Source organism: Phyllobates terribilis, unplaced genomic scaffold, assembly GCF_046119375.1.
Source record: "Phyllobates terribilis strain yellow unplaced genomic scaffold, ASM4611937v1 Scaffold_12__6_contigs__length_324123572, whole genome shotgun sequence".
In the NCBI taxonomy this organism is placed as follows: domain Eukaryota; kingdom Metazoa; phylum Chordata; class Amphibia; order Anura; family Dendrobatidae; genus Phyllobates; species Phyllobates terribilis.
In genome coordinates, this window is record NW_027362772.1 from 261,425,396 (window position 1) to 261,497,484 (window position 72,089).

At 44.9% G+C, this 72,089-nt stretch overlaps 1 protein-coding gene across 6 annotated transcripts; it reads right to left on the minus strand.

Annotated features, from left to right (window-relative positions):
• Window positions 1-5,697: 5,697 nt before the first annotated feature.
• Window positions 5,698-41,406, minus strand: H6PD (hexose-6-phosphate dehydrogenase/glucose 1-dehydrogenase). 6 transcript variants are annotated; one of them, XM_073656925.1, is made up of 7 exons: window positions 36,774-36,864; window positions 36,300-36,634; window positions 34,075-34,329; window positions 31,949-32,593; window positions 12,907-13,024; window positions 11,916-12,185; window positions 5,698-9,852 (listed from the first exon to the last, which is right to left on the minus strand). In XM_073656925.1, exons 3-7 carry the CDS (start codon window positions 34,090-34,092, stop codon window positions 8,501-8,503), a joined length of 2,403 nt encoding a protein of 800 aa, XP_073513026.1. In that variant the 5' UTR covers window positions 34,093-34,329; window positions 36,300-36,634; window positions 36,774-36,864; the 3' UTR covers window positions 5,698-8,500. The 6 variants fall into 6 exon arrangements, with proteins under 6 accessions (XP_073513026.1, XP_073513024.1, XP_073513027.1 ...); XM_073656923.1 differs by lacking the exons at window positions 36,300-36,634; window positions 36,774-36,864 and adding an exon at window positions 41,179-41,406; XM_073656926.1 differs by lacking the exons at window positions 36,300-36,634; window positions 36,774-36,864 and adding an exon at window positions 41,263-41,400.
• Window positions 41,407-72,089: the final 30,683 nt, after the last annotated feature.

Consider the following 72,089-nt stretch of genomic DNA (forward strand, 5'->3'; position numbering starts at 1 on the left):
AAAGTAAAAAATAGAGAAAAATGTTTTTAAAAATATTAAAAAATTTAAAAAAGTTCAAATCACCCCTCTTTTTCTCCATTCAAAATAAAATAAAAAAAGTTAAAATACATATTTGTATTGCTTCGTTAAGAATCGCCCAATCAATATAGAAAAGAATTAACTGGATCGTTAAACGGCATAAGGAGAAAAAAATCAAACTCTAGAATTATGGTTTTTTAGTCGCCATAACATTGTAATAACGGGCGATCAAAACATCGTATCTACCCCAAAATGGTATCAATAAAAATGTCAGCTCGGTGCGGAAAAAATAAGCCATCACCGAAATATATATATGTTTTTTTACAAACTTTGGATTTTTTTTACCACTTAAATAAAAAAAGAACCTATACATGTTTGGTATCTACAAACTCATAATGACTTGGAGAATCATAATGGCAGGTCAATTTTATCATATAGTGAACATAGTAAAAAAAAAATTGTGGAATTGCACTTTTTTTTGCAATTTCACAGCACTTGGAATTGTTTTCCCTTTGTCCAGTACACTAAATGGTAAAATCAATAGTGTCGTTCAAAAGTAAAACTCTTCCCGAAAAAAGCAAGCCCTCACAATGCCATATTGATGGAAAAATAAAAAAAAGCTATGGCTCTGAAGAAGGGGAGAAAAAAACGAAAACGCAAAAATGAAAAATCCCAAGGTCGAGAAGGGGTTAAAATGACAAACATTAGTATTTAAACCTGCAATACCTGCAATGTTGACTTTTTAAAAAGTTGCAAATCATGAAATGAGGTGAAAACATCTGGAAATTGGCTAACTATGCCCACATTGATGAAAAAAAAAGAAAAGTGGCTTAAAAGGATTGTCCAGGACTTTAATATTGATGGTCTATCTTTAGGATAGGTCATCAATGTCTGATCATGGGAGTGCGACACCCGGCACTGCCACCAATCAGCTGTTCAGCTATGGAGCTGCACAGCTCCGTCGACGTAATAGTGGCTGCAGCCAGGTACTGCACATCCACCTCATTGATTTGAATAGGTTGCAGATGTGTAGTTGCCAACCTCAGCCACTATACAGTCAACGGAGCTGTGCAGCTCCGTTACTGAGCAGCTTTGGCCGCTGCTGACACCGGGAACAGCTGGATCAGCGGGGGTGCTGGGTGTTGCATTCCCACCAATCAGACATTGATGACCTATCCTAAGGATAGCCCTTCACTGTTAAAGTCCCAGACAACCCTTTAAAAAAACAAAACAAAAAAAAAAAAACAACAACACAATACAGATAATAAACTAGGTGGAAAAAAAAACAGCTAAAACAGAAAAATCATCACCAAAAAGGTCCAAATTCAATGGTGAATCACCCTCATAGTTTTTTTTGCGGTATGATTGTCATGCATTTTTTTTAAATTAGAGAAACCTATGTGAAAGTGAATGGAAAAAAAACACCATTAGAGCACTGCGTTTGGAAAAAAACAAAGCCAAGGTTTTGAAGTGTGATAAAACTGAAAAATAATGGACTTTTTGTAGCACATTTCACCCCCAACAACTAGCCACAACATTTTTTAGTACAAATGAAAAAAAAAACACTGTAAGTCTACTGTACCATACAAGAAACACTGAAAAAAAAAAACTTCAAACCACCTCAATAGGGACTTCTACGTACTGTGCCATTTATATTACTGGTGTGAGTATATTACTGGGCCATTTGGACCACTCCAGGATCTGGATCTGACTTCTAGTTCTCACCTGTAACTTATCTACTGTTTTTTTAGTTCTTAGGAATCTTTTTTTTTTTCTTTTTTAAATCAAAAATGTTTTAATAATCCCAGATTGGATACAGTGTCTTTTTAATGGAAAAATAACAATTGAACAATGTGTATATTTGTAAAATATTACTGAGAAAGTGTTACAAAAGTTTATCACATGAATACATTGCAACCTGGAATGCCGGCACCACCTTGTGGTTAGCAAGTGTAAGTGGTGGTATTCTAAGATGAATTGTTCATAGAGCTGCAATATTGACTAGTGACTACCCATGTATTAGGAAGCAGTTATGTATTTCTAACTATATACAACCTCTTAGAGAGGGGCGTCAATAGGAAATATAAAATGCAATATACTGTATATAGATGGGGGGGGGTTTGCACTTAACCTTTTTTTTCATAAGTGTAAAAAATGTTTTTGTAATATGTATGTAGCAAAAACACAGGAAATGGCAATTCTGCCATCCTTTTTGGTTTCGTTCTTACAGCATTCCCTTTCCAGTAAAAATGATATGCGACTTTATTCTGTGGGTCACCATAATTGCGTCGATGTCAAGATTCTAAGAGACATAACTTTTTAATTATTTAAACAGGTTTTCTTGGTGACAGAACTTAGACATTGTTAACATGAGACTGTCATGGAAGTAGGAATGGTAGAGGAAGGAGAGGGGTAACTTTTTGGGACATCTACTCTAGACATCCCTAATGAAGGACATAGGGCCCAGAAGCATTCGAACCTATGCGCAAAGTTACAGGAGTCAACCAGACCTTCTCTATATCTGTCCATTTTGCACATGCAGGGTGAACTGAGTTGCGCCAATAGTATTAAATTAAATTTGAGGCCACAATACCCCCCCCCCCCCCTCCACTCCCAGGTGCTTCAACTTTGCCAATAGGGCCAATTTTGGGATTATGTGACATTTTATTCCGCTTCATATGACCTACATGCCCATACAGACGGCTTAGGATGGTTCGTCCTAGTGGCAGATGCCCTTTAAGGGTAAAGTCTCCCCACTGGTGTGAGAAATTTAATTTATGTCTTTCTAACTGGTCAGAAGGAATTTTTAATGGCTTTGTCTCAACATAAATATTCAGGAGCTCACAATCTCCCCAGCTTACTGGCGCCTCTAATAAGCAGTACATTACAAGTACTTTTTCAATTGTAATAGTTTATGATGTTGGGAAAACCCTTTTAATGACAAAGCTTCCATTTTAGATGCATTCAACTTATTATTGCATTCTTATAAAGCCGCATGTAAATTAGGTGGGGAGATATGTGTATGAGTCATGTACGGGTTGACCAATACTATGATATTGATAGCCTGTTCTTAACATAGGTCACCAATATCAGAACAGTGGTGGTCCGCTACCTGGATCAGCTGTTTTCAGCTCCATACACTGTTTAGTGGCCCTAAAAAGAGAACTGCAGCCCAAATCCTACTCAACTGAATAGGGGCGGAGCTGCCGCTAAACGGTGGTTAAACTGTTTAAAATGTAACTGTCATTTCAGAAGAATTGCTGTGGAATGTCTGAGTATTCCGCTAGCCCCGCCCCCTCCACTCTTCAGAGATGACAGTTGGTGCTCAAAAGATCCCATCTCAGTAATGGGAAAATCTGTCTTGTCTGAATACAGATTTTACCCATTGACTGAGAGTGAAAGATCAGTCCAGGAGGAGAAATTAGCAGATTATAAAGTTTCTTATTTTCATGTGTACTACTGATTTATGAAGTAAAACAATGGTTACACGTTAAATAATTAAACACTGTTTAAGGAGGATTTAAAGGGGTTGACTTGTGTTAGGCTACAAATCTGTAGTCACTGTATGTGACTGCAAACTTGAGAATCTTCACATTGCGCACTGTGAGGATTCTCTAGTGCTGGCTACAGACTTTAAACATGTGGTGTTGCTGTGTATTGTCATGCTGGAGGTGAAGACAAAAATGTTCAAATATTATTGTGTTTGAGAAACAAATATAAAATAGAAGTTACATCAATAAATTCCAGGAAATTCTACTTCTGTATCAAACTTTTTAATAAATTCCTAACGTGAAAGATCTTACGACAATACATTCTCACCTATTCAATGAACTTTTTTGAAAAATCTACAATAGTTTCACCATTTTTCAGAGGCAGGTAACTTTAATATTCTTCTGTTTATCTTAAAGGGGTATTAAATGGCTGAGCTAGTAATTTAAAAGATGAAGCTAGTAAAATTATAAAACTGGCGTACTGGACTGCATTATGATGTTTCCGAAACTTCCATAGAGGTGATTGACAGTTATGTAAACTGCATAGTGCAACCCACTCGGAATATCCCTTTAATAAGCCTTCTGGGAGGGCTTAAAGGGATTGTCTGTCTTTGGGGACAATTTTTTTTTTTTTTTTTTACTTAAATTCAGGCATTGGGGGATAAAAAATCATTTTAGCAATTGGATTTCATTAAAAAAAATTGTCACCGTTTTCTTTTTAATTGCCTCTGTATTACATTGCCTATTGCTAGCTGCAGAATGAGTTATCTGAGAAACCATCAGTGAGCCCGAAATGATAGTATGATGGGAGAGTTTGTAACTGTTTTATCTGTCTTTTTCTGAGCTCCTCTCAGCTGAATTAGAACTACAGATTCCATCAAAGTTGAATGTGCAGCGAAACAGAGAGCCTGGAAAAGCTACTGTTGAAACTTTTTAAATGAAACCCAATTGCAAAAATGTATTTTAGCCCCAAATACATGCATATAAATAGAAAAAAATACATTTTCCCTCAAAGAGGGTCTGAAAAAGGCAGATCTGGAGGTCATTGGCTTGACAGGTTAACCCTCTTGGCAGCTGTTCACAAGTGTCAGACTTTAGCATCACAGCAGCGCTAGATCAGGGTAGGTGTTCCCCTCCCAAGTGCTACTTTCATAAACCTGGAAAACCACAGTTATGGGATTATACAATGGTTGATTCACTTCTAAAATTCAAGAAAGGTCTGGATGCCTATCTCAATAAATATGATATTTCAGGTTATGGATACTAGATTCTGTGTTGGGACTTTTATCCAGGGAACTAGTCTGATTGCCCTCTTGAGCTGGGAAGGAGTTTCCCCCCTAATATGGAGCTGTTAATGTCTGCCCGGTGGGGTTTTAGTCTTCTTCTGGATCAACATGTTAGGCTAAATATTGAACGCGATCAACTTAAGCCCATCTTCAGCCTTAAAACTATGAAACTAAGAAACATCCTTCCTAATACAGAATAAATTCACAAGTTTCAGTTCAGCAAAAAAAAATCCAATTTATTTTGGAAAAATACACAAACATTAGAAATGGTTCGTCACTTTTTTTCTGTAAAATATTTTTTTAATTATTTAATAATAAAAAAAAGACAAAACAAAATACAATTCAGTAAAAGTTTGTGATGTAAATACTATGAAAACGTACCCCTATGGCTAGTTCAAGCATCATCGTCAATTCAAGCTTTTCATTACAATTCCTTCCAAATAGCAACAAAACGTGAAATTGTAAAAAAAAAAATAAATCAACTTTAAACCAAGTTTTCAAATTAAATGTATTTATTTTATTTTGATAGTTTTTTTTTTTTTTTTTTTTTTCAGATCAAAATTTAGATGAAAAAAAAAGGACTAGGCCTAATATTAGACTCATACTTCCTGTCGGACATATAGAGATTAGCAGCAGCAGTGCGGCTCAGGCCCTGTCTTCCTGTCTTTTTGTATAAAAGCTGCTGAACTTCCAATCTGAGCACGTTGTAGTAAGGAAAAAGGTCATTGTACAGGAGGAGGAGGAGGTGAGCTGTGAGGTCTCCTATTGTGAATGGTGGATCCTGTGTTATCTACTGTATATAGAGGTGTTACCAGTAATTGTACAGGAGGAGGAGGTGAGCCGTGACATCACCTATTGTGAATGGTGGATCCTGTTATCTACTGTATATAGAGGTGTAATCAGTCATTGTACAGGAGGAGGTGAGCTGTGACATCACCTATTGTGAATGGTGGATCCTGTGTCATCTACTGTATATAGAGGTGTTACCAGTCATTGTACAGGAGGAGGAGGTGAGCTGTGACATCACCTATTGTGAATGATGGATCCTGTATTATCTACTGTATATAGAGGTGTTACCAGTCATTGTACAGGAGGAGGAGCAGGTGAGCTGTAACCACCTATTGTAAACGGTGGATCCTGTGTTATCCACTGTATATAAAGGTGTTATCAGTCATTGTACAGGATGAGGAGGTGAGCTGTGAAATCTATTGTGAATGGTGGATCCTGTGTTATCTACTGTATATTGAGGTCATCAGTCATTGTACAGGAGGAGGAGGTGAGCATGATGTCTCCTATTGTCAATGATGGATCCTTCATAATTTACTGCATTTAGGACTGTTGACTTTCATAATAATCCTGTCTGTGATGATAATGAGACAACTGAAAAGTCTTATAAAGTATAAATCTAATATTAGAACCTAGTGGCCATTGTGAAAATTGACAATGATATTTATATATTTTTTATAGAAAACAATAAAAAAATCTAAAACTTACTTAAACATAAAAACTTGATTTAAATAATAGGTCATTATCTAAGGACACATTCCATTTAAGTTAATCGTACCATTGACAATTTACATAATATCTGAGATAGTCAGTAGTCATTCAGTAACATTCAGTGGTCCATTTCAAATAAACATTCGTAGAAACACATGTATGGGCCATAAACCGGCAAAGAACAGTAAGATGTAAGATAAATATTGTTTTATTATAGATTCGTAACAAATTTTCATTAGTGGGGGGGGGGGGTTTCAGCTGGGGTCACCCCAGTTGCTGGAAAATGTAACGCAAAGAAGAAAATAATCTGCAGATTTTTAAAAAGTAGTAACTACTGTTTTCTACATCTGTGGACTTGATCCACGGCCATAATGTAAAAAAAAATGGCTATGACGGCAGAACAAGGCTTGCTTCTTCACTGGGGATGCTGTTCATCTCCATTTTTAGTTGCTGGATTAGGATCTTTGTGGTCTTACATGAACGTCCCCCTCGGCTTTTTCTTGCAGATCTCTAGACATCCTTGGAGGACATATCCCCATATACTTGAATACAGCCACGATGCCATATCATGAATGACGTTTAGCAGTTACACCTTCCAGACTTTATTATATACTTAGATTTGGCTCATGTATTTTATTGGCCAGTCAGCGAATTTTTTTTTTCTTTTTTGCTCATCAATTCTGGAGGTGAAGACAAAATGTTCAAATATTATTGTGTTTGAGAAACAACTTTTAAATATAAAATAAAAGTTACATCAATAAATTCCAGGAAATTCTACTTCTGTATCAAACTTTTTAATAAATTCCTAACGTGAAAGATCTTACGACAATACATTCTCACCTATTCAATGAACTTTTTTGAAAAATCTACAAGAGTTTCACCATTTTTCAGAGGCCGGTAACTTTACTATTCTTCTGTTTATTGAGATGTGAGAGAACAGAACATATTTTGATTGCTTTTTTTATTGCATTTTTAGGGGAGGTGCAGAGACAAGAAAAAAAATGCAAATCTAGCGCTACAATTCTATTTTTTTTTAGCATATGGGTTAATTCACTTGATACTTCTGGACTTTTGCAGATGTGGGGATACCAAGTATGTTTACTTTTTTAATTCCTTTATTTTTGCATTTGGAAAATAGTGTAGGGGATGTTTCAAACATATTTTCTAAGATTTTTTTTTTTTTTACCAGTTTCTATATTTAGTCTCTCTAAGACCACGTTCACACATACAGTGTTTGGTTAGTATTTTAGTGCTGAACGAGTTACTATTATACTTTCCTCTGATTCTTGCACTGCTGATTTTGGTTTACAAATTGTAAAACACTGACCAAAAACTGAATGTGTGAAGGTGACTCAAGGAACTTAAACCTGCTTGTATAAAAAAAACGGCTTCATGGGAGTACAAAGAAAAGGTGACGGAGGCCTTCAGGAACCATTCAGCGATTGTGTTATGGGGGAAGAAACATGGGCAACGGAACACTTGCCCACACCGGATGACACCACTTAAATGTTGCAGTATTTATTTGGCTAAACAGCAGCAATCGGAGCTAGCGCCAATCGCTGCTGTTAGAGACAGGTATCATACTACAACTTGCACCCACCGTGTATGATGCGGGCTCACATCCTGAGCCTGCTGCATACGTATGCCCAATATTTATGGTGGAAAGCAAGAAGGGGGTTAAACAGCGCCTAAACATCCTCATCTTTAAAACACTAAACATATCAACATGTAGCATAAATATTGGAGATGGACGGAATAACATGCAATAAAACCTCTTGGCGATGACCAACAAAAATTGCATTTATAAGAAGTCACATAGGTCTTCTCAAAGAAGACGGAACATATGCAGAATATAAGGTGGAACTAAGGATTTCCCAATGGATATCTGATCCGGATAAAAGGGGTTGTTTTCTTATAGAGGTGATATTCTAGAACAGTTTTATGTTATACTTTTCAAAAACTACATAACCCCTGTGTGCGTAATCCCTCACTGAAGGTAGGAAAAAAATAAATCACATTAATTCCAGGGATAAGTCATGTAAAAGTAGAATAAAAAAGGCAGTAAAAGCTTCAGTGATCACTAATGTTATATGTGTGAATGGGGAATTAAAAGGCAGGTTAATCCCAGATGTAGATGAATCAAGTCCCAGAAGGTAAGCCCCCTGAGACCACGTATAAGGCACTTGGGGATCAGATCATCAAGGTATTTCATCTAAACATAGCATCATAATCAATATACCAGACCAACTGGCCAAAAGCGGGATTTACGCCAAATATTGGCCATTTCTTGGGTTTACTCTCCGCTCTGCTGATCAGGGTTATAATATCATGCTTCCCTTTACCCAGTACAAGGATGGCTACTTTCTTGGCTTTGTTAATGAGTGGAAGGCTAAGGCTCATCCGGTTTGTAGGCTTTAGTGGACTTTCTGAGAACACCACAAGTTTATCACCTGTGATGCCATCAGAGCCAGGGAAGATGGAAGCTGTGTGTCCGTCATTACCCAAGCCCAAAAGCACCAGGTCAAAGCTGGAATTGCTCAAGAGAGCAGATATTTCTTGTGCATACTCCTCGGTTGCCTTGTCCTCCTCGGCACAGAGTCTCTGGTTCCTGTGCACCGGCATAGGGTGTATATTTACATAGGGGACCCTCACGTGCTGCAGGAGATGCCTGTCAAGGTTTCCAAAATTAGAGTCCGTGTCTGTGAAGGGCACGCACCTCTCGTCAACCATCCACAAGTGAGTATTTTTCCAGGGGAAACCGTAATGGTGCTTAGACATCCTTTGAAACAAAGCAACGGGACTGGAGCCTCCAGAAAGGGCCAAGTGGAAAGTTCCTTTGCTCTTGACTGCCTCTTCAGCGGCAGTTTGGATGTCTTGTGCTAATTTCTGTATCAGCGGCTCTGCCCAGTTAGACACCATGGTGTTTCCCAGGAAAATGGACTGGGCAGAAGCAAATGCATTTGTTTTTTGGTCCATACCCATAACCTCAACGTCCTCATTTATAACAAAACGTAGACCCCTCTGTTCTATTGTAAAGTCCAGCAAAGTCCCGGTTTCGGCTCCTCCTGGGTAGATCCTGGGCGTCTCGTTGTTCACAGTTTCCAGAAGTCGAGTCCAGAATTTCCAAGAGGCTAGAAGGTTCTTGGTGGTGACGAAGGAGCCCTTTCTTCCACGATAGATATTTGATATCAGCACGGTATAAGCATCTTTTTCTTGAATTGGACGATACACATAATAATCAGAGATAGGCTGGCCAAAAAACGAGATGTTTGGGAGTTCTGATGCTTCCTTCCATTGGCTTAAGGGAAGATTTGGCTTGAATAGACCCCGTGATACTAGAACAGCTGGAAAATTGAGGGCCCCATTTCCAATATGGAAGACTATCTGTTTGGGTTGACATGAACTTTTTACAGTTTCTTCCGTCGATTCTTTTTGGACACAAAAAGAATTATCTTTGAAGACCACTCTGACGTAAGATGTCCTCTCATCCAAGTCCTTGCCAGATACTAGGAGAAATGGCACTCCTTCCCATCGAGCATTGTCAATATAAATAAGGACACCTTCAAAATGGAAATGAAGAGTCAAAACACAAGCACAATAAAAGAAAAACGGTCATCTCTCTGGACAAGTCTGTTGTAGTCTTTGTGCGCACGGAGTCTTTTTGTTGAGTTTTTGGAGTAAAAATTCAAGGTTTTTAAGAAGTTTGGAGGAGAATTTGAAGGGTTTCCGCAATAAAAACTCCTGAAAAAACTCTGTGTGCACATAGCCTCAGTGAAACCTCTTTGAGACAACCAACCATTTTGCAATGAAAAAATGGTCGTCTGGGAGGGGGCTTTTCAAAGAAGAGGAGAATTATGCATAATATATGGTAGAATCAAAATCTGGTCCGTATCAGGGTGGTCTTCTCAAAGAGGTGGCCTTTCAGAGATGTTTCACTGTACCTACATTCCCAATTAAATACTGGAGATTTATTTTTTTCTAGTACTCCGACTCTTAGGGTGCTGTAGGACAGACGTATATATCGGACCGAGATCAGAACGCAGTGCAAGGACTGGCCGGTAGATCTCCTGACCCGAGCGTGACAGCGGCATAGAAATACATGAATTGGTCACGCAGGAGAGCCACCAGCCAGTCCGTGCACTGTGTTCCGATCTTGGTCTGATTTTTACGGCTAAGTCGTTATTTATGAAAATATCTGAATAAATTGACAAATGAGAATAACTATTCCCCTTCTCAATAGGGATGGTGATGGTGTAATCAGTGTTAGGCGACAAAGGAACACACCCCACTGACAGGAGTAAGGCTATGTTCACAAAGATTTTTGGACCTGATCAGCGCCAAAATCCTCCTTAAAAACTGCTTAAAGTTATGTTTACACGACATCTTTTTCACAGTATAGAGTAAAGACATCTGCAGCGGAGTCACTACAAGAACAACAACAAAACTAATGGAGGAGCCACTTCCGGAAAACAATTGCTGGCTTTATCCTAAAGCAGCTTTGTCTGGGAAAAGCTTGGTGTTTAAAAGATGCCGTGGGCACAGAACCTAACGAAAAAAAATACTTGGAAACTCTTCTTATTAATTTCTAATACAAATTCACTTTGTTGTATGAAAAAAAAAAGTTTCGTTTTTTTTGTTTGTTTTCTTTTTTTTAATTCTGAAGTGGCTTTGAAAAATGTCTAAAAGGAAGAGAAAGAAAACTAACAAAAAAAGTACATGTCACCCCTTTGAAGCAGATCCAAACTAAACAATGGAAAAATCACTATGAGGGAAATAAGAAAAAAAAAACCTCATCTAAAATTAAGGCTATGTTCACACTGAGCTTTTTGGGGAGTTGGAGGAAGAACTGAAGGAAAACTCTCCAAACCATCCTCGCTCGGTTTCCGCTCCAAAAACTCAGCAAAAAGACTCATGCCCTGATTGACTGAAGTGTTTATAGCAGAAATCGGGCATCAAACAATATGACAAGTGACAAAATTTTAGCGCAGCCAGCTGAGACAAAATAGGTGGTGCTGGGTCAGGGTACGGTGCAAATCTTACTTCAGCCCAGATATTGTGCTGAAAAGTTCAAGAGCGATCACCACTACTGTCCTAGTGGCCACAGACATAGCACTTGTTTGAAAAAAGCAGCCAGAACTACGTAGTCCTTCTTGGCAAATTAATCAGGAATTAGCATAAGATTTTAGCCATTATACTGTCCCCATGCACAAGTTTGTGGTGTGGTGTAAATGTACGTTTAAAGGGGTATTCCATTTCCAAGGCACTATCCCAATATGTAGTAGGTGCAATAATAATAATATGGGCAAATACCTCCAATTAGAAATGTAATATAGTTCTTCTGATTAGCTTTGTCTCTTTCCTCATGTGCAGGCATTAGGTATACATGGTTACGACCACTGATATAAAGACAGTTAGCTAGTTGCTAGTGGTCGTAACCATGGATAACTAATGCCTGCACATGAGGAAATAGACATAGCTAATCCTAAGAACTATACTACATTTTTAATTGGAGGTATCTGCTAATATTATTACACCTACTACATATTGGGATAGGATCTTGGAGATGGGATTTCCCCTTTAGATAAGGTAACTTTTTATGTCTTGTTTTCTAACAGCAACTCACCTGCAAATGTCTGTGTGTTGGTAAAAAAAATTGTGCTTTTCTCCATCTCCTCCCTCACCTGCGGCAGGTAGTTCTGATACTGACCAATGACGGCGCTGTTGTGTTCCGGAGACTGCAGGGAGCCCAGTAATTCCAGCTTCGCTCTCAGGACGTCGTCGGAGTTACTGAGGTTACGAGGAACTTCCATCGCCAGCGAGGTCAAGATTTCTGTCAAATGGTTCTGGATAACGTCCCGTATGGCGCCGTATTCTTCATAAAAGCTGGTACGGCCTGTGCACCACCGAGAAGAGAGAATGGAGGATCTTATCACCAGTTTTCCGGTTTCAGAAATCCCCAATTCCTCTGCTGAAATTTGTTTTAAAAAAGCGCCTAGCTCACCCTCCCCGGGTCCCACACTAAGATTCCACCGCTGCTCCTGGTGTCAATTAATGTCGGTCACGTCGACACTGTGAATTCAGCAGCTCGTGCCATCAACTGGAGTAGAGCCACTGAGCTCAGTGATTGGAGACTCAGCGATGGACCAGGGGAGATTGAGTAAAGACCAGTTTGTTTTAAAAAAAAAAAAGCAAACTGCAGCCGGGGAGGGGGGGGGGGGGGGTCCACACAGTTTTGTCGGCCCGAGTGAATGACGCAATAGACGAGCGACAATCAACTTGTATTCAGTCGCCTCTCATTTGTGCGCACAAATTGCTCAATGGTCTTTACTTGTACGGTTAATTAATCTATTGCTCACAGAAAGTCGTGTCTGGTATTGCTGCTATGACTAGGACTAAACTGCAATACCACATACATTCCATGGACAAGAGTGGCGCTGTTTCTATCCCCTAAAAATCTTTTTACTGATCTTTAATTGGACCGGTCTGCCTGGTCTATTACACAACCAATTCTGGCCACGGTTTACATTGGTGACTTTACCTATTGGGTCGAAAACGTCTGTCGCTCAGAAGTTCCATAAATCGTTTTCTGAAACAAGACAAATAAATAGAAATACCTTTCGCATCGACGGTTTCTTTCATTACAATCTCCACCCTCTCCACATGGTGTCTGTTCCATATCGGATCGAGGCGTTTCTGGTGCCGACGTCTGAAAGGAAGAATCTGCTCAACTGTCTACAGAAAAATACAGAAAAATGACTTGTAAGTAAAGAACAGAAATAAATCTCTGCTGTTTTACTGCAAGATGGGGGAGGGTCCCTGTCTGTCTGCACCTGGTTTCCTGTCTGTCAAACTGTATACAGACATAAGAGAGAGGTGAGATTTTAGTTCACGGCATTGGATCAGGATAGGGGCAATGCATGCTAGAAAGTGAGGGCAAAGGAAGTTCCAGCACGTATAGTGCTGACATGAAGCTAATTAAAGGAACCCTGAACTAAAAAAAAAAATAGTTGATGGCAAGTTACTGAGCATGAGAATGGGGAAAGCGTGTGGACATATTAGACTGCTATGTGCACCAAAAACAGTTTTATTTTGAAGGGGAAGAGGGTAACATAACCATGCTTTTCTACAGGATTTCTGTAAAAGGACAGATCCACTTCTTTTATATTGATGCCGGTTGGATGTGATTAATTGCGGAGCTGCACATCACAGCTCCACCAACTGTATAGTGGCTGCCGCCAGGTACTGCACATCTGCCCCTACACAAATGAATAGGGGTAGATATGCAGTACCCCGCTGTGGCCACTGTGCAGTTGAGCACATCCGGCCGCCAGCATCGGGAGCAGCTGATCGGAGCAATACCGGGTGTCGCAGCCCCGCTGATATGATCCTAAGGATAGGCCATCAATATGAAACTACCAATCAACCCTTTGAAGTAGGTTTGTTATCTCTACTGTAAAAGTGACAGCTCGTCACTAACCACGTGTTGTGGGTTGACGCTTTTTTATGGCATTTTATTCACCATTGACCGACCCAAATAGTTTTTCTTTTTACCCTACGTAAAAAAATGCATGCAACGAGTCCTGCATTTTTTGCTGATCGTTGTTGCCTTTCTATCATTACTAGTGATGAGCGACCATGCTCGCTACTGCTCGGTGCTAGCCGAGCATCTCACTGCTCAAGATGCTCGGTGCTCGCCGAGTATTTCCGGGGTTGCTCGGCGGGAGCTCGGGTCTCTCCCTGCATGTTTGGTGCTCTTAATAGAGCCAATGAACATGCAGGGATGGCCTGCCACACACTGTAATGCCGCAGCCATGTTGGTTGTGGCATTACAGTTATTGGCTGGCCGCACAGCGTCATCAGATCTATATCAGACCTCGCGCCACCATGCTCACACATATATATATATATATATATATATATATATATATATATATATATATATATATATATATATATATATATATATATATATATATATATACACACACACACACACACACACACACACACACACAGTACAGACCAAAATTTGGACACACCTTCTCATTTAAAGATTCAATAGCTAGTACGAAATACTGTGATACAGATATCAGATGTTATATACTATACACATTGTTATATCCCATCGGATGTCTGTACCACAGTATACCGTACATTAATCTGTATACTGGATGACATTTTTTCTACAAAGATATACACTGTACTGATCACACCTGGACCTGCCTACAGGACCTCACATATTATATATGGAGCAGTATAGTATATGACGTCCTGCAGGTTCAGGGTTGATCAGTCAGTGAAGGATCCTGTATGCTGATGTCTGTGGTCGCTTTGCTGGGGCTCAGTGTGATTTATTGCAGGACTGTGAATTTTCCTGCAGATCTGGTGACACTGGAGCCGATGACCTGGCACTGACAGCGCGACCTGATCTGCAGCAAAGGTCAGACTCTGGCAATAAGTCGCACAGAGCCCCAGCAGAGCAGCCGTCGACCTGACACTAAGGCATCCCTGTGAACTGATCAGGAGGGGAACAGCGTCCTGCAGCCCCCTCCTCACTGAGACTCTAGACATCCTGCCCTAGGCCCGACCTCAGATTAACTATTTAACGCCATCCACTGATGAGCTCCTCTCCGGCAGGGTGAAGAGAAGCAGCTCCAGGCGCCGCTGTGTGATGTCAGTCCTGGAGACGCAGCACACAGCGTGCAGGGGGCAGGTCTGTCTCCCTGATGCGGCCGGCGAGCGTCTAATGGTACAGTGCGGTCCCCCTGCCTCAGCCTCTGCAGAAAACATTATAATGAGGGCGATCTGGCCATGGACCCCCCACGGAGCTTCGGGCCCCGGGCGGTAGCCCAGATCGTCCTCATTATAATCCGCCTATGGTTGGGACCATCAGTTGTATTGTGCAGAAGTCAGGTGGATACACAGCTGATAGTCCTACTGAATAGACTGTTAGAATTTGTATTATGGCAAGAAAAAAGCAGCTAAGTAAAGAAAAACGAGAGGCCATCATTACTTTAAGAAATGAAGGTCAGTCAGTCAAAAAAATTGGGAAAACTTTGAAAGTGTCCCCAGTGCAGTTGTAAAACCCATCAAGCGTTACAAAAAAACTGGCTCACATGAGGAACGCCCCAGGAAAGGAAGACCAAGAGTCACCTCTGCTTCTGAGGATAAGTTTATCTGGGTCACTAGCCTCAGAAATCGCAGGTTAACAGCAGCTCAGATTAGATACCAGGTAAATGCCACACAGAGTTCTAGCAGCAGACACATCTCTACAACTGTTAAGAGGAGACTTTGTGCAGCAGGCCTTCATGGTAAAATAGCTGCTAGGAAACCACTGCTAAGGACAGGCAACAAGCAGAAGAGACTTGTTTGGCTAAAGAACACAAGGAATGGACATTAGACCAGTGGAAATCTGTGCTTTGGTCTGATGAGTCCAAATTTGAGATCTTTGGTTCCAACCACCGTGTCTTTGTGCGACGCAGAAAAGGTGAACGGATGGACTCTACATGCCTGGTTCCCACCGTGAAGCATGGAGGAGGAGGTGTGATGGTGTGGAGGTGCTTTGCTGGTGACACTGTTGGGGATTTATTCAAAATTGAAGGCATACTAAACCAGCTTGGCTACCACAGCATCTTGCAGCGGCATGCTATTCCATCCGGTTTGCATATAGTTGGACCATCATTTATTTTTCAACAGGACAATGACCCCAAACACACCTCCAGGCTGTGTAAGGGCTATTTGACCAAGAAGGAGAGTGATAGGGTGCTACGCCAGATGACCTGGCCTCCACAGTCACCAGACCTGAACCCAATCGAGATGGTTTGGGGTGAGCTGGACCGCAGAGTGAAGGCAAAAGGGCCAACAAGTGCTAAGCATCTCTGGGAACTCCTTCAAGATTGTTGGAAGACCATTTCCGGTGACTACCTCTTGAAGCTCATCAAGAGAATGCCAAGAGTGTGCAAAGCAGTCATCAAAGCAAAAGGTGGCTACTTTGAAGAACCTAGAATATAAGACATATTTTCAGTTGTTTCACACTTTTTTGTAAAGTATATAATTCCACATGTGTTAATTCATAGTTTTGATGCCTTCAGTGTGAATGTACAACTTTCATAGCCATGAAAATACAGAAAAATCTTTAAATGAGAAGGTGTGTCCAAACTTTTGGTCTGTTATATATATATATATATATATAATCTATATATAGCCCCCATATAACGCTCCATACAGGATACTGGCCCCCATATATCGCTCCATACAGGATACTAGCCCCCATATAACGCTCCATACAGAATACTGGCCCCCATATAACGCTCCATGCAGGCTGTTCCCCCCCACATAATGCTCCACGCATGCTGTCCCCCCCCTCATAATACTCCACGCACGCTGTTCCCCCCCACATAATGCCCCATGCAGGATGTCACTGTGGCGCCCCTGCTACGCAAGATCCTAGAGGGGTGCATGAATGGATTTCTCCACAAGAGGCCCCCTCAGCATACACACACCTCCATCTTCCACCTCAGACCACCAGAGGGAGCCCGGATAGGGATATAAAAAAGGAAGGTGGAGCTAGGCAGTTCAGTCTAGTCTAGTCTGTGAGAGAGTTTCTGCAGTAGAGAAGCCTGAAAGAGGTCAGCCTGCAGTGGAGCTCAGTCTAGTCCAGAGAACTCAGCTAATAGTTCAGCAGTGGAGCACGAGGCTCCTGCAAGCTAGACTCAGGGAGCTCAGTTAGAGCCCAAGGCGTGCCGACGCCATAAGAGCGGTGAAGCGCGGCAAGCTGCCGCTAGTGTGTATAGCCTAGTGAGGGCCTCGAGCGAGGCCGAAGGCTAGAGGAGTGAGTAGCATTTGGGGGTAGAGGAGCTGTACAAGCTCACACCAGAAAACATATACCGGACACCGGGTCCGCGTCTTCAGGGCCGTATATCCCCCTGTAGAGACAACCGGAGACCCCTGGAAGACTTCAGGTCCCAGGATCACCCCCAAGAGCTGATACGTACCAGAGCCAGGAGTCACGGAGGCCCCGCAAGCTGGGACCGTGTACTCCAAGAGAAGGCCCTACCACAAAGTCAGCCGGTGCAGGACAGAGACAAAGTTAGGCCTAGCTACAGGCAGGTCAGAAACTTACTACACAAAGGCAAGAAACAGGAGGCCCTATACTCGCTCACTGGGGAGAATCCTGATATGCACCCTTCACCCTACAGTGCTCCGGAATGTGCCTGGACTTCCATCAGTAAAAGGTACTGAAGTGAACTGTGTGTTTGCCTATCCTTCTTCAGACCCGGCTGGGTCCCCCCCTGTCCTGCATCCCTACATCCACGCTGCCCTGAGGCCTAGCTCCACCTGTGGGGAGCTATACCACCCAAGCTGCCTTAACAACGGCCTCAGTGGGCTGTCACAGCGCTGGTGATCCTCACCAGACACCACAGGTGGCGTCACGAACTTTCATATAATTATCCACTCTTTTAAAGAGAGGCCCAGGGTACGGGCCCGGGAGCCGACTACCGCGACATCCCCCAAAACCAACATCAAGGCCGGGCGCCGAGTCCTCCCCATCCCCTGGGCGCGTCATCTCTTTCCTGGCATCACAAACAGGATTCTGTGCCCACTGCAAAGACGACGTGTTATGTCCGTTGCCACCGGGTACTGTGCGCCTTTAATCAAATACTGTGTATTAAACTGTATCGAAGATTGCCGCCATTGTTGGGCCGCCGAGCGGGAAGAAGGGCGTAACCGCGGGAAACTGAGAGGCGTACCTGCAAAAGCGCGCGAAGCCCCGGACACGCCCCATGCCTCGACGTTAAACCAGGAAGCGCCAGGTCCTGGAAGGAGAGTCGCTGAACGCTCTTATGTAGGACGCAAGTGACGCACGGTCCTGAAGAAGACCGTTACCTGCGGAGCTGCGGCCTACCGGAAGAAAAGAAGGTAGGCAATGGTTCGCTAGGGGGGCGCCAGAATGTCCGAGGAACAGCACAACGCCGGAATACCGGTTAACCGCCCTGATGTTCAACCCGAGCTCGGCGCCAAGCAGGCCGAAGCAGCCGCTCCACCAGCAGGGCCTGTAACCCCTGTCATACCCATGACCCTACCGTACATCCCTGGAGCGAATTGGCTCCCCCAGTACAGCGGCAAACCAGATACCCTGTCTGGATTTAAACGGAAAATATGCGGTATACTAGACATGTACTCTATGACAGGCAAGCAAACAGCCGCTGTTGTATTAGGACAATTGACTGGTGCTGCGGAGCGAGAAGTAGAAACCTGGTCGACCGCAGACCAAGAGTCAGTGTCCGCAATCTTTAAAAAGTTACAGATTGTCTTTGAAAATCGTACTGAGACAGACCTCCGGATGAGGTTCTACAACTGCTCTCAGCAATCGGAGGACAGTGTTCGGGACTATGCCTGGCGTTTACAAGGGGCCCTGCGGCCTCTGAAACAGGTTAGTCCAACAAGCATCAATGATGAAAATAAAATGCTGAAAGAACAGTTTGTCCGGGGACTGAGGTCCCAAGAGGAGAGCAGGACTGTGCGTTGGTGGTCCCTGGATCATCCAGATGCCACCTTTGACACCCTTAAGGACATGGCTATAAAAGGAATGCAGCCCCTGGAAACAACTGCTATCCAATGTTACCAGGGTGGGGCCACCCCAGTGCCTGCAGCGTCCACCTTTTCCCCGGTGGCTGCTCAAGCCAAGGTGCAAGTAACGTCCCCTAGTGAGCTGGACAGCCTGCGCTCTGAAGTGCGTCAGTTGAGCAAAACCCTGACCACTGAACTGAGTGCCCTGCAGCTGCGGACGGAGCCCGAGGAGGAAGGAAGGATCCTGCTAGCCGACAGCCCTGAGGATGTCCCCTGGATGAGAAGGAGGAAGAGGACAACGCCACCCCCTGGGAGGATCAGCGATCAACGCTGTCCACCGAGGGACCCTGTCCGCCACCGCTGCCACAAGTCAGGTCACACCATTCAGAGCTGTCATTTAAACGAGAAGACCCTGAGTCCGAGGGCCAACATCCAGGAATAGACTCAGCAGGCCCCTCAGACTGGCACAGCAGGTACGTGGGAGGAAGCCCTTTCCGGTCCATAATCCTGGACGGCATTGCGATACCTGCCCTGCTGGACACTGGATCTCAGGTAACAATTATGCCTGATGTCCTTTACAAGAGATACTGGTCCATGGACAGTCTCCAACCCCCGAACCCAGATTTTTCAGTATATGCCTCTAATGGCCTCCCTCTTAACCTAGTTTGGGTTAAGGATGTGACGGTAAAGGTGGGGAGAATGGAGCTGAAGGACCAGGGACTCATTGTGGTAGAGACTGTCTCTGATGACTCAGGACTAAATATGGTACTAGGCACTAACATTGTTGGTAACTGTTTGGAGGAAGTGGTGTTTTTGCTCCAACAGCTCGCTAACGCCGCCAGACCGGGGCAGAGAAGAGCGATTCAAAAGGAGATCCGGGCCATGATGTACCAGCAGCAAGTAAAGCTATCCGGTGGTGAGATTGGTAATGTGCAGGTAACAGACCCAATACCCATTGTGATCCCCCCAATGAGTGAAATGCTTATCTGGTGTAGAGCAGCAATAGGTCTTAAAGGACAGAGCTACCAGGCGGTAGTAGAACCCCTTAGCTCAGAGCACAGACCTACACTCTTGACTGCCAGAGGGGTAGTGGATGTACGCAATGGTAGGGTGGTAGGGTGCCCGTCCGTCTTCTCAACTATGGGGAAGATGAGGTCAGATTACCACGCTATGCCACTGTTGCCAAGTTACATGCTGTAAATAACAACTCCATTCGTACGGCGGAGTCCTTGACCTCCCCAGATAAGGTGGAGGATAATAACCCGGCAACCCAGATGGAGGATTGGTGTCAACAGCTCCATGTTGGGACAGACACCACTCCTGCCCATCAGAAGCAGGGTGTACACCGGGTGGTTCAGGAAGACATGCAGGTATTCAGCAAGCACCCACTTGACTTTGGGAGGATTAAGGGGGTACAACATCACATCCCCACAGGTGATCATCCACCCATCAAAGAACGCTACAGGCCTATACCACCAGCACACTACCAGAAAGCCAAGGAGATGTTGCACGACATGAGAAAGGCAGGGGTAGTAATGGATAGCTGTAGTCCCTGGGCAGCTCCCCTAGTTCTAGTCAGGAAAAAGGACGGAAGCATGAGAATGTGTGTAGATTACAGACAAGTAATAGCATTACACATAAAGATGCATACCCTTTACCACGTATTGAGGAATCCCTGGCTGTCTTAAAGTCTGCAAATTAAATTTCCACCCTTGACCTCACTAGTGGGTACTGGCAAGTAGCTGTGGCTGAGGAGGATCGGGAGAAGACGGCCTTCACCACCCCCATCGGACTCTGCGAGTTCAACAGTATGCCGTTTGGACTCTGCAATGCCCCTGGAATGTTCCAGAGATTGATGGAGTGCTGCCTGGGACACCGCAACTTCGAGACTGTGTTACTATACCTGGATGACGTGATAGTGTACTCCAAGACGTATGAGGACCACTTGAAGCACCTGGCGGAGGTATTTGAGTCACTATCCCGGTATGGGATGAAGCTGGAGCCCTCAAAGTGCAACCTGCTCAAGAGGAAGGTACAGTACCTGGGGCATATTGTCAGTCCAGAAGGGGAAGCACCGGATCCGGAGAACGTCACTGCCATCCAGAAATGGCTGGAGCCGAAGAATCTCAAGGAGGTGCGTCAGTTCCTGGGACTAGTAGGATACTACCGGAGGTTTGTAAAAGACTACACTAAGAAAGCAGCCCCTCTGCAAGATCTCCTGGTAGGACAGTCCCCCAAAGGCAGGAATCGCCCATTCTACTGGGGTAAGGAGCAAGCCGAGTCATTTCAAGAGATGAAGGAGATCCTGACAGGCAACGAGATCCTAGCCTACCCTGACTACAGCCAACCGTTCCTGCTGTATACTGATGCCAGCAATGAAGGACTGGGAGCTGTCCTAAGTCAGAAGCAGAATGGCCAAGAGAAAGTGATTGCATACGCAAGCAGGAAGCTCCGCCCGACTGAGAGAAACCCAGAGAACTATAACAGCTTTATGTTAGAGTTCCTGGCCTTGGTCTGGGCCATCACTGAAAGGTTCAAGCACTACCTAGCCTCCGGCAAGTTCACTGCCTACGCTGACAATAACCCCCTGACCCATCTTGAAACAGCCAAGCTAGGAGCCATGGATCAGGGATGGATGGCTCGGCTGTCAAACTACCAATTCACAATTAAGTACCGGGCGGGCCGCAAGAACGCCAACGCCGATGCCCTGTCCAGGATGCCTCACCAGTCAGACACAGAAGAAGAAGTGGATGACCTGGAGGAGATTGAGCTACCTGCCTTTCACCGGAATGGGATGATCCACGAGCAACGAGCCTACAGGAGGCAGCGTGGGAAGACGTTAAACCCTTTGTCTCACCACAGCTGGAAAGAGACCCAGGATAGTGACCTGGTTGTCAGCCGTATCAATGAGCTGATAACCCAAGAAGCTTCCTCCCTGGAGAAGGAAGAGTCTCTGCAAGCAAAGCAGCTGTGGAACGAGAGAAGCCGGCTGTTTATCTACCGTGAGAAGCTGTGCCGGAGGTATGTCAATCCAAAAACCCATGAGATGGTATGGCAGATAGTAGTGCCCAAGACAGACATCCAGATGGTGTTGGAAGCCTACCACGATCAAGCGGGGCACTTTGGCTGGAAAAAGCTAGAGACCCTACTGAAGTGTCGATTCTACTGGGTAGGAATGCGCAGCTCCATTGAGCAGTGGTGCCGAAACTGTGGACCCTGTAGGCTCAGAAGAAAAGACTACAGCAGCCAGAAAGCACCCCTGCAACCGATCAAGACGACTCGACCCCTGGAGATCGTGGCCCTGGACCATGTCAAGCTGTCACCCAGCAGGTCAGGGTACTCCTATGCCCTGACCATGGTGGATCACTACTCCAGGTTCCTGGTTGTCGCCCCCGCCAAAGACCTGACGGCAGAGACAGCAGCAAAAACGTTCCACGCGTGTTTCTGCAGGCCCCATGGATACCCTGAGCAGGAGCTGACGGACCAAGGCCCGGCCTTTGAGGCTGAGTTGTTCAAGGAGTTCTGCCATCTCTACGGGTGTAAGAAGATAAGAACTACACCGTACCACCCACAAACCCATGGCCTCTGTGAAAAGATGAAAAACATCGTCATCGACCTGCTGAAGACCTTACCACTTGAGGAGAGGAACCAGTGGCCAGACCTACTACCTGACCTGGTAGATCTGTACAATCACATACCTGTAAGTTGCACCAATTGCACTCCAGCATATCTCATGCGAGCAAGACCAGGAAAGTTGCCCATGGACCTGGAGCTCGGTGTTGTAGAACCAGAAACAGATGTGACCACTGAGGACTGGGACACGACCAGACAGGAGCAGTACAGAAGAGTACAAGCTTGTGTCGAAGACAGTCTCACTCGGGTGAGGGACAAGCAGGAAGCTCAATACAACAGAGGTGCCCCATCAGAACCCTTCACACCAGAAGTAGTGTTAAAAAGGAAGAGAAGAAACCACAAACTTAATGACCAGTGGGAAAGAGAACCCTACACTGTGTTGAATTCAAGATTTGATAATAAGAAAACCTGCCTAATTAGTAAAGACGGAGGAATAACGACTGCAACGGTATCTAGAGACCATCTGAAGTTGTGTCCAGACCTGCTAAAGCCCCAAGAAGAAGTGCCTCTCATTATCCTGGAGGAACCTAAAGAAACAGTAATCCATACTGACTTAGGAGACTTCCAGGCAGATTGGCCTCAACTAGGAGGAGCAGTAATAATCCCTGTGATCCACTTCTTTCAACAGCCAGAAGACCCTCCACAGCAAGTAGAACCTGTAAGTGCTTCAGAAGAGCCTGCTCAAGAAGAATCCCCGGAAGAAGGATCCCCGGAAGAAGGATCCCCGGTTGGAACAGAGCAAGAAGGCCCAGCCAATGGTATACTTGCCAGTCCTGTAGAGAGGTTAAGGCAACCCTGCAGTAACCCGACACTCAGAACTGACAGAATGGGAGGTAGTGCAAATACTAGTGCCTCACGCATCCCAGTACCACGTAGGTCTACATGTAGTACAATAGGTCAACCCCCTGTCAGATACACTGAGTAAAATAGTTAAACTTTTGACAAGTGTAGATAGTTACCCCTGGGGTATTATATAGCATTGTATTGTATATTACTGTATTATCTTGTATATTGACATGTATTCATTGCCTTTTTATATGCATTTAACTTATATTTTTGCCTTCATTAATGGACAATTCAAATGATATGGACACTTTACCAATTTACTTCTCATTACCCGTATGGGTACCTAAGAACTCTGTGGCTGAGGACTATGTGCAGCCCAAAGACTTTTCTTTGTAAATATTTGCACTCCTGGAGTGCCCCTTTGAGAAACCTCTCCGGAAGAGACTTGGACTTCTAGGTTGTTTATTCCAATACGTATATCTATTTATTACTTATTAATGTTATATGCAACGTTCAAGAATGTGCCTCCCATAAAGGGAAGATTGTTATAGTTCATGTTATATTGTTGTTTTAAAATGTATTTTAGCCCGGGAGTGCTGAGCCTTGCTAGGGAGGAATGTGGCACCCCTGCTACGCAAGAGTGCCACAGATCCTAGAGGGGTGCATGAATGGATTTCTCCACAAGAGGCCCCCACAGCATACACACACCTCCACCTTACACCTCAGACCACCAGAGGGAGCCCGGATAGGGATATAAAAAGGGAAGGTGGAGCTAGGCAGTTCAGTCTAGTCTAGTCTGTGAGAGAGTTCCTGCAGTAGAGAAGCCTGAGAGAGGTCAGCCTGCAGTGGAGCTCAGTCTAGTCCAGAAAACTCAGCTAATAGTTCAGCAGTGGAGCACGAGGCTCCTGCAAGCTAGACTCCGGGAGCTCAGTTAGAGCCCAAGGCGTGCCGACGCCATAAGAGCGGTGAAGCGCGGTAAGCTGCCGCTAGTGTGTATAGCCTAGTGAGGGCCTCGAGCGAGGCCGAAGGCTAGAGGAGTGAGTAGCATTTGGGGGCAGAGGAGCTGTACAAGCTCACACCAGAAAACATATACCGGACACCGGGTCCGCGTCTTCAGGGCCGTATATCCCCCTGTAGAGACAACTGGAGACCCCTGGAAGACTTCAGGTCCCAGGATCACCCAAGAGCTGATACATACCAGAGCCAGGAGTCACAGAGGCCCCGCAAGCTGGGAGCGTGTCCTCCAAGAGAAGGCCCTACCACAAAGTCAGCCGGTGCAGGACAGAGACAAAGTTAGGGCTAGCTACAGGCAGGTCAGAAACTTACTACACAAAGGCAAGAAACAGGAGGCCCAAAACCCATTCATTGGGGAGGATCCTGACATGCACCCTTCACCCTACAGTGCTCTGGAGTGTGCCTGGACTTCCATCAGTAAAAGGTACTGAAGTGAACTGTGTGTTTGCCTATCCTTTTTCAGACCCGGCTGGGTCCCCCCCTGTCCTGCATCCCTACATCCACGCTGCCCTGAGGCCTAGCTCCACCTGTGGGGAGCTATACCACCCAAGCTGTCTTAACAACGGCCTCAGCGGGCTGCCGCAGCGCTGGTGATCCTCACCAGACACCACAGGTGGCGTCACGAGCTTTCATATAATTATCCACTCTTTTAAAGAGAGGCCCAGGGTACGGGCCCGGGAGCCGACTACCGCGACATCCCCCAAAACCAACAACAAGGCCCGGGCGCCGAGTCCTCCCCATCCCCTGGACGAGTCATCACCCCCCCTTATAATGCCCCATGCAGGATGTGACCCCCCCTTATAATGCCCCATGCAGGATGTCACGTCCTTATAATGCCCCATGTAGGATGTCACCCCCACGTCCTTATAATGCCCCATGCAGGATGTCACCCCCACCCCCTTATAATGCCCCATGCAGGATGTCACCCCCCTTATAATGCCCCATGCAGGATGTCACCCCCCCTTATAATGCCCCATGCATTATGTCAACCCCCTTATAATGCCCCATGCATTATGTCACCCCCCCCCCTTATAATGCCCCATGCAGGATGTCACTTGTTTCCCCCCCACCATATAATGCCCCATGCCTCCATACATTAAAAAAAAAAAAAAATCAAATACTCACCTCACTTCTCACCTGCTGCCGCTGCTCCGGACTCCAGCGTCGCCGGCATCTTTCCGCTCGGCGCTGTGATGGCTCAGAAGAGAGCATGGTGTAACGACGTCACCGCGCCCTCTGACCTGAGACGTCAAAGTCAGAGGACGGGGAAGACACCGGAGCTGCTGCGGAGGCACGGGGAGAGGTAAGTATTGTGCCGGCTGCCGGGGCCCTGAGCAAACGGAGGGAAGCGGGCGCTGACACCGGCACCGCACCGCTCAGGGGTCCCATAGCGCGGCGGGGTGCCCGACGGTGAGTGGACCCCCCGCCTGCTCAGGGCCCCGGCACTTACCCGGGTGCTGACACCGGCCCTGAGTGTAGGTATTCTACAAGATGCTCTACATATCCATCTCAACTAACAGTCCTTCTGAGGACTAATCCATCTGCAGAGATATCAGTGCTAGGCAGGCAGTGTATATAGGCAGGCAGGCAGGGTATATAGCAGACTGCAATGCACATAGCAAGAGGGTCCATTCCAGTTCTGTCTGCTGCTTTTACAGATATTTGTAGAAATAGCCCCAGGTATCAGGGGCCAGGAATATTTTTTTTTATCTTAATCCTGATTATTTGCTTAAAAAGCAATCCAGAGAACACAGACAGGCCCTTCCATATTACAGCGCTAAAAATCCAGCTATTTAAAAAGGTGGTTTGTCCGTCACACGGATCAAATTCAGCCATTTGTAGAGAGCATGGAAGATATTGTCCTCCATTTAAAATGGGCAAGGCGCGTGGCAAGGGACAGGGAACTGGACGTGATGGTGCATGCAGAGTCCGAGGCCGTGGGCAAGCTGAAATTGTACTACAACAAACACCCACATCTTCTCGCTCGACTTTCCTGTCCAAATTAATAGAGGACCGAAGAACACCACTATTGAACACAGAGCAGTGTGAAAAGATTATTGGTTGGGTAGCAGATAATGCTTCCAGTCAGTTAGCCACCACCACCCTGTCTTCCACACGGTCAAGTCTCACTAGCCGCGTGTCTGGACCGCATATTCCTCACCCTGATCCTCCTCCCACTCCGCCGAGTGCCCAGAGACAACTGATCCCACACTTGGACACTCCGAAGAGCTGTTCACTTTTCCGTATTATAAATTCGGGCCTCTCGCCTGGTCCACTTGAAGCGAGGCAAGAGGAGATCGCATGTAGCAATGCAAAAATATTTCAGCAGCCACGGTCACATGAAGGCGATGGTGGGAAAGTGTCACAAGAGGTGGACGATGATGAGACACAATTGCCAGAAAGTCAGGAGGAGGACCAGGGTGCGGAAGTGGTAGACGAGGTGGTGGATGATATAGTAACTGACCCAACCTGGCAGGAGGACATGCAGAGCGAGGACAGCAGCACACAGGGGGGAGGGAGGCAGAGCACCCCAACAGGCAGGAAGAAGCAGTGTGGTGGCCGCAGACAGAAGGCAGGCAACCGTTCCCCGTAACACCAACACAAAGGAAGTTGCCAGTACAACTATTAGGTCTTCCCAAGTCTGGTTGTTTTTTAAAGACTTTGCCGATAACCCCAAAACGGCCATTTGCACCACCTGCCAGGCCACAACTCCAATCTAGCAGAGACAGGTGAACAGTCTCAAAGTTCTGGGAGAGTTTTCTCAGCCCCTCCCATCGCACAGGCCCTGAGGCGCGGGGTACTCTCACAAGGAGTGCAAAGTTTGAGAAGATGCTGAGGGAGTACCTTGCCGACCGTACCAACTTCCTCCGTGATTCCTCTGTGCCTTATAATTATTGGGTATCCAAGCTGGACATGTGGAATGAACTGGCTCTCTATGCCTTGGAGGTCCTGGCCTGCCCTGCTGCTAGTGTTTCATCAGAGCGGGTTTTTAGTGCCGCTGGTGGAATTATAACTGATAAGCGCATCCGCCTGCCAACTGAAAATGCTGACAGGCTGACTCTTATAAAAATGAACAAGGGCTGGATTGGGCCACACTTCTCAACACCACCGAATGATAGCAGCGTAACAAACTCAAATCCAGTGTCTTTTTTTGAGAGGTGTATTCCCATGCACCTTTTCACACCCAGACATGGGTATACGCTTCCTGATTTTGGCTATTTGATCTTGTCCTCCTCCTTCTCCTCATCCTCCACCACCATATCACCAGAATGACTGTGGTCCGTGATGCAACACCCTCATAATTTTTTTAAAGGGTGTTTATGATGCCCGTAAAAAAAAAATTTATACAGTATGTTCATGTATAACCCCCAGGGGTAAATGTTTGTCAGCCCATGAGTGCATGGGCATTACAAGTATAGGAGACCCACCCCTTTCTAATGGGAACATTTTTTTTATGAGGCCCTCCTCCACGTCTTTTCCAAGGTGCATTGGAGTGCCTTCCAATTTTTGGAAGCCCTTGCATTCACTGCATAGGCCAACACTATGGGAGACCCACTTCCTAATAATGGGAACATTGTTTTCAGGAGGCCCTCCTCTACGTCTCTTCAAAGGGGCAATGGAGTAGGTCCACATTTTTTGGCAGCCCTTGCATTCAATGCATAGGCAAACAGTATGGGAGACCCACTTTGTAATAATGGGAACATTGTTTTCAGGAGGCCCTCCTATACGTCTCTTCCAAGGGGCAATGGAGTAGGTCCACATTTTTTGGCAGCCCTTGCATTCAATGCATAGGCAAACAGTATGGGAGACCCACTTTGTAATAATGGGAACATTGTTTTCAGGAGGCCCTCCTCTAAGTCTCTTCAAAGGGGTATTGGGGTGCGGCCAAATTTTGGGCAGCCCTGCCACTTACTGAATACGCAATAACAGTATAGGAGACCCACTCTTTAGTAATGGGAACAACAAAGTATAGCCGGCTGATGGCTCTCTAAGAATAGTGAGGACCGACTGCTGGCCCTTTAAGAATAGTAAAGGCCGCCTGATGGCCCTATAAAAATAGGCTTTGTGACTTTCAGAGTCCCTCCTTCATAAATGAAACACGATGTGTCTGATCATGTCTCACACACCACATGGCCAGATAAGGTTGTAAAATGTTAAAATGACGTTTCCTGGTGAATGCATTTGTCACGGTTGAAAGCAATGCAAAAGTGCAAAAACGCATCAAAAATGCTACGTGTGAACATAGCCCAAGGTGTGGAGGAGTATTTTTGGTTTTGGTTATTTATTTTGCCTTATATACAAGTCTACAAGTCATTACCCTGGAAAGGATGTTCCTTAACATATTTCCCAGGAAAATCCATTTTGGATTCGTTTTTGTATGTTCTATTGTGAGTCCGTAAAAGTGGCGTAATACTCTGACAACGTTGTTGACAGCAGTGACCTGGGAGTCAGAAATGCTTCCAGGGGTCTTCCCCATGCTGTTCCCATGTCATTTGAGCACTGTTCACATCGATTTGGGCAATTTTTAGGCCTCTGAAGATCGCCGGTGGGAGCCGCCTGAAAAATGCCATAGACTTACATTGGGCTTGTTGCTCGGGTCGAGCACTCGAGTATTCCATTGTACTTGACCCGAGCATTTTAGTGCTCGCCCATCACTAACCATTACCTATCATGTGATTCTAACTGGAATCTCTGAATCCCAAGACCTATGATTTGTAATGAGAAAAATCACCAAGTCACTAAAAGCATAAGTATAAAAATAAAAAAGCACAAAAAAACATGGCAAAAACACACAAAAAACTGTGTGTGTTAGTGAAGCGTCTAGGTCATATGTGTCAAACTCTGGCACGTGGGCCAAATCTGGCCCGCAGTGTGGTTATATTTGGTTAGCGACACAAGAACCACCACCCCTATGTGGGACCATTACTCTGCATGGCGCACGGCGTGGGACCCATCACTCTGTATGGAGCACGGCGTGGGGCCCATCACTCTGTATGGAGCACGGCGTGGGGCCCATCACTCTGTATGGAGCACGGCGTGGGGCCCATCACTCTGTATGGAGCACGGCGTGGGGCCCATCACTCTGTATGGAGCACGGCGTGGGGCCCATCACTCTGTATGGCGCACGGCGTGGGGCCCATCACTCTGTATGGCGCACGGCGTGGGGCCCATCACTCTGTATGGCGCACGGCGTGGGGCCCATCACTCTGTATGGCGCACGGCGTGGGGCCCATCACTCTGTATGGCGCACGGCGTGGGGCCCATCACTCTGTATGGCGCACGGCGTGGGGCCCATCACTCTGTATGGCGCACGGCGTGGGGCCCATCACTCTGTATGGAGCACGGCGTGGGGCCCATCACTCTGTATGGCGCACGGCGTGGGGCCCATCACTCTGTATGGCGCACGGCGTGGGGCCCATCACTCTGTATGGAGCACGGCGTGGGGCCCATCACTCTGTATGGAGCACGGCGTGGGGCCCATCACTCTGTATGGAGCACGGCGTGGGGCCCATCACTCTGTATGGAGCACGGCGTGGGGCCCATCACTCTGTATGGAGCACGGCGTGGGGCCCATCACTCTGTATGGAGCACGGCGTGGGGCCCATCACTCTGTATGGAGCACGGCGTGGGGCCCATCACTCTGTATGGAGCACGGCGTGGGGCCCATCACTCTGTATGGAGCACGGCGTGGGGCCCATCACTCTGTATGGAGCACGGCGTGGGGCCCATCACTCTGTATGGAGCACGGCGTGGGGCCCATCACTCTGTATGGAGCACGGCGTGGGGCCCATCACTCTGTATGGAGCACGGCGTGGGGCCCATCACTCTGTATGGAGCACGGCGTGGGGCCCATCACTCTGTATGGAGCACGGCGTGGGGCCCATCACTCTGTATGGAGCACGGCGTGGGGCCCATCACTCTGTATGGAGCACTACACGAGGCCCATCACTCTGTATGGAGCACTACACGAGGCCCATCACTCTGTATGGAGCACTACACGAGGCCCATCACTCTGTATGGAGCACTACACGAGGCCCATCACTCTGTATGGAGCACTACACGAGGCCCATTACTCTGTATGGAGCACTACACGAGGCCCATTACTCTGTATGGAGCACTACACGAGGCCCATTACTCTGTATGGAGCACTACACGAGGCCCATTATTCTATTTGGAGCACTACACGAGGCCCATTATTCTATATGGAGCACTATGTGAAGCCCATTATTCTGTATGTAGCACTATGTGAGGCCCATTATTCTGTATGGAGCACTATGTGAGTCCCATTATTCTGTATGGAGCACTATGTGAGGCCCATTATTCTGTATGGAGTGAAACCTGGTTCACCCCCTCCGACACAGCTTCTTCAGCTGTACTTTTGGTATGGCGGATTCCACCTCTCCCACACATCCCATCCAGCAAGCATGGTGGAGGAGTTGGCTTTCTCCTGTCAAATAACTGCTCCTTCTCACATATCCCATTGCCACCCTGCATTACCCTCAACTCTTTTGAAGTGCACTGTGTGCGCGCCTACTCCCCCTCCAACTGGCTGTCATTTACCATCCCCCAGGGCCAGCTACCACCTTCCTAGACCACTTCACCACCTAGCTACTCCATTTCCTTTCCGCCGACAACCCCACTATCATTATGGGTGACTTCAACATCCCCATTGACACTTCCCAATCATCTGTCTCTAAACTTCTATCCCTCACTTCTTCCTTTGGCCTCGTTCAATGGTCTTCTGCAGCCACTCACAAAGATGGACACACATTGGACCTCATCTTCATCCGCCTCTGTTCCCTATCTAACCTCAGTAGCTCACCTCTCCCTCTTTCTGACCACAACTTACTCACATTCTCTTCCCTCTCCTCTCCAGGTCCACAATCCCCCATCCAGAAACTTGCACACCCTCGCAGAAATCTCAAACACCTTGACCTACACTCACTCTCTAAACCCCTTCTCGCTCTCACAGGCATAAGTTCATTACACAATGCAGATGCTGCTGCCACTTTATATAACACCACAACAGCTGCAGCTCTCAAAATGGTCACCCCCCCTCCCATACCAAAGCTCGCACAATCAAAAGGCAACCCTGGCACACCAGCCTGACTAAAGAACTGAGACGGGCTTCCAGAGTTGCTGAACGGAGATGGAAAAGGTCCCACTCCAAAGAGCACTGCATCGCCTTCAAACAGCCCCTCACTCCTTTCAAGTCCACACTAACTGCATCAAAACAAACCTACTTCTCATCGCTGATATCCTCAGTCTCACAACCCTAAACAGCTATTCAAAACTTTCAATTCTCTCCTCCATCCCCCAGCTTCCCATCTCCACTCATTTCAACTGAAGATTTTGCATCATTCTTCAAGCAGAAGATTGACAACATAAGGCAAAGTTTTGGCCATAAGTCCCCACAGCCCCTTCTCATAACTACTCGACTCTCCGCCTCCAAAACCAATTTCTCCACCATCACGGAAGATCAACTTTCCTCTTTACTCTCCAAGTCACATGTCACCACCTGTGAACTTGACCCAATCCCGTCCCACCTCAATATATTTGGCAATTGCTTATATGGCAATCGCTGTGCACTAATGAAAGTCCTGATATGCACATGCAGGACTCCAAAAAGTACCAGAGCTGCCACAATCTCACCTGTTTTCCCAGGTAATGGTCGACCCTGTAGATCTCCTCTTCTCTGAAGTATGTTTGCATAACATTGGCTAGATTCACTGCAGACTCGTAGTCATGGCCGAAAGGTTTCTCCAGCACTACGCGGAGCCAGGCACCAGGCGGCGGCCGGCAGCTGCCATTGATGTGTTGTGCAATTTCAGCGTACGCAAATGGCGGAACTGACAAGTAGAATAACCTGCCGGCCTCGTGGAGACCCTCCTGCGCCAGCGACGTCAGTATGTCCTGGTGCAGCGCCGTGTAGTTTTCGGTAGTATTCAGCTGTCTGTAGCGGGTCAGTTTTAGAAATTGGTCCTTGACGAGGGCGCACTTATCGGGGTGGACGTCTGCCGGGCAGCTCAGAGACTTCAGAGCGTTGAACAGTAATGTCTCTGCTTTTTCCGGAGGAGTCAGAGCCGCTCCATGGAAGCTGAAGCTATGGCCGCTATTGACCTCAGTTAGGTATAGCTGGAACAGTCCCTGCCACAGGTATTTTTTGGCCAAGTCACCAGTGGCCCCGAGAAGCACGACAGATATATGGCCTTTATTTTCCTTACAGGTGACTGCGACAGCGCCAACCAGGAGCAAGCAATACAGGGCTCTCAGCGCCATCTTGACCGCACTGATCGGCTGAAAGAAAGGAATAAAAAAATATTAGTAAGGGTCTAATTGAAACATTGGTCTTGTATTTTATAGGGTAGATTTAGTTTATTGACATATGTAACATAATCGAGTTATAATTGACCAGGATTTATTCTGATCACGACCCGAGTGATTACAGCCGGGTTTGTGCAGTTGGAGCGAGTTTTGAGTGTAACCAGAAGAAATGTCTCAAAATTAAAATATTACTATTAATATTGCAGCATTTATGTATAAAGTGCTACCTTAACCCCCCTTTCTCACTGTGGTCAATTTTTCATTTTTTTCCTCACTCATATCTTATTTTTTTTCATTAACATAGACATATGGGGGCTTGTGTTTATGAGACAAGTTGTAATTTTGAATGGCATCATTTATTTATTATTATTATGCTCATTTATATAGCGCTATCATACTCCACAGCGCTTTACAGACATCATCGCTGTCCCCATTGGGGCTCACAATCTAGATTCCCTATCAGTTTGTCTTTGGAGTGTGGGAGGAAACCGGAGAACCCGGAGGAAAGCCAGGCAAACATGGGGAGAATATAGCTCAGTATAGCTCTTGTCCCCTGAGGAAGCCTGTATAGGCGAAACTAGTCGGGGGAGCTCTACATGTTTCTCTAGTGGAACTTGTTGGAAAAAGAAATGAATATAATAAGAGAGTGCTACATAGATCTATGGACTGCAGCCATGATCTACATTTAAAAACATTTGTATAAAGGAAAATCTAAAGGATTGCAGCTGGTTTAAGAGGGATTCCAATATTAGGAGATTCCCTTAATACACTGGAATGATACAAGTGCATTAGAATAGTTTTAAATTGTATGGACCACTTTTAATGGTAAATTAATAAAAGTTATTTTTTTATAATACCCCTTAAATAGGGTGTTTTTACCTTTTGGGTAATATGTTGTTTTGAATTTTTTGTCCCTAAAGGGGTGCTAGCACCATGATGTTTCCTAGGTGGGATTTGAACCCAGGACCCCAGAGATGCAAAGCAACAGTGCTAACCAGTGAGCCACCACACAGTGCTAACCACGGAGCCACCGTGCTCCTATTTGTAAACGGAGCTATTGCGACAGTATCTTTACACTGTCCGTTTTTATGGTTTAATGTCCCAGGATAAGATTATAATGAACATTTCACTTCTTTCAAACGCGAAGTGATTAACAGTGGTGACATAAAACGGAACATGTGCACAGCAAGATTGTTTTGATATTTCTGCGCATCGTGTTCTTTTTATGGGGCGCAAGATTTAGCTCCAGGTTGGCTCCTGATAGTAATATGGGGGTGCAGTTCCTTAATATACTAATTTACAAGTAAATCCTCCCTTATGATCTATGTAGAATTTGGTAATGGTGCAATATTAGGGCCGTGGCTACAAGTAATTGGAGGAGGACTGTGCGATCGCTCCCTCCTGCTATGGAAGTTTCTAATTGTTATCCACGATCAGCAATGTCGGCTGCTTACCTTGTCTGCAGATCTCATTCAGGATCCGTCCTGCCTGCACAGTCTGACCAGTGCACAAGAGAAAACATGCAGCCGATCCTAGGAGAGGGACAGTTCAAGGATCCTCCTGTTAATCATTACAGTACAAAACTTTACGCAAGGATCAAACAGAAAAAAAAAAACCTCTCTTCCCGGCAGTGAGAGCTACAGATTTCCCAGCACTCACTAATGCCGACCTGTTCGATACCGGAGAGGGAATCATAGAGAAAAGCAGATCTGCAAACAGAAAGAGAAATTCAATCATGGAGCAAGAAAGAAGCCTGATGTTACAACACACTCTTTGTGCTTCGTTTTACACACGTAAAAAATAAATAAATAAATTCTGCCATTTTTTTCAGTAGTTTTTGGTGCAATTTTTTTTTGATAAATATTCCATAATTACAGAATAAGGTTGTGTAAATGCTGCATTTTTTTTCCGCTGCAGAAATCCGCTGGAATTTAAGGAAAATGGATGTAATTTCATGAAAACTCATGCCCACTCACTAAGTGTTTAAAGACAATGATAAACTGTTCTTTTTTTGTTTTTTTACCTATAGCCTTCAATGGACGAAACTAAACTTTTTAGTGCATGTAAAAAAAAAAAAAAAGCAATTGCATTTTTAAGCGCAAAGTCCCAATGTTCCTATATTAACAAAAATGCATTTTAAAAGATGTGTTAAATCTGCTCCAAAAATTCATAAAACAGAGAGGAAAAAGCATAAATAAGCAAAAAATGCAAAATAAGAGCAGATTGCTATTGTTTTTTTATCTTGGTGTGGACATCTGCAGAATTTTTTTTTTCGCATGTGTGAACAGACCCAAAGGTAGATAGAAAATGGGCAGAGCTGTTTGATAGATTTATCACATCCTTGGCGCACATTAAACTCGCTATCCTTTTATTATACCTCCTCCTGGGTGTTATACTATAGGCCAGTATATTAATGGAAAAAGGTGGCACATGTTAGTAATACATTTGATGTATTTTGTGGCCTAATGGGTACAGTTTCTCTTTGTGGAGACTTGACAAGCCAAGCCTGGAATGTCAGAGTGAGGAGACTTATAAGCCATGCATGCTCCTCTGGGAAATTAAATATGCAAATTGTCTCTTCAGAGAGGAAGAGAACTCTAGCGCCACCTGTTGGAAGCAAGAATCCTAAAAGTCAATATTGACCCTGTAGCGAACCTTGCAATATGACTTAGAATAAAAGCCAAATCATAATCTCAATTTGCAGACACTGTGTTTCGGGTGTTGCCCCCTCATCAGCACAAAGCTTGAGATTTGATTTGGCTAGGTGAGAGGATGTAGACTGGAGTCTAAAGGGTAAAGTTGCTCCTTGTGGGGAGTGACAAGCCAAGCCTGGTTTGTCAGAGTGAGGAGACTTATAGGCCATGCATGCTCCTCTGGGAAATTAAATCAGGCATTTCACATGAATATCTCCATAAAGACAGATTTTATACTACTATATAAATTATCTAAAATGTGTCAATTGCCAGGTTAAAATATATAATCACAGGACCTACAGAACACCGGGTTACGGCTCATTCAGATGTCTTTTCAAGCACAATTTCTACCCGTGTTTTTGCATGGATAAAAATCATACTGGGGCAGTTCATATGTTCGATTATTTTTGAGGTCCGAGCAGTCTGTAAAACATAGAGAAATGTCTGATGTGTCAGATCAAAATCAGCAATGCAATTATATGGGTGTGAAAAGAAAAAAAAATCTGCTAGAAAAAAGATGGAGGAACTTTTTATTTTTTTTTCCATCTGAAAATTACTGCCGAAACTACTGATGAAAGTAAGACAGTTTTTCTCATACGTGGAAAAAGTGGACATCTGACTTAGCCCTTACACTGCTCCGGATTAAGCCCTTCAGTCCTTTATACAATATTGATAGTATATTGCAATGACATTTACACTACTAGCTATCTGTGGGAAGCAAATGATCTAAACAGATACATTCAATATTATGAAGTTTGTATACATTTGTTCTACTACACATGGAGTATAAGGGGTAACATTTCTCCTTGTGGAGAGTGACAAGCCGAGCCTGGCATGCCAGAGTGAGGAGACTTATAGGCCATGTATGCTCCTCTGGGAAATTAAATATGCAAATTATCTGAATAGACAATTTGCATATTTTACTACACAGTAATGTATCAGAACATTGCATATTATGGGGGGTTAATTGTCACATGTCCTCTTACCCTTCTGGAGTTTGCCTTTATACTTTAGGACTCAGCAGCAGGTCGGGTAATACATATCCTTGGAATTCTACAATCTGGAATACTCAACGGTGAATGTAGGTACCAGGCTTGTGTGAAGTACTGGATGACAGCCCACAGCGCAGGAATATTTCCAGCATTTCTCAGTGCTGTACAAGCAGCGTCTGCAAGACGGCTCCCCCACAGCAATGCTGAGAAAGCAGAGCACGTCCAGATAATTCATTGCTGCAGGATGTGGCAGTTATAGATACGAGGAGCCGCAGCTTATGACTTTTACGAAAAAGAGAAGTCCAGGCTCACTGCACTGTGCTGTGAAGCTAAATTAGATAGATAGATAGATAGATAGATAGATAGATTAAATAATACGTTAACCGTTGCAAAGTTGTCATTGCTCCAATGCATCTAAAATATATTAAAAAAAAAAAAGCTAAATCTTCATAAAAAAAGATATCCTACCGTTTTCTTCGCAGCTACAGGCTATAATTCCTCTGACTGATCAGAAGCTTGGTATACTGGACAGCTGTGCTCCTTGTTATCAGGGATGAGAACAGATTGTATCCCATGACCCAATATTTACTCTCTTTTATTTACTATTGTGTAATGATTGTCACACAGACACAGGATACAATGTATTTCATCATCATGAGAAGCTAAACTTGCTGGAGGCAGATCCTGAAGATTATATCTGATCGGTCACTTGATTTGTACCAACAGGGCACTTTATATGACGCTCGGAAAATGAAGGGAACGCGGAAATCACACAATGGATTCCGATTAATGAAAGAATCGAGTAGCGAAGCGTAAAAACAAAATAACGCTTTGGAAACCAAATTTATCAACCAATTACGACGGTCTTGCTACACTCATCAGAAGAGCTTTAAACTAGAACAATGTGGGAAGGGAAGCAAAAGGCCAGAAAAAGCCATACAGCTGACAAATACTATTGAGATCTCTGCTACTGGAAGTGGAAAGGAAGAACAAAGACAAAACAATTTAAATAATAAAAATATGGGAGGAAGAGAAACCAATCACAAACTAAAATGTTTTTATACAAATGCACAAAGCATGGGCAACAAACAAGGAGAATTGGAACTACTAATGCAGGAAAAGGAATATGATGTCATTGGAATCACTGAAACTTGGTGGGACGATACACATGATTGGAATAAAAGGCTAAAAGGATACAACTTATTTGCAAGAAACAGACTTGATAAACGAGGAGGAGGTGTTGCATTGTATGTTAGAAAAGCTTATATCTGCACAGAGATTGAAGCTTCAGAGACTGGGAGTTCTGTGGAAACTGTTTGGGTAAGAATACAAGGAGAGAACAACGGAAAGGACACCATTGTAGGCATTTACTACAGGCCACCTGGGCAAGCTGAAGATATGGATGAACTCTTTATGTATCAAATGACCAAGTTCTCCAAAAAATATGACGTAGTGGTCATGGGAGATTTCAACTATCCAGACATTTGTTGGGAATCTCTCTCAAGTAAAACTAACAGGTCAAGCAAATTCTTATCCTCTCTTGCTGACAACTTTATCTTCCAAAAGGTAGGGGAGAAAACAAGGGGATCTGCTACTTTGGATCTAATCCTTATAAACAGGGGGGAAATGGTTGAGGAGGTAAAGGTGGCTGGGACCCTAGGAGGCAGCGATCATGCTATTATAGAATTTTGGATAACTAGAGGAGGAAGACATGTGAAGACTCAAACTTCAAGGTTAGATTTTAGAAAGGCAGATTTTAAGAGACTCAGAAAGAGAATAGGAGGGATCCAATGGCTGGATGTCCTTAAGGACAAAAATGTCCAGGAAGGATGGGAAATTTTTAAAAATGAGATTCTCAAAGCACAATCGTTAACAATCCCGAAAAGTAGGAAGAATGGGAAGCATTTAAGGAAACCAGGATGGATGAACACAGAACTTAAACACATGCTAAAAAGAAAGAAAGAAATGTTTATTAAATGGAAAGAGGGAGGCATATCTAAAGAAGATTATAATGCAGTCTGCAGATCCTGAGAGGAAACGTATCAGGTTAGCTAAAGCTGACAATGAATTAAGGCTTGCAAGAGATGTCAAAAGCAATAAAAAAGGATTTTGGGGGTATGTCAAAAGTAAAAGAAAAGTCAAAGATGCTATAGGATTTTTACAGGATGAAAATGGAGAAATGGTAAGAGAGGATGTTGAGAAGGCCGAACTTTTTAATTCCTATTTTGCATCTGTTTTCTCTCAGAAACAAAATGTAACATCAACTGATCTTCACTGTCCTTTTAAAGGAATAGAGGAATCCAAGTTATCTGTAAACAGAAAGATTGTGAGGGAATTTTTAGCTAACATAAATGAGTTCAAGTCTCCAGGTCCAGATGAATTACACCCCAGAGTACTGAAGGAGATCGTAGAAGAAATTTTAGAACCACTCTCCATAATCTTTGAAAATTCTTGGAGAACAGGAGAAGTCCCAGAAGACTGGAGAAGAGCAAATGTTGTTCCTATCTTCAAAAAGGGGAAGAAGGTGGACCCAGGGAACTATAGGCCGGTGAGTCTGACTTCTATACCAGGAAAGATCTTTGAACAAATTATTAAACAACATGTATGTAAGTACATGGATAAGAATGAAGTGATTAACCAGAGTCAGCATGGGTTTGTAACTAACAAGTCATGTCAGACTAACTTAATTTCCTTCTATGACAGAATCACTGACTGGGTGGATCAGGGAAATGCTGTAGATATAGTATATCTTGACTTCAGCAAAGCATTTGACAAAGTATCTCACACCATCCTTATTGAAAAAATGACCAAGTATGCAATGGACCAGGCAACTGTTAGGTGGATTCATAACTGGCTTAGTGATCGGACTCAAAGGGTGGTTGTAAATGGCTTCACATCCAGCTGGATGAATGTCTCAAGTGGGGTACCACAGGGCTCCGTCCTGGGACCTGTATTGTTCAACATCTTTATCAATGATTTAGATGAAGGAATTGAGGGTAAACTGATTAAATTTGCTGATGACACAAAGCTAGGAGGGATAGCTAATACTAGAGAAGAGAGAGAGAGGATTCAAAAAGACCTAAATAAACTGGAGCAGTGGGCAGCAACCAACAGAATGGTTTTTAACAGGGAAAAATGCAAAGTACTACATCTGGGCAATAAAAATGAAAAAAGCATATACAGAATGGGAGGAATAGAGCTAAGCAACAGTACATGTGAAAAAGACTTAGGTATACTAATAGATCATAGACTGAACATGAGTCAACAGTGTGATGCAGCAGCAAAAAAGGCAAATATAATTCTGGGATGTATTAACAGAAGCATACAGTCTAGATCACGTGAAGTCATTATCGGTCTTTACTCCTCTTTGGTCAGACCTCATCTGGAATACTGTGTACAGTTTTGGGCACCACATTTTAAAAAAGACATAGACAAACTGGAGCAAGTTCAGAGAAGAGCGACCAGAATGGTGACTGGTCTGCAAACCATGTCCTATGAGGAACGGTTGCAGGATTTGGGAATGTTTAGCTTGCAAAAAAGAAGACTGAGAGGAGACTTAATAGCTGTCTACAAATATGTCAAGGGCTGTCACATTGTAGAAGGATCATCTTTATTCTCATTTGCACAAGGAAAGACTAGAAGCAATGGGATGAAACTAAATGGGAGGAGACACAGATTAGATATTAGAAAAAACTTTTTGACAGTTAGGGTGATTAATGAGTGGAACAGGCTGCCACGAGAGGTGGTGAGTTCCCCTTCAATGGACGTCTTCAAACAGAGGCTGGACAGACATCTGTCTGAGATGATCTAGTGAATCCTGCTTTGAGCAGGGGGTTGGACCAGATGACCCAGGAGGTCCCTTCCAACTCTACCATTCTATGATTCTATGATTCTATGAAATCATCCCAAAAATCTAAAGTAAAAATTTGCAATCATAAGTTGCTCTAATTTGGGCGAATTTCATCATGGCAACTCATAGGCCACATTCTCCATTACATCAATCCGTGAATATCGGACTGCACTCGGATGTCATCCGATTTTTTTTTTCACTGACCCATAGACTTGCATTGCTGATTTTGAACCGAACAAAATCTGACATGTTTGATTTTTTTCCGGGGCTACTCAGTCCGATCACCAGCTCATTGTCAGAGATTGAATGCAGCATGTAAATGGTTAACAGCTGTGGCCTGACCTACTGCGCGAGTCGCTGCCACACTAGCGGACCCTGTCCACAATAGTTATTCATGTGTTTAATGCGAGAAGGTGTTAGAGGAATTTTTCAAAATCTGCCCAAGAATAGGGAATGTTGAAAATAAAGTAATAAATGTTACTTAAAGGGGTACTCCAGTGGGAACAAATCATCCCCGATCTATAGGATAGCTGATAACGTGTTGAACAGTGGGGGTCCGACTGCTGGATCCACCAATGATCACCAATCTGAAGAGGCCCGTGTGAACGGAGCGGTGGTCGATCGTGTGCACCGCTGCTGCATTCATTAATGGGACCACCGGAGATAGCGGAGCGCTCTAGTCTTCGGTTCTCCCATAGGAATGAATGGAGCAGCACAGATTTACAGCAGTGACAGAAAAAAATGTAACATTCCATTATTTATTTATTTACTCGTGGCCTTAATGTCACTGTTTAAAATAAAATATAAATAAAATCTTACATACAAATCTAAAGGGTTAATAAAAGCCTAAATTGTGATCTGCAGCCACATGATGTGACACTATAAGGCAGTAGCTGTCATAACCTGCTGGGAGTTGTGGTTTTGTCACGGATGACTGCGCCCCCTACTGTCACAATGAGTAAGAGACAGCCATGATGCAGCAGCACATGGCGGTACACAGCCGGTACCGCACGTGTCACTCACCCGTCCCTGCAGCGCCCTCTACAGGTGGACGTCACCCGCTCACTGTCGCCTCCCCGTCTGCACACGTGAAGGACACACACACACCTGTCCCTACAGCGCCCTCTACAGGTGGGCGTCACTCGCTCACTGTCGCCTCCCCGTCTGCACACGTGAAGGACACATACACCTGTCCCTGCAGCGCCCTCTGCAGGCGGAAGTGCATAGTGACAGCCGCGGCCGCTCTCCTGCACCTCCTCTTCCTCCACTGGAGCGGAAGTGGAGGGGAAATATAAATACCGCATGTCACATGTATGCACAACTGTCTGTGTGCACAGGGGCTCAGGCAGGAGCCAGATGAAAGCTGCCATACTGGTTCCCCTGCGACATCTCTCCCAGTCTGTGCCAATGCAGTAATGCGGAGTCCCTGCACTGCTGCAGAATTGCTACTGTCCTTTTTCAGTGATACAATTATTATAGTGTAATTAGCTTTAACCTCTTGGGGTGCAGCAATTTATTTACTTGTGTATTAACACTTATTTGAAGGTCATAAAATGTAAAAAAAAAAAAAAAGGTCAAAACACAAAAAAAACTAGTTTCCATTTTCTGGGGTCCATTATTTATTTTTCCTGTGGACGGTGCAGTGTGAGGGCTCGGGGTATTTGTGGGACAAACCACAGTTTATGCTGGCACCATGCCATGGTGCATACCATGTATCGATCATCACTTGTCTTTGTTTTATTTTGACAGTGATCACCTAGCAAAATAAATAATGCAGTAGTTTTATAATAGAGAAGTATGTATATATATATACAGTACAGACCAAAAGTTTGGACACACCTCATTTAAAGATTTTTCTGTATTTTCATGACTATGAAAATTGTACATTCACACTGAAGGCATCAAAACTATGAATTAACACACCCATCCTCAAAAAGCCCTCCCTTGACCCTTCCTCTCTGACCAGCTACCGCCCCATATCACTTCTCCCCTTTGCCTCAAAACTTCTAGAACAACATGTCCACCTTGAACTGTCCTCCCACCTCTCCTCCTGCTCCCTCTTCGACCGTCTACAATCTGGCTTCCGACCGCATCACTCCACTGAAACTGCCCTGACCAAAGTCACCAACGACCTACTAAATGCCAAATCCAAGCGACACTACTCCATCCTCCTCCTTCTGGACCTGTCATCTGCCTTTGACACAGTGGACCATTCCCTCTTACTCCAGATTCTCTCATCTCTTGGCATCACGGACTTGGCTCTATCTTGGATCTCCTCATACTTAACAGACAGGACATTCAGCGTCTCCCACTCACGCACCACCTCCTCATCTCGCCCCCTATCTCTCGGTGTCCCCCAAGGTTCAGTTCTAGGACCCCTGCTCTTCTCCATCTACACCTTCGGCCTGGGACAGCTCATAGAGTCTCACGGCTTTCAGTATCACCTCTATGCTGACGACACACAGATCTACCTCTCTGGACCCGATATCTCCTCCCTACTAACCAGAATCCCACAATGTCTGTCCGCCATCTCATCCTTCTTCTCCGACAGGTTTCTAAAACTCAACATGGATAAAACAGAGTTCATCATCTTTCCACCCTCTCATTCACATCCCCCATCCGACCTATCCATCAACGTCAATGGCTGTTCACTCTCCCCAGTCCCACAAGCTCGCTGCCTTGGGGTAACCCTGGACTCTGATCTCTCCTTCAAGCCACATATTCAAGCCCTTTCCACCTCCTGCCGACTCCAACTCAAAAACATCTCCCGGATCCGTGCATTCCTCAGCAAAGACTCTGCAAAAACACTAGTGCATGCCCTCATCATATCCCGCCTCGACTACTGCAACCTCCTGCTCCGTGGCATCCCTTCCAACACTCTTGCACCTCTCCAATCTATCCTAAACTCTGCTGCTCGACTAATCCACCTGTCCCCCCGCTATTCCCCGGCCTCTCCTCTCTGTCAATCCCTTCACTGGCTCCCTATTGCCCAGAGAATTCAGTTCAAAACTCTAACCATGGCATACAAAGCCATCCACCACCTGTCTCCCCCATACATCTGTGACCTAGTCTCCCGGTACTTACCTGCACGCAACCTCCGATCCTCACAAGATCTCCTGCTCTACTCCCCTCTTATCTCCTCCTCCCACACTCGTATACAAGATTTCTCCCGTGCTTCCCCCCTACTCTGGAACTCTCTACCCCAACATATCAGACTCTCGCCGACCGTGGAAACCTTCAAAAGGAACCTGAAGACCCACCTCTTCCGACAAGCCTACAACCTGCAGTAAACACCACTGCACGACCAGCTCTACCCTCACCTACTGTATCCTCACCCATCCCTCGTAGACTGTGAGCCCTCGCGGGCAGGGTCCTCGATCCTCCTGTACCAGTCGCTGACTCGTTTTGTTAAGATTATGTAAATGCTTTTGTCATGTATATCCCTATCACATGTAAAGCGCCATGGAATAAATGGCGCTATAATAATAAATAATAATAATAATAATATACTTAACAAAAAAGTGTGAAACAACTGAAAATATGTCTTATAGTCTAGGTTCTTCAAAGTAGCCACCTTTTGCTTTGATGAAGCAAACAATGTATAATTTTCAGTCATGAAAATACAGAACTTTCTTTAAATGAGAAGGTGTGTCCAAACTTTTGGTCTGTACTATATATATATATATATATTATATATATATATATATATATATATATATATATATATATATATGGGCGTTATAACGATCGCGGTCTGGACCCGTGCGGGTGAGGAGTCTGCCAGCGCAAACTTCAGCTGGGTGTGCGTCCTCGGAGACCCGTCGGGTCTGTGCGCTGTAATCTACGCTGCCGGCTAATCAGAGGCCAGCAGCTGACGGCGTGCACATCACGGGACGCATGGCAGTGGCGTCATGCCCTCCCATCACACACTTAAAGGGGTTTTCCCACAAACGAAAGTTCATTTTAAAAATTGTCTGTGACCGTGTAGGGAACATACCATAACTCCTGGGCAGGGGAGGAAGAAAAAGAGTATACAGACATTACAGCAGAGGATTCATTTTGTGGGGTAAAATATTGTTTAAAAACAGTGAAAAGTTTTACCTCACAAAATGAATCCTCTGTGATCCCGTACTGTAATGTCTGTATTGTCTTTTACTTCCCCCCTGCCCAGGAGCTGTGGTATGTTCTGTACACAGACACAGACAATTTTTAAAATTACCTTTCCTTCGTGGGAAAACCCCTTTAAGTCAGTTGCCGGCTTCAGGAGAGGTCGCCGCGTGCAGTGAAGCGGAGGGAGGGTGAGAAGAATCCATTTTTTGTCTATGCATTAAAGAACAGCGGCAGAACGGGGAACATATACACCAGGAAGGGGGATATATATATACCAGGATAAGAGACATATATACCAGGATGGGGAATACATATGTAATACCACGATGTGGGATATACACACGTGGTGAAAATTGTTGGTACCCTTCGTTTAATGAAAGAAAAACCCATAATGGTCACAGAAATAACTTGAATCTGACAAAAGTAATAATCAATTAAAAATCTATGAAAATGAACAAATGAAAGTCAGACATTGCTTTTCAACCCTGCTTCCACAGAATTAAAAAAAAAATTAAACTCATGAAATAGGCCTGTACAGAAATGATGGTACCCCTGAAAATAATGTGACAAAAGGGACATGTTAAATCAAGTTGTGTCCACTAATTAGCATCACAGGTGTCTACAATCTTGTAATCAGGCAGTGGGGCTGTATATAGGGCTACAGAGACTCACTGTGCTGTTTGGTGACATGGTGTGTACCACACTCAACACTCAACATGGACCAGAGGAAGCAAAGGAAAGAATTGTCTCAGGAGATTAGAAAGAAAATTCTAGACAAGCATGTTAAAGGTAAAGGTTATAAGACCATCTCCAAGCAGCTTGATGTTCCTGTGACTATAGTTGCACATATTATTCAGAAGCACATATTATTCAGAAATTTAAGATCCATGGGACTGTAGCCAACCTCCCTGGACGTGGCAGCAGGAGGAAAATTGATGACAAATCAAAGAGACGGATAATACAAATGGTAACAAAAGAGCCCAGGATAACTTCTAAAGAGATTAAAGGTGACCTTCAAGCTCAAGGAACATCAGTGTCAGATCACACCATCCGTCGTTGTTCGATCCAAAGTGGACTTCATGGGACACGACCAAGGAGATCACCATTGTTGAAAAAAAAAATCATAAAAAAGCCAGACTGGAATTTGTCAAACTACATGTTGACATGCCACAAAGCTTCTGGGAGAATGTCCTATGGACAGATGAGACAAAAATGGAAGTTTCTGGCAAGGCACATCAGCTCTATGTTCACAGACAGAAAAATGAAGCATATCAAGAAAAGAACACTGTCCCTACTGTGAAACTTGGAGGAGGCTCTGTTATGTTCTGGGGCTGCTTTGCTGCATCTGGTACAGGGTGTCTTGAATCTGTGCAGGGTACAATGAAATCTCAAGACTATCAAGGGATTCTAGAGAGAAATGTGCTGCCCAGTGTCAGAAAGCTTGGTCTCAGTCGCAGGTCATGGGTCTTGCAACAGGATAATGACCCAAAACACACAGCTAAAACACCCAAGAATGGCAAAGAGGAAAACATTGGCCTATTCTGAAGTGGCCTTCTATGAGTCCTGACCTAAATCCTATTGAGCATCTTTGGAAAGAGCTGAAACATGCCGTCTGGAAAAGGCAACCTTCAAACACGAGACAACTGGAGCAGTTTGCTCATGAGGAGTGGGCCAAAATACCTGTCGAGAGGCGCAGAAGTCTCATTGACAGTTACAGGAATGGTTTGATTGCAGTGATTGCCTCAAAAGGTTGTTCAACAAAATATTAAGTTAAGAAGAACCATCATTTCTGTCCAGGCCTATTTCATGAGGTTAATTTTTTAAAACATTCTGTGAAGCAGGGTTTAAAAGCAATGACTGACTTTCATTTGTTCATTTTCATAGATTTTTAATTTATTATTACTTTTGTCAGATTCAAGTTATTTCTGTGACAATTGTGGGTTTATCTTTCATTAAATGAGGGGTACCAACAATTTTGACCACATGTGTATATACCAGGATGGGGGATATACAGTGGGTACGTAAAGTATTCAGACCCCTTTACATTTTTCACTCTGTTTTATTGCAGCTATTTGGTAAATTCTAAAAACTTCATTTTTTTCTCATTAAAGTACACTCTGCACCCCATCTTGACTGAAAAAAAACAGAAATGTAGAAATTTTTGCAAATTTATTAAAAAATAAAAACTGAAATATCACATTGTCATAAGTATTCAGACCCTTTGCTCAGTATTGAGTAGAAGCACCCTTTTGAGCTAGTACTGCCATGAGTCTTCTTGGGAATGATGCAACAAGTTTTTCACACCTGGATTTGGGGCTCCTCTGCCATTCTTCCTTGCAGATCCTCTCCGGTTCCGTCAGGTTGGATGGTGAATGTTGGTGGACAGCCATTTTCAGGTCTCTCCAGAGATGCTCAATTGGGTTTAGGTCAGGGCTCTGGCTGGGCCAGTCAAGAATGGTCACAGAGTTGTTCTGAAGCCACTCCTTTGTTATTTTAGTTGTGTGCTTAGGGTCATTGTTTTGTTGGAAGGTGAACCTTCGGCCAAGTCTGAGGTCCAGAGCACTCTGGAAGAGGTTTTCATCCAGGATATCTCTGTACTTGGCCGCATTCATGTTTCCTTCAATTGCAACCAGTCCTCCTGTCCCTGCAGCTGAAAAACACCCCCATAGCATGATGCTGCCACCATCATGTTTCACTGTTGGGATTGTATTGGGCAGGGGATGAGCAGTGCCTGGTTTTCTCCACACATACCGCTCAGAATTATCATCAAACAGTTCTATCTTCGTCTCATCAGACCAGATAATCTTATTTCTCATAGTCTGGGAGTCCTTCATGTGTTTTTACTCTATGCATGCTTTCATATGTCTTGCACTGAGGAGAGGCTTCTGTCGGGCCACTCTGCCATAAAGGCTCGACTGGTGGAGGGCTTCAGTGATAGTTGACTTTGTGGAACTTTCTCCCATCTCCCTACTGCATCTCTCGAGCTCAGCCACAGTGATCTTGGGGTTCTTCTTTACCTCTCTCACCAAGGCTCTTCTCCCACGATTGCTCAGTTGGGCTGGACGGTCAGGTCTAGGAAGACTTCTGGTGGTCCCAAACTTCTTCCATTTAAGGATTATGGAGGCCACTGTGCTCTTAGGAACCTTGAATAATGCAGAAATTCTTTTGTAACCTTGGCCGGATCTGTGCCTTGCCACAATTCTGTCTCTGAGCTCCTTGGGCAGTTCCTTTGAGCTCATGATTCTCATTTGGTCTGACATGCATTGTGAGCTGTGAGGTCTTATATAGACAGGTGTGTGCCTTTCCAAATCAAGTCCTATCAGTTTAATTAAACACAGCTGGACTCCAATGAAGGAGTAGAACCATCTCAAGGAGGATCACAAGGAAATGGACAGCATGTGACTTAAATATGAGTGTCTGAGCAAAGGGTCTGAATACTTATGACCATGTGATATTTCAGTTTTTCTTTTTTTAATAAATTTGCAAAAATTTCTACATTTGTTTTTTTTTCAGTCAAGATGGGGTGCAGAGTGTACTTTAATGAGAAAAAAAAATGAACTTTTTAGAATTTACCAAATGGCTGCAGTGAAACAATGAGTGAAAAATTTAAAGGAGTCTGAATACTTTCCGTACCCACTGTATATATACCAGGATGGGGGGATATATATATACCAGGATAAGAGACATATATACCAGGATGGGGGATACATATGTAATACCAGGTTGGGGGATATATATATATACCAGGATAAGAGACATATATACCACGATTGGGCCCCGGATAAGGGACATACATAATATACCAGGATGGGGAACATATATAACAGGATGGGGAACATCTAGTATATACCCAGATGGAGGACATATGTATATATATACCAGAATGGGGCCAGGATGAGGGACATAAATACCAGGGATGGGGGACACATATATCAGAAAGGAGCCCAAGATGGGGGACATTACTACATAATGGTGGAGGGAGTGCAGCTTGTATGTCTTTATAGTATTTAGAATGCTATAAGTCTCATACATCTGACCAACATATAGGGAGATGGCCCAAGTCCAAAATTTTGCAACGGGACTCACCGAACTCTAGTTACGCCACTGAGACAGGTTACTGATATTCGAATGCTGAAAAAATGAACACAAAATTTTCAAAATATCTTGATTTATTCAGTCTGGAGTATGAGCGCAACATACGGAAATCCCGGCCCTTCCATTCTCGGCTGCTATCATCGCATGCTGTATTAGGGCAATAACCCATATGCACAAAATCACTGAAAGGTGTCTGATTATTTAGGACTTAAACCGGCTATTAAGGGGTTGAAGAAGCAGGTTTATAATATGCACCTTCTGATATCGTTTTCCCATGGAAGTCGCCCAGAGAGGTGGATCACACACTGAGGATCTGCACATGGCGTTTCTGTGATACTGGGAGATCTGCCAACAGGATACAAAAGCTGGCAGATGTGCGGCCGGGTGGGAGATCTACCTGTTGTGTAATTAACAGTCCACATATCGATTTTTTGCTGCACCTTTACCCCTCTTCTTTTTTTTCCTTCAGTCTATACACCACAGTATCCAGATGTTACAGATATGTTGACAAAACATGTAAAAACTTCTTTCAATTCTTGCATTTGGAACATTCCTGGGTTAAAGGGTTTGTCAAGGACTTTAACATTAATTGCCTATCCTTAGCATAGGTCATCAATGTGTGACTGGTGTGGTCGTGACACCCCTGCCGATCAGCTGTTCCTAGTGTTAGAGATGGCGGAGCTTCACAGCACAGCTCCATCGACTACATAGTGGTCACTGCTGGGTACTGCACATCTGAGGAGGTGGATGTGCAGTACTACGGAGCTGATATAGGATGGGCCATCAATGTTAAAGTCCCGGACAACCCCATTAAAGTGGGTCTGTCACCAGACTTCACAATACAAATACAAAACATGATTAGATAGGTCTACGAGACCTGATGAGGCTGGTGTACTTTTAAAAATCCATGTCAGAATGACTTTATAATCTATTTTGAAAGTTTTTCTGTCTGATATCTGCCTCTAGCTGGACTCATAAAATGTTCATTTAAATATCAGGATTATACAGCAATTTTGAAGTGGATTTTCAGAGTAAATACACTTGTCTCATCAGGTCCTGGACATCTGTTTATTAATGTATGCAGTTTATATTGTGAAATCTGGTGACAGATCTACTTGAAAGGAAACAATATGCAAATCCTTGGGTGCTTTTACACGGGCTGAATATCAGGAACGAGAAATACCAGGAACGCTCGCTTCTCAAAAATCATTCAATATAAACGGGTTGACGAGAACCATATCAACAAATAAAACTTTCGTTCATCGGGTGAAATGATTTTTAAACTTGTGTTACACGCACGCCGCTAGGTTCAGATAGGGGCGAGACAGGTTACATGTATTCTTTGGAATCCTGGGGGAACCGTTACTCAGGGCGACCATAGACCATGTGCTGCAGCTTTTCTCAGGCACACAGGGGTATTGACCCTCAGGCACAGACACGTAGGATGTTTCACTTGCTTTCCAGACACACTTGACAAGAGTCCTCATAAACGGTAGAACAGTAGCATTTAATAAGAAGCCGCACAGCCAGTGCAAGTTAAGTCTTATGAGCAACAGGCTCCAGTGAGAAACAGTACAGTTTCCTTAGCAGCACAGCAGATCACAGTCTTCCCAGTACTACAGGACAGCACAGTTCTAATGCAAAGGCACATTAATGAACACAGCATTCTTTACAGCACAGTGAGATGGAGGGGGGGGGGGGGTTGCTGAGGGAGATGATCCCTGTGACACCATTTCTTCCAGTCCTTATCTTTCTGCCTGACAATACTCTGCACTGCTAGTTCAGGAACTCTACCTTACCTGTATTTAGGTTCACTCCTGACTTGAATCCTTTTCACTTGCAGGGGCGCTTCTGTCAGATGCGGAACACACACACCACCTTTCTCTTTGGCTCCAGCCAGACAGTAAACAACTTCCCCACAATCCCCCTGGGGCTCTGCTAAAACACTCCCCTTCTCCTGTGACTGTGTTAACCCCTCTAGTTGCTGGATGCTTCTGGAACACAACACTTCCTGTCTCATGTGCTTGTGTTACATCTAATAGCTGCTGATTGCTTTTAAAGCAACAGCACTACTTCTGCATGTCACACTTGCTTAGAAATCATGGTTCTCGACAGCACATTGGTCTGTGTGAACAGGACACGTGCTGCCGACAACACTGAACGATCTTATTACTATCGGCTTTTTCTTATTCATGTTTCCCTGCAAGTCTATCACGAATATTCCATCCTTGTTCAAGATCACTCTCTACAGCGCACATCCTGACCTGTTACTTTAGTACTGTAACATTTTCTGGAAGTGTTTAAGTTCCTGACACAAATAGATTTTTGTTAATTAGTTGGACTGAGGACATAACCCGACTAGCTGGAAGAAGCCAGATTGTGTCCGGCCAGTCAGACACTTCCACGCGAGAATCTGCAGATTGTGCAATAATTCTGATGAAATCACAATCGCTACAGAAGAATTTCAACTGACAAGCGAATCCCATACAAATATTTACTTTACATTTTATCTTTTCTGGTGATTCTCACTAACTCGTGTTGCACAATGCTCGGCTATAGGAACACAATGATGGCCGCACAGTATGGTTAGGGCTGGGTGCTATTTGGCCCTCATTCAGGATTACTTTTCATCCAAGGTTTCTGTTGGGAGATTTTCCAGATAGAAACCTTACATGTACGTTTTAAGGATGGATCCGTCACCAATAGGTTTCCATCTTAAAAAATGTATAATGTGGTACTACTCCATAGCCAAAAATAACCAAAAGAACATTTTTTGGCTTGTATCTTGTTATAGAGACCAATGGATCCATTTAAAGGGAATCTGTCAGCAGGTTTTTGCTATATAATCTGAAAGCAGCATGTTGTAGGTGCAGAAACTCTGATTCTAGTGATGTGTCACTTACTAGGTTGTGTTGTGCTGTTTTAATAAAATCAGTGTTTTATCAGCAGGGGTTTACCACTAGAGGATTAGTTGTCTCGTGCCTTCTAGTCCAACTACGCCCCCACCACTGATTTCTGCCTATGCACAGTATACACAGAAAGCTGCCAATTAGTGATGTGGGCGGGGTTATACAGGGCTCAGCATACTAAGCTCTGCAGCAGAGAAAACTGTGATTCTATCACATCATCAGGGGAATCAGGGTCTCTGCCCCTACATCATGCTGCTGTCAGATTACATAGCAAAAACCTGCTGCCAGATCACCTTTAATATGTGTACCAGGAGCTTACCCCAAACGTACACTACTACTACTGCAGTATACTCATCCTCTTTTGGAAACATCATAAAAGGAGTAATCCTCTTTAAGCAAATGAAAAATTCTTTGCATGATTAATACGTTTATATTGTTTTCCAGTACAATTTTTTTTAGCAATTTCTTTAAATTTCCTAGATCTCTGCTTGCTGTCATATAATAGAAGCCTTCATTGTTTACTACTAGACTAATAAGTATCCTGGTTTTGTGATGGACACAAGATTGCAGGTTGATTGGATAGTAAACAATGAGGGTATGTGAGCACGGTCCAGATTTTCTGCTGTTTTGAAGCTGCAGAATTTCTGCACCATTTCCGCACCTAATATGCAAATTAGGTTAATTCCTTTTTTTGGTGCGTTTTTTACATGCGGTTTTGCCGCATGCGTTTTTTGATGCTTTTTTATGCATACGTTTTTCATGTCTTCCTGTTGAAATTTGCAGGGTTTCAGAGAATAGCTTTTTTTAAACAAACTTTATTAATCATCATGTAGCGTTTTTGTGTGCGTTTTCGCTGTGGAAATGCTATTGAAACACACATACGGTTTTTACGCATGCAAATTTTCCTCATCTAATGCAAGTCTATGGGGAAAATCCACATGTGTTTCCGCAAGAAAAATTGACATGCTGCGGTCTGGAAAGACGCGCCTCATGTCAGTTTCCGCAGGGTGCACAAAAACGCATAGTGGGCATGGGATTTCTAGAAATCCATCCACTATACTGTAACATCTGGCCGCTGCGGTTTTGATGCTGCATAAAAACGCAGCGTCAAAACCGCAGCAAATCCGCACGGTGTGCACATACCCTAAATAGTCCTGATGAATGACAGCAAGCAGAGATCTTAAAAACTTTGAGGAATTGATACGAAAATGGACCTGTATATACCTGAATATAGTTTGAAACTCCATTTCCCCAAAATACATAGATAAGAATATAAAGAAACCACCCACGCCTTGGGCTTGGATATTCCACCTAACCAGATGAGCCTAACAGAGGGATTCCTGCTTTTCTGTCTCTATGTAGGATATGTAAAAAAGTAATACCAGCATGGAGGACATTATACAGCAGTACTGAGCAGGGTAACTGTGAATCCAGCAATGGGATTAAATTAAAAAAATAAAATTCAGTGAAAAAAAAATATTAGAACAATGATGGCAGTTTTTACGAGCCAGGAAAAAATACCACTGGAAAGCATTAACGTTACAAGTGTTGTTTTTGTATTGGATCTACAGCTTCACAACATTTCTAGTATAATTTGCTTTTCTGGACTCTTCAGAATATTTATAAAATAAGTCAAACATCTTTTCATCATGTGAAGAAAAAGTGCAGGTTTTAATCTCTACATTCTCAGATCTGAGTATTAGTCTTCATCTATTGGAATTACTTCTGCCTCCCCGAGCCGATGCTTCAGTATTCCTGCCGCTCTGCCTGTAATAAAAGGAAGATGGATTTTGGTACATAGGCAAGAAGTAACTGCTGATTCAGGAGAAGATCCCATTACTCTTAGGTTAACATCCAGCCCAGCTCATTGCACCAGCACATCAATTTTATAAGACTAATTCAGAAATGTTACAAGCCTTTTTACTAAAACTATATAATGATCGAGTACTCGGACCCCTATGAATGGATACATACAAAGAACAAATGGAACATTTCATGTGATATTCTATGTCTGGCATTAATGTTTCTTAATATGTGCAGTAAAAAGATGACATATGGTTAAAAGAATAAAATGAAATAATGTCGTTTGCTTCGATAGACCTGACGGTCTGACATTTGAGAGTCCGGGGAGAAAGCTTTGTTCAAATTACAGAAATCTATTTGCAGCCCATAATGTTCGATAAACAGTTTTGTATCTGTTACCCATCAATAAAATATCCTTTTATATTACAGCTCGTTATTTTCTGGGATTTATTTTTGGATCATAAAATCACATTGGTGAATCATACACCTTTAGATAGCTGTCGAACGAATAAATGATTGTTGAAATCAAACATGTAAGATAACTAAATTGGTCAGTATAATTTCCACAAACTTTTCATAAATCAACCATACAAGCAAATATAAGACACTTTGTAATATATCTTATCATAGAAATCTACTTTTTTTCTTCACTTGTGTGCCACTTCTTCCCTTCGCCCCTCCAGCTGTCTGAATTTATCAATCACTCTGAAATGCAGGTAAAGTCTATCTTGGTTAAAACAAGTTTGACTTCCAGCTCACGGAGGGATTAGATTACAGCTTCTTATTAAAGCTCTATAGAGCAGGAAGGGTGCAGAAGAGCACAATGAGAGAGGAGGCCGAGCAGAGGGAGACGCAGCTAGATCAAGCTGCTGCTTTCTGGTAAGTGTTTATCCCATCTCATCATTGGATTCACAGCTGCACTGCTCAGTACTGCTGTATAATGTCCTCCATGCAGCTTCTGAACATGTGCTAGATAAGGCAGGAGAATAGAAATCATTCATGTCTATCTATTGCAAATGGAAGACATCATAGAAACAAATCACTTACTTGCTCAAAGACAATTAGAAACTAGAGATAGAGCCTGCAGAAGGGATGAGGAGGAGTAGAGTGAGAAAAGCACAGATACACTGTCAGGATTCTGTTGTCCTTCTGCTAATTGACCACTAGTGGCTGCTATTATTCACCCTGCTAAATTGTGCTGCAAATCCACTCCTTACCACAGCAGACTGTTATTGTGTTTCTGCAATTGCCCATTACCAATATGGCAGATTCTAAACCTGTGAAAACCACCTTATTTCCTGTTCGGGCCTACTTAAAGCCACATGGAACACTCTTTGCTTGAGTATTGTGCCTAGCTGTTGTCTAGTTCCAGTCTCAAACTGTCTTACCCAGACTGTTCTTTCTCATCTCCGGATTGTTTCTACAACTCCTATTGCTACCTCCAAGAACCTCTATCTCCACTTTCTGCATCCCGCTCGTGCTCCTTTGGTCATTGGATTCCAGTTGTGTCCCACCAGTATTGTAACACAATCAGACCTGTGCAGCTGTTTTCTAGTAATTGCTTTTCTCACCCCAGTGCTGTATTCACAGCCACGCTGCTCAGTATTGCTGTATAATTTCCTCCCTGCTGCTAATTCTGAACATTTACTAGATAGAGACAAGAGAGCAGGAATCCCTTATGTCTGTACAGTGTATGGGAGACAACATATTAGCTAGTCTCCACCCACTAGCTCAGAGACAGTTAGAGAAGGAACCCGCAGAGGGGAAAACTGGTAAAATGCAGGACACAAGTCATAAAATTACCAAAAATGGTGCTATTCCTCATCTACATGTCACCATTCATGGTGTCCTATGGAGGTTGTGAAGGACAGCTCTGTCGCCCTATGGGATCGTGGGCTGCCTTAATTGTCAGGATTGTGAGTGCTAGGTAGCCCTGTAATCACCCAGAATGGATGACACCTGGAGGAGATCCCACAGACCCAGCCAGATAGGACGGCTGAGCTGTCAATCACAATATTCACACCTCTGCCTCAGATTGGGCGGTTGAGCTGTCACTCACAATCCTCACAGCTCAGTAAGCCTTTGATCCCATAGGGCGGCAGATCTGTCATTCACTGCGTCCATAGTATACCGTGACTACCCAGCTGTTTCCATAATCTCAACTGGGATTTAAGAGGTAACGTTTGGAGAGTGACAAGCCAGGTCTTGCATGCCAGTGTGAGGAGACTTATAGGCCTTGCATGCTCCTCTTGGAAATTAAATATGCAAATTGACTCTTCAGAGAGCAAGAGGACTTAAACTCTAGTGCCACCTATTGGAAATAGCAATCCTATAAGTCATTATCGACCCTTTAACGAGCCTTGCAATATGACTTAGGATAAAAGTCAAATCAGAATCTCAATTTGCAGACACAGTGTTTTGGGGTATTGCCTCTCATCAGTACAAAATATGAGATCTGATTTGGCTAGGTGAGAGGCTGAGACTGAGATCTAAGGGGTAAGGTTAGTCGAGTGACATGCCAGGTCTGGCATGCCAGTATGAGGAGACTTAAACGCCTTGAAACACTGAAGCAACGGGTATGCTTTAATTCCCCACTGACATATGCCCTCAGGAGAGAGATAGTAGAACTCCATTCACATTTTATAGTTGAACAAAATTTGAAGATTCAGAAAACTTCGATCTAATTGGTATTATACAAAGTCAGAATAACTTATTGCATACAATCTGTCCAACTGATGGTGACCTCTGTGAAGAACATTCAAGATAATCCCATGTCAATCATTGTGCCCTGTTTGGCGGGTTTTATGGAGATCTTCATGCACAGTGTAATTTGACACTCTTTCAAGGGAGGGGGCAGAGAGGCAGGGAGTGACATACCTCACAGCAGCTGTGAGCTACACAGGATGGCCCCCTGTGGATTTCAAGCCATGCGGACTTTTGTGTAAGATACTATAATTCAACACCGAGTTATGGGAATACGATACATCCCAGTGATAAACCAACTAGATTTTTGGAAACCCAAAAGAAAGGGGAATGTCGCCCTAGCTTTTAGCACAGTCCAGCGCGTAGGGAAAGGGAGATACCCAGCACAGCCTTGCGGGGGCCCCTAGGGCCCCGGTGCTTGGTATCCATGCATAGCAGGTGCCCAGCTGGGTCCAATGACACCAGAACCATTAAGGAGGTATAGCCCATTGTAGTTTTTAGGAGTTTAGACCAGGGGTGGAGACTTGGGATCAACCAGGGGACAGTAGTGGGAGTGACTCAGAGAGTTTAAAGGTTCCTGCAGCTAGAGCCCAGTGTCTTTTTTCCTGGGGAGGTCGTGACATCACGTCGTGTAGAAGGAGTCCATCAACCAACAGAGGGCCCACAAGCCTCCCATGTGGCAGCCCTTCCCCCGAAAGCCAGGTCATCCATCTGACCGGTAACTGACTCGCAATAACTGCTTTATACCTTTTGTACCCCTACTATTGTGTTAGCAACTCTGACCATTGTGTATGTATAATCCTTATGTACATAGTGTAATGTCTAGTGCGCCCCTAAGGCGATTAAATATAGAATTTAACCTTGGGCTGCTCTTTTATCTCGATCCACGAAGCCTCACGTCCGTTGTTCGGCCCAACGAACATGCAACTGGGCTGGTTTCTAGCCCGATATAAGTCCCGTTATATCTAATAGAAACTGGTGGCAGCTCTTCCAGGCCGACCAGGCTCTGCTTCACTGGAGCTAGTGAAGGAGCTTCCCAGCCTGTCAGGGGTGTGAGTGAGTGTGGTGCCACGTCAGTGACTGAGTAGGCCTTCTCTTCTCACTCCCTGGTGCCTTCCTGTACCCGTGTGGACAGGAGGTGTCTGTGTAGAACTGTACCAATCTGACCTTAAGCGTCCTCGAGGGGGTGCGGAACGTCACGTTGGTGCAAGGGGCAGATCCGTATCATGTGCTCCATCTGACGTAATTGTGACGTCAGGTGGGTGGCAGGGTGTGGATCCATCACAAGTGGTGGTAGCGGTGAGATTCTGTGGGGTTTCTCTTTTGCCATTTCTTCAGATTGGTGGTGGCGGTGGGATTCTGCGGGGTCTCCCTGTTGTCATTTCGTCACATTGGTGGCAAGCGGTGTGGGATCGAGATAATAGCGTGTGTGAGTGTGGAACACATACTCACAGACACTAAGGACTGCCAGTAGTATCTTTTGCTGCTGGAGTCTTAAGATCAGCACAGCACTAGACAGTTTGAGTGCAAATACTGTAAGGTGTGTGGATGTATCAGGTTGCAGTTCTTTGTCAGTGACCATAGAGTGCAAGGATGGCCAGTGGCACCAGGGGCAAAACCAAGGAGATTGCCAATGCTACGGATGGTGTTGAGGAGGTGGAAGACGATGTCGCTCTAAGAGAAGGGGAGTCCAACTCACTCCCCCCAGAGAGAGAGTCGCCGGCGGTCTGTCACGCAGTGGACCACTCACCACCTGCCCATCCCCCCAGCCTGGCAGGCTTGGATGACCTTGTGCAAGCTGTCTTTGCCCGTCTCATGGCTGGGGACAAAGCCACCTACGAGGCCTTCACAGTCGCAGTGGAACGTCGCAAGGCAGTCGACGCAGCAGAACGTCAGCAGGAGCACAAGAACCAGGAGAAAAAGCTTCAGCTCCAGTGCCAGTCGCGAAGACCCCTGAGATCTGAGTCCTGAAGCTATGGGTGGAGGATTTCCCCCTGCTGGACAAAGGAGGGGACTTGGACATGTTCTTGCTGGCATTTGAAAAAAACTGCCATCAGTACCATATGCTTGAGGACCAGTGCTTCCGGTTCTTAACTCCTCACCTTAGGGGTAAGGCCCTGGAAATCTTTGGGTACCTGCCCAGTGAGACCACCCTGAGCTATGAGGACATCATGCAGGCTCTGGTCCAGCAATACAACTTGACCCCTGAGACGTACCAGAAGAAGCACCGGAGTGTGCAGCGGGGTCCAGCAGACAGCTGGGTCAATCACATGCGGGCCCTACTGAGAGCAGTTGATCAATGGACCACGGGACTGGAGCTCACCACCATCCAGCAGCTAAAGGAGCTCATCGCGACTGAGCAGTTTCTGTGGAACTGCCCGGAGGACTTCCAACAGTACCTCCTTGAATGGAAGCTAAACGGGGCCTCTGCAACAGCAACACTTGCTGACGAGTACTCCAACAACATGACTCCAGAGGCCAAGAAACTTGCTGGCTGGAGAGGGAGTGAGATGAAAGCAGTGCCTGCTGTCCCTGCCCCCAGGCCCAAGGGGCCACCTACACATGCTTTCCTCTCCACGCCGGTAGGGGAACCCTGACTGTGTCACCTTTGCAGACAGCCGGGCCACTTCAAAGCCATGTGTCCCCAGTGCCAGAAGGGCCCGTCCCTGTCCCAGAAACCGTCCACTGTTTTGTGTGTGAGTGGGGGTGGTGAGAGGTCCCTTGACAACCTTCAGACCATCACCATAGGCCATGCCAGGGCCATGGGACTGCGAGACACCGGTGCTGAGATGACTCTTGTGCTGCCCGAACTGGTGTCACCCCAGGATTTGATACCTGGGAAGACTCTCGCCGTCTCCAGGATTGGAGGAGTCGAGCCGGCGTTGCCCGTGCCAAGGTGTATTTGGACTGGGGCGCCGGGAGGGGAGTGCGGGAGGTGGGGGTAACTCCAAACATTCCCGCGAGTGTTTTACTTGGGAGAGACTTGGGGCGGCTAGTGTCCCACTATGTGGCCACTGAACCCCCAAGGTCTGACTCTCCAGACAACATCATGTCCACCCCTATTGCTGCTGTTATTAACATGCCCACTGATGGGAATGTGGGGGTGGGTGATGTACTGTGTCCCTCTCCCCTCGTGGGGGGCGGAGATTAATCAAGTTGGCTGTGATAAGGCCTTAGAGTGTGGCCAGCCGGCAAGCTGGAAAAATTTGTCCTGTGAGGTTGTCACAGAGGGGACAGACAGGGGGCAAATAGCTGCGGAGGGGGAGCATGCCATGGAGGGCGGGGCAGTCCCAGGAGAGGTATGGCTCCCAGGGAAGGCCGCATGGCAAGGTTCCTCCACAATCGGGACGTCAGAGGGTCAGAGTAGACCGGAGGCTTGGTCAGAAGCAGAGGAGAAGAGTGCGCTACCCACGGTCACAGCAGCCGTGTCCGCTGTCACGTGCAGTGGTGGCACCCGGGCCCCAGGGGCCCCTTGGGTGTCCGACGGCTTCTCCCCTTCCGACCAAGTGCCTGCCGGGTCAGACGGAGTCCAGTTTAGTCTATTCTGGCCACGTCCAGTCAGGGGTTTCAGGCGTCGTTAGAGACTGACAACAGCCTGAAAACTCTTAAGGAGCAGGAGGCACAGCCTCCCTTGGACTCAGACCTCAAGCGTGTGGTCTGGGACCAAGGATGGCGGTACCAGGTAACGGTCCAGCGAGGTTCACCGGAGGTGTGGCCCAGGGACCGACAGTTAGTGGTACCCTATCCGTTCAGGGTGGAGTTGTTGCGGATGGTGCACGAAATTCTGATGGTCGGACATCTAGGGATCACTAAGACCAATCCCAGGCTAGCCTAGCATTTCTACTGGCCAAGGATGGGGGCCGAGGTGACTGCCTATTGCCTGTTGTGTGACACATGTCAGAGGGTGGGGAAGGCGGGGCGGCGCCCCAAAGCCCCACTGATAACTCTGCCCATCATTGAAGAGCCTTTCAAGAGGGTGGCTGTGGATTTTGTTGGCCCCATGGCCACTCCCAGTAGCTTCGGGAAACGCTTCATACTGGCGGTAGTAGACTATGCCACTCGGTACCCAGAAGCGGTAGCCTTGTCGTCCATTCGGGCAGACAAGGTGGCCACCGCCTTACTGGGTTTTCCCCAGGAAATGCTCACCGACCGGGGGACCCAGTTCATGTCACAGCTGATGGAGTCCCTTTGTAAGCAAATACAGGTGCAACATCTGGTGACGAGCCCATACCACCCACAGACCAATGGTCTGTGCGAACGGTTCAATGGCACCCTGAAGCAGATGCTTAAGATGTTGGTCGACTCCCACGGGCACGACTAGAAGCGGTACCTCCCACACCTGCTATTTACCTCCACAGGCCTCAACGGGGTTCTCCCCCTTTGAGCTTCTGCACGGCCGGTGTGCGTGGGGCCCCCTGGCTCTGGTGAAGGGGTCTGGGAAGGGGACTTAGCCAGCCCTGGAGTGTCGTTCATCCGTGACAAAATGCAGGCCTTGGCACAGCTGGTGTATGACAATATGACGCGAGCCCAGGCCGATCAGAAGCGATGGTATGACCAGAATGCTTGTGAGAGGACCTACCAGGTGGGTCAAAAGGTGTGGGTACTGGTCCCCATACCCCAGGACAAACTTCAGGCAGCCTGGGAAAGCCCGTACCTCATGTACCAGCATTTCAATGCCGTCACGTACCTGGTCACCCTGGACCACACTCGGGGAAAACGGAAGGCCTTCCAAGTAAACAAGATGAAGGCACATCATGAGCGGGAGGCCTGCTCCCTCCCCGTGTGCAACCTGCCAGAGGAGGGATAGGTGGAGACCCTCCCGGACATGCTCATCCAGGCTAGGGTGGGTGGGACCATCGAGGACATGGAGGTTTGCCACCAACTGCTGTCGGACCAACGGTCCCAGCTGTGGGCAACCCTGCACTCCTTCCGGGATGTGTTCAGCAAGAAACCTGGAAGGACAGAGTTGGCTGTCCATCACGTGGACAGCGGGGATCACCCCCAAATCCGGCGTTCAGCATATCGGGTCTCCCTGGAAGTACAGGAGCACATGCTCCAGGAGATTGATGAGATGCTGAAGCTGGGGGTCATCCAATCCTCCAGCAATGCATGGGCCTCATCTGTGGTTCTCGTCCCAAAGAAGGACCAGACAACCTGGTTCTGCGTGGACTACAGGGGGCTCAACGCTGTCACGGTCACTGATGCATACCCAATGCCGCGCATCGATGACCTACTCGATCAGTTGGCTGGGACCAAGGACCTGACCATCATGGATCTGAGCTGGGGATATTGGCAGATTCACCTGACCCCCAGGCACGGGAGCACTCTGCCTTTATTACCCCATTCGGACTGTATGAGTCCACGGTGATGCCATTCAGCATGAACAATGCCCCTGCCACTTTTCAGTGGATGGTCAACACACTGCTCAAGGGGCTCGAAGGGTACACGGCCACATACCTGGATGACATTGTCATCTTCAGTCCCTCCTGGGAGGATCACCTGGAGCATCTGGTGCAGGTGCTCGGGCGGATCCAACGAGCAGGCTTGACCATTAAGCCGGAAAAGTGGCAGCTGGGTATGAGTGAGGTCCACTACCTGGGGCACCAGGTAGGTGGAGGAGCTCTGAAGCCAGAGCCGGGGAAGGTGGATGCCATTGCATCCTGGCCCTCCCCCAGGTCCAAAAAACAGGTGATGTCCTTCCTGGGCACCGCTGGGTGCTATAGGAGGTTCGTCCCTCACTATAGTAGGCTGGCGAAGCCTCTGACGGACCTCACCAAGAAGAAGCTGCCCTCCGCAGTCGATTGGACAAACGACTGTGAGACGGCCTTCTGGGCTCTGAAGACTACCCTTTCTAGCTCCCCGGTACTACAGGCTGCCGTCTTCATGCGGCCATTTATAGTGCAGACTGACGCCAGTGACTTTGGCCTCGGTGCTGTGCTCAGCCAGGTCGACACTACGGGCCAGGAACACCCCGTTTTGTACCTGAGCTGGAAGCTCTTGCCGAGGGAGGTAGCCTATTCCACAATGGAGAAGGGATGTCTGGCAATTGTGTTGGCTCTGTAGCGTCTGCCGCCATACTTGTATGGATGGCAATTCACCGTGGAAAAAGACCACAACCCCCTCAGCTGGTTACACATCGTATCCGGAATGAATGGAAGGTTGCTATGCTGGAGCCTCGTGCTCCAGCAGTACCACTTCACCATTCACCACAAAAAGGGCCGCAACCATGCCAGTGCCGAAGGCTTATCCCGAGAAAGGGAAGTTGCGGACGGGGGCGGGGGAACACCGGATGGTGCTGTCCCCTAGTGCCCTCTAAAGGGGGAAGGTGTGAAGAACATTCAAGATAATCCCATGTCAATCATTGTGCTCTGTTTGGCGGGTTTTATAGAGATCTTCATGCACAGTGTAATTCGACACTCTTGCAAGGGAGGGGGCAGAGAGGCAGGGAGTGACATATCTCACAGCAGCTGTGAGCTGCACAGGATGGCCCCCTGTGGATTTCAAGCCATGCGGCCTTTTGTGTAAGATACTATAATTCAACACCGAGTTATGGGAATACGATACATCCCAGTGATAAACCAACTAGATTTTTGGAAACCCAAAAGAATGGAGAATGTCACCCTAGTTTTCAGCACAGTCCAGCGCGTAGGGAAAGGGAGATACCCAGCACATCCTTGCGGGGGCCCCTAGGGCCCCGATGCTTGGTATCCACGGGTAGCAGGGGCCCGGCTGGGTTCGATGACACCAGAACCGGACCTCTAGGACTGTCCATTAAGGAGGTATAGCCCATTGTAGTTTTTGGGAGTTTAGACCAGGGGTGGACCACCTCTTCTCACTCCCTGGTGTCTTCCTGTACCAGTGTGGACAAGGGGTGTCTGTGTAGAACTGTACCAATTTGACCTTATGCGTCCTCGAGGGGGTGCGGAACGTCACGGTGCAAAGGGCAGATCCGTATCATGTGCTCCGTCTGACATAATTGTGACGTTAGGCAGGTGGCGGGGTGTGGATCCATCACAAGTGGTGGCAGCGATGGGATTCTGCAGGGTCTCTCTGTTGCCATTTCTTCACATTGGTGGCGGCGGTGGGATTCTGCGGGGTCTCTCTGTTGCAATTTCTTCACAACCTCCCACCTTATCACCCATTGTAGCTTCTATTCAAAGGAAGCAAAAAAAGGAAGAAAACGTCAGAATATGGTTTGCACCAAAATTTACCACTTTTTTAAATTCCTAAAAACTGCTTCACACTAAAGGTGTTTGCCAGAGGAAATACTAAAAAAACTGAATTAATATAATAAATTACAGGGTTCTCCGGTTTCCTCCCACACTCCAAGACATACTGATAGGGAATATAGATTGTGAGCCCCAATGGGGAAAGGGATGATGATGTCTGTAAAGCGCTGTGGCATTAATGGCGCTATATAATTTAGTAAAATAAATAAAAATAAATAAATTACTAATATTGCTTTCTTAGCCCTGGTGCCCTTATCCTCCCATAGCTGCTCCAGTCGCATGTCCTTACCACGATGCTTCCCATCCTGTGCTCGATACAGCACAGTGCTAAGGGGCTTGTCTTTCTGCTTAATTAAGAGAATTAACAACAGAGGGAAACAGAAAAACCAAAAGTACAGAAAACAGAAAAATATTTCACGATCTCTAACTTGTATCTGTGCTATGCCCATGTGAATACATACAAATACAGAAACTGAAATACCATTGCAGGAGTTATTGGTTTGTTTGTTCTTTGCACATCATTATTGTTGATTTCTATTTTTTTTAATGAATAGTCTCTTATTTTTCATTCCCACAAATTCATCATTATATTCCAATACACAATCACTTATGTGTCCGATTTGCAGGAAGCTCGGTGCAATCCAAACCCTTTCTTCCAAAGCACTGCAGAGAATTGATTTAGCGAGAGCGTGAATGCAGGCAGGTGCTGACTTCGGCTTCTGTGAAATACTATCACTGACCTTCTAGGAAACGTCAATAATCTACAGTAGACTGCTCTGCTAAATCATGTGGAATATATATGCAAAATATATAATGCATACATATAGTGTATAAATTCCATACATATATACCATTTGGAGAGTTTTCCATCAGGAGCCACTGACTTGCACTTTCTTTCTCCAACCAGACATTTTTGGAAGCTTGAAACATTTCAAAGCTTCTTAAAAGACTGAACAACTGAACAGCAAGTTGTTGTTTTTTCCATAGAAAAGAATAGAAAGATTATTTTTAGTGTTTTGAGAGTGCTTCATTCAGGCGTTTCTAAGAACGGAGCTCCTCCAAAAATGTTAGAAAAATAAGCAGTGTTAAAATACCCTAAGTACAATTGTTTTTGTTTTTTTGCTGAATTTTTAAAGCAGAAACTCTCCAACCAAAACTTATGTTTTTTTTAAACTACTTATCATTTTTTAAAAAGCTTCGGCTACAAAAAAAATCAAGAGTGAACACACCTTTAGGGCACAGTCAGACGGCTGCAAAAATCGTAACGAGATCGGAACGCAGTGCATGGACTGGCCGGCGGCTCTCCCCACCCGAGTGTGACAGTTGCATAGAAATACATGAGGCTGTCACGCTTGGAACAGGAGAGCCGTCGGCCAGTCCATGCATTGCGTTCCGATTTATACGATCGTCTGACTGCGTCTTAAGGGTATGTGCACGCTGAGTGGTTTCGCTTCAAAGAACACTTGAAAAATTGCTTCAGAACACTTGAAAAAAAAAAACAAATCCTATTTATTTCTAGTGTTTTAGATTTTGAATAACGCCTGGTGGGAGAATAGACTTCTTTGATAGACTTTGATAAAATTCGCTCCAAACTAGGCACCGTCCAATCAAAATGCTGCAAAAAGATCTTCCAAAACTGTTCAAAAACTCTTCAAAACCAATTCAGACAGCAAAAAACTCTCCAAAAAATAATTGTTTCCTGAAGCAGTTTCCACTTCAAAAAGTTGTCGTTTTTTTACTGCATTAAAAAAATAAAACCTCAGTTTGCACACAGTCTTACATGAATGACCGATCATTTATTTCCTAATTGTCACTAGACTGTCTCCATCCGTTAATTTATGATAAACTGATGCACTTCCTAATTGTTAAATAATTAAATCTAATTGCCGTAATTGTTTTACTGCTCGTTCAATAATTTATTGATAACTGAAATGTGGAGTAAAGTATATTTAGCGATTGCCCATTTATAACTGTTTGTTATTAGAGTTAGTAGACGGCAGACGATCTGTCGTATTATCAGAGGAGAGTGACGTGTTAATTATGGATAAGAATTAACATTTTACTGTGGATAAACACATATCATGCATGCAAAATACATCATGTAAACTATAGATTATACATGAAAGAGATGAAAATCAAATACAATAGTATTAGTGATAAGTGCGAGTAAATTGTATTCCCTATGAAAAAAAAACAATTCTTGCCCATTTTTCCTTATACCTCTATGTTGTGCCTTTTCTCTGTTATTCCTCATAAAAGTTTATGAATTAATTGACAATTTTGACACTTTCCAGTCAGCGCTGCCCTTTTCAGACACACGTTTTGACAAGAGGAATTGTAATTTTTTATTTACATTTTTTAAGACAAAAACGCTTCCAAAATGATCAAAAAGATATAAGAACAGCAAGTCGTTTTTACATAGAAATTGATGATTTTTCAGGCGTTTTATTTTTGAGTGGACCCGCTCCAAAAAAGCCTGAAAAAAAGTTGTGTGAACTTAAGGTAAACTTTCACAATTCCCAAAGCAAGTAGCTAGAAAAGTATAAAGGGCTGTATATCATGACAAAGATCATTAATAATATCCCAAACATAATTTCTTATGTTGTTTTGTTTTATTTCTAATCCATTTTTTAGTTTAAATATTTACCTTCTTGAATCATTGGTACTGGATGAAGCTGGGAGACCATATATTAGGTCTGACGAGCCATAGGGAGACACTTGCTGCTGAGCAGATACTGATGTTTCTCCCAGCAACTTCTCAGGTTTTCATAGCACTGACGTTCGATTTGCTGATTTGTGCAATTACCTGAAAGTTTATTACCTTTGAAACCATTTTTCTAGGTTAATACAAATAAGCAACTTTTTAAGTATTCTCTAAGAAAATCATTGTACTTTCTGTGTAAGCAGATCTTTATCTACCTGGTTGATGTAGCCGCAATTTTTTTCATTCAGACATTAGTTTAAAAAAATGTTATCTGAACTGAACTGGGCAGCACTGATAGGGTATGTAGATTGTGAGCCCCAATGGGGACAGTGATCATGTCTGTGGAATTAATGGCGCTATATAAGTGAGAAAAATATATAAATAAACTGCCCAATTGAATTACATTGATCCGAGTGCTGGCAGTTTTTTTGATGGACAGCACTTGGACTGAAAATACGGTGGTGTAAACGCAGCATTACACTGAAATGATATAAAGAAATCATCCATTACTGAAAAATACAGACTATTTTTCATCCCTATTGTCATCCGTTTTTACACATCAGCAGTGAATAAAATTTACAAGACCAAAAACAGCTTCCTATGTTAAGAATTTTAATGTATCTGTATGCAAATTGCCTCTTCGGAGAAAAAGAGGACTTGTACTCTATAGCGCCACCTAATAGGTGGCGCTATAGAGTACAAGTCCTCTTTTTCTCTGAAGAGGCAATTTGCATATTAAATTTCCCAGAGGAGCATTGCATGGCGAATAAGCCTCCTTACCTTGACGTGCCAGAGCTGGTGTGTCACTCTCCATAAGGAGAAACGCTACCCCTTAGACCTCAATGTATCTGTAAAAATCTGGATCCGATCTTTTTTGCATACCCATAGACTTGAATAGGTGAGTCTCATCCATAGCATGGAAAAGACTAGTTTTTGGTCTTGTTAATTTTATTCACTGCTGATGTATAAAAACATATGTCATACGGATGACAATACAGATGAAAAATCGTCTTTTTTTTTTCTGTATGAAAATCGGATGATTATTTTATACTGTTGTGTTAACTTAGCCTAACAGAGAAGGTTGACAGAAAACAGATCTGCTGAACTCTGAACTTGTAGGTGAACAAGCAAACAAATAATAGAGCAGTAGAACCATCAGCTCAGTGTAAAGTAGCAAGATCTGGCTACAATATAGCGCCCTGATCAGCTTCAAGCGTTCTTTCCAGGGCCCCGTCTCCCCCATGTATCATGTGGACTCTTAAAAGTCCAGTAATAACTTTAACTCTTGGAACTTTACAATAACCTTCTGCCCTGAGTTATATAAGAGACTCTCCCAGCATTTTCTGTTGTGCAGAGATGGAGGTGTGATCTGTACTTCATCTCTTGGAATTGAGCTTATAATATACAAGGAAGCCTACTATGTTCTTGTACCCAAAGACAGACAATGTCGGGAAGGATCATAAATAAAGCCCAAATTTTCATTCTTCAGTCTCTGTGTGTCTTAAGTAACTCAATGGCTCCAGGGGTGCAACTGAATCCTGTTTCTGGAGACTCAAACAAAAACTTGGATGGAGTTGTGAAAAAGCCTGATTGTTAAGGCTCGTGCACATGACTGATTTTCTCGTACGAGCGCTATCTATGGTTTTCACGGATAGCACTCGTATCCATGATAGTCTATGGGGGGCTCTGCACATGTTGGATCGAGAAAAAGATCAAAGGCATGTCTGATTTTGATCCGAGTGTCGTATATCCCTAACAACTGGACTATTAGAATTTCTGAGCTATTCAGACTAAAAGTGAATGGCACCAGGATGATAGCGGGAAGTAGAGGAGCAGCTTCGTCTTGCCCGTCCCCACTCCGCGATCATCTTTGGTTTTCATTAGTTTCCTGTACTTATTGTCTCTTTGTGGATCGCAGAATTCTGTCACTATCATAATACTGTACGCAATGAAAGATGGACCCTAAATGAAGTGGTTCTTCATTCCGCAGACATTCTGTAGGTTCAGAGAAGTCCCCAGGCAAATCACTAATGAGGAAGGATTTGGAGATAATTGTAGGCAATAACCTTTGCATTGAATTGTAATCTCCATCTGACAGTGTGGCTGCTAATGTACACATGGGAAGAAAACTAATCACTGCTAGTTTGCTCTTTGGATTCAGCCTCATTCACTTTCAGATCTGGTCTTGTCCATGAGAGATCTCCAGGAATCTTATGTTGTAGCCTGGCCAGTGAGCAATGAAGAGGAGGCTATTGGCAATGAGGCTAAACTTTTATTTATTTATTTATTTTTCATTTGTATCTGGCATGGAAAGTTATGAAACTTTGCAAATCACTTTATTAGGGGAATTGTCTTCATTTCTGTAAAAAATTGCAGTTAAGCGGCTTCCAAACACTGGCTTTTCCCAGTTTATGTGCCTTTAGCTGCATTGATATCAGAGCGTACCTATTTGGAGGACAGATGATGGCAGTGAAAGGGTCAGTGCAGCACCTGTGTCTCACTGAGGGCTCATTCACACTTCTGATTTTTCTACATAGGAGAAAAACGGACCAAATTTAGGGAAGTCTAGTGTGGATTAACGAATAGTGATATTATTCCTCTTTGTCTAAGGTGGTTTAGAGGTTAAAGTGGTGTAGCGATGAGCTAGGGCAGGAGACCCCAACCCCTGAGGTGTGACTGTCTGACGGCTCGGTGCACTAACGCCAAGTCTAACCATGAAGAGCAGAGCTCTAGATGACGAGTTTTGTGAGTAAATCAGATGCTATGCAGTCCCTAAGAAAAAAGAAACCTATAACCTTCAGCAGAAGAGCAACATGCTAAGTGCATCCCCTACAAGGCCCGACTATCCTGCTGCTGCCCCCCACAGAAGAGCAGAACCAGGCACACATATACCCACTGTGGTGGCGGACAGGTAAATGTGGGGGGCCGGGGGTGGGATTAGATAGGCGGTTGTCAGAGGTGTTTCTTGATGCTGGATGCGATAATATGGTGGGAGTGCTTGATGCGAGAATAACAAAAGGGGGTAAGGAGGGAGCCCCTGGATATAAGAGGGAGGGGGGACTCAATGATTACTGTGCTGGAGCTTTAGCTGTCATTAGACAACAAATGGGATTACTCTCTGGGGTGCTGGATGTCACTATTGTGGGGTAGGGTGTTGAATGTCCCTAATGTGGAGGGTTCTGGATATCACTATTGTGGGGGAAGGCATTGGATATCACTAATATGGGGGCACTGGATGTCATTACTGTTGGGGAGGGCAATACATATTCCTAATGTGGGGAGGGTCACCACTGTGGGGGGTGCTAGATGTCACTACTCTGGGGGGGCTGGATGTCACTACTCTGGGGGGGCTGGATGTCACTACTATGGGGGAGGGCAATAGATGTTCCTAGTGTGGGGGTGCTGGATGTCACTATTGTGTGGGAGTGCTGAATGTCATTACTGTGGGGGAGGGTGTTGGATGTCACTAATGTGGGGGCACTCAATTTCACTACTTTAGGGGAAGGCAATAGATGTTCGTAGTGTGGGGGTTTGCTTGAAGTCACTACTTTGGGGGAATCCATTGGGTGTCACTAATATGGGTGCCCTGGATGTCATTACTGTGGGGGTTCTGGCAGGGCCGGCTCCAGGTTTTTGAGAGCCCTGGGCGAAAGAGTCTCAGTGGGCCCCTTTGACACATACCACGCTTCATGATGCACAGATACCACAGAGAAATACACTGCTCAAAAAAATAAAGGGAACACTTAAATAACAGAATATAACTCCAAGTAAATCAAACTTCTGTGAAATCAAACTGTCCACTTAGGAAGCAACACTGATTGACAATCAATTTCACATGCTGTTGTGCAAATGGAATATACAATAGATGGAAATTATTGGCAATTATCAAGACACCCTCAATAAAGGAGTGTTTCTGCAGGTGGGGACCACTGACCACATCTCAGTACCAATGCTTTCTGGCTGATATTTTGGTCACTTTTGAATGTTGGTTGTGGTTTTACACTCATGGTAGCATGAGACGGACTCTATAACCCACAGGAGTTGCTCAGGTAGTGCAGCTCATCCAGGATGGCACATCAATGCGAGCTGTGGCAAGAAGGTTTGCTGTGTCTGTCAGCGTAGTGTCCAGAGGCTGGAGGCGCTACCAGGAGACAGGCCAGTACACCAGAAGACGTGGAGGGGGCCGTAGGAAGGCAACAACCCAGCAGCAGGACCGCTACCTCCGCCTTTGTGCAAGGAGGACCAGGAGGAGCACTGCCAGAGCCCTGCAAAATGACCTCCAGCAGGCCACAAATGTGCATGTGTCTAAACAAATGGTTAGAAACTGACTCCATGAGGGTGGCATGAGGGCCCGACGTCCACAGATGAGGGTTGTGCTCACAGCCCAAAACCCGTGCAGGACGCTTGGCATTTGTCACAGAGCACCAGGATTGGCAAAGTCGCCACTGGCGCCCTGTGCTCTTCACGGATGAAAGCAGGTTCACACTGAGCACATGTGACAGACGTGACAGAGTCTGGAGACGCCGTGGAGAGCGATCTGCTGCCTGCAACATCCTTCAGCATGACCAGTTTGGCAGTGGGTCAGTAATGGTGTGGGGTGGCATTTCTTTGGAGGGCCGCACAGCCCTCCATGTGCTCGCCAGAGTTAGCCTGACTGCCATTAGGTACCGAGATGAGATCCTCAGACCATATGCTGGTGCGGTTGGCCCTGGGTTCCTCCTAATGCAGGACAATGCCAGACCTCATGTGACTGGAGTGTGTCAGCAGTTCCTGCAAGATGAAGGCATTGAAGCTATGGACTGGCCCGCCCATTCCCCAGACCTAAATCCGATTGAGCACATCTGGGACATCATGTCTCGCTCCATCCACCAACGTCACTTTGCACCACAGACTGTCCAGGAGTTGGCGGATGCTTTAGTCCAGGTCTGGTAGGAAATCCCACAGGAGACCATCCGCAACCTCATCAGGAGCATGCCCAGGCGTTGTAGGGAGGTCATATAGGCACGTGGAGGCCACACACAATACTGAGCCTCATTTTGACTTATTTTAAGGACATTACATCAAAGTTGGATCAGCCTGTAGTGTGATTTTCCTCTTTAATTTTGGGGGCGACTCCAAATCCAGGCCTCCATTGGTTAATAAATTTGATTTCCATTGATGATTTTTGTGTGATTTTGTTGTCAGCACATTCAACTTTGTACAGACCAAAGTATTCACTGAGAATATTTCATTCATTCAGATCTAGGATGTGTTATTTGAGTGTTCCCTTTATTTTTTTGAGCAGTGTATATATAGTACAATGCCGAAGATTTCACTTCTTACATTACATGAGTGATATCTATTGTAAATTCTACAATAACTCAGAAACCGGCGAATCCTCGCAGCGCACAGTGCAGACCGGACAGTATAGTCCTCCATACAGTATTATGAGCCCCATATAACGCTCCATGCAGAATACTGGTTCCCATATAATGCTCCATACAGGATACTGGTCCCCATATAACGCTCTATATAGGATACTGGTCCCCATATAACTCTCCATACAGGATACTGGCCCCCATATAACGCTCTATACAGGATACTGGCCCCCATATAACGCTCCATACAGAATACTGGCCCCCATATAACGCTCCATACAGGATACTGGCCCCCATATAATGCTCCATACAGGATACTGGCCCCTATATAATGCTCCATAGAGGATACTGGCCCCCTTATAATGCTCCATACAGAATACTGGCCCCCACATAATGCCCCATGCAGGATGTCACCCTCCCATATGCCCGACGGTGAGTGGGACCCCCCCGCCTGCTCAGGGCCCCGGCACGTGCGCCGGGAGCTGACGCTGGGCCTGGGCTCTGGATATGACTCACAACTATCCCTCAAAGCAGAAGGTGGCTCTGTAAGTAAGATATGTTACAGACTCTTGATCAAGGGGTTAACACAAATATCCCATAATGATGGGGATGGAGTTAATAATCTTATCACTGCAGCGCTACAGGCTGAGAAAATACTCTTTGCAGATAAGATAAGATAAGATAAGATAAGATATACTTTATTTTATCCCGGAGGAAATTGCGGTATCACAGCAGCAGAACACAGATCTCGAACATGACACATATAATAACAAAACATTTGGAATGCTTTAGACATTGCTTTTCAGACATTTGTTAAACACCCCCATAGCTGTTGGAACAAACGATCTCCTGTATTTTTCCTTTTTACACCTTAGTTGTATTAGGCGATTGCTGAATGTGCTCTTCTGTTTCGCAAACAGTTCATAAAGCGGGTGTGTGTTGTTGCCCATTATAGCTCTGCACTTCTTCTTAATCCTATCCTCTACCACCTCTTCAAAAGTCCCAAGCTGTAGGCCCACCGTCG

Coding starts and splice junctions, on each gene's coding strand:
- H6PD (XM_073656923.1), bottom strand. Junction 12,186..12,906: donor AGAAACCGTCGATGCGAAAG/GTATTTCTATTT, acceptor GGTGGTGCACAG/GCCGTACCAGCTTTTATGAA. Junction 9,853..11,915: donor CAACACACAGACATTTGCAG/GTGAGTTGCTGT, acceptor TCCATTTTGAAG/GTGTCCTTATTTATATTGAC.